Source organism: Hyla sarda, chromosome 5 (assembly GCF_029499605.1).
Source record: "Hyla sarda isolate aHylSar1 chromosome 5, aHylSar1.hap1, whole genome shotgun sequence".
Taxonomy (NCBI): domain Eukaryota; kingdom Metazoa; phylum Chordata; class Amphibia; order Anura; family Hylidae; genus Hyla; species Hyla sarda.
The window spans coordinates 20,072,452-20,144,540 of NC_079193.1; the positions used below are offsets into that span (position 1 = coordinate 20,072,452).

Sequence of the window (72,089 nt, forward strand, 5' to 3'; positions counted from 1 at the left end):
ATACAGATTTTTCTAAAGGGTATGAAAACTTTTACAAACGTTTTTTCCCAATGTATCTAAATTAACAGATAAAGCGACTGCAAAGTGTTTGTAGACCCATGAGTCTTCATAGGGGCTTTATAAAAAAAAACAAAAAATAAAATAAAAAAAGAAATTGTCAAAAAAAGCTAAAAAAGTTGTGTTTTTTATGTTATTGATAACTTTTTCATATTTTTTTATTATTCTTATTCATAGCCATATGAGAGTCTTTTTTTATACGACAAATTTTTTATTTTGCAATGTAATATTTTGAGAAACAAAAAAAATAATTTGTTGGGTGGATCCATCTTTAATCCATACACGCTGATATATGTACATGGATAGGGAGGTGCAGTAAGGTCCCGAACATGGTTTTGTAGAGAATCAGCCCTGGGCAAACAGACATACTCACGATTTCAGAATTTTTTTTCTGTAATTTAAAAAGATTCATATATAAAATACTACTGCCATATAGTATCTGAATAATGCATCCGTAAGCCATCCAAATAATACTACCATGTGCTGTCATTGTTTTGTCCTGTCCTATTGTGTTATCCTATTTTGATTGTCCTTACAAAACTGCTAATAAAAAACCAAAGGGGAAAAAAAACTGCCATACAGTGACTATAAAATTCATCCGCATACTACTGCTATACTGTTCATCCACATAATATCACTATACCATTCATCCATAGAATACCCCTATACCAGTCATCCACATAATATCACTACACAATTCATTTACATAATACTGCTATACCATTCATCCACATAATACTGCCATACCATTCAATCATATAATACTGCTATACCATTCCTTCACATAATACTGTTATACCATTCATCCACATAATACCGCTATACCATTCATCCACATAATACCGCTATACCATTCATCGACCTAATTCTGCTATATCATTCATCCACATAATACCACTATACCAATCATCCACATAATACCACTATACCATTCATCCACATAATACCACTATACCAATCATCCACATAATACCACTATACCATTCATCTACATAATATCCCTATACCAGTCATCCACATAAAATCGCTCTACCATTCATCCACATAATATCGCTATACGATTCATCCATACAATACCGCTATACCAGTCATCCACATAATATCGCTATACGATTCATCCATACAATACCGCTATACCAGTCATCCACATAATACCGCTATACCATTCATCCACACAATACCGCTATACCACTCATCAGCCTAATACCACTATACCATTCATCCACATAATACTGCTATACCATTCATCCACATAATACTGCTATACCATTCATTCATATAATACTGCTATACCATTCATTCATATAATACTGCTATACCATTCATTCATATAATACTGCTATACCATTCATTCATATAATACCGCTATACCATTCATCCACATAATGTCGTTATACCATTCATTCATATAATACCGCTATACCATTCATCCACATAATATCATTATACCATTTATACATATAATACGGCTATACCATTCATCCACATAATACCACTATACCATTAATCAACCTAATTCTGCTATACCATTCATCCACATAATACCACTATACCATTCATCAACCTAATTCTGCTATACCATTCATCCACATAATACCACTATACCATTCATCCACATAATACCACTATACCAGTCATCCACATAATACCACTATACCAGTCATCCACATAATACCACTATACCAGTCATCCACATAATACCACTATACCAGTCATCCACATAATACCACTATACCATTCATCCACATAATACCGCTATACCATTCATCCACATAATACCACTATACCAGATATCCACAAAATGCCGCTATTTAGATCAGTAAGACAAAAGACTGTGTTCCGTATAATTTACAGGGGAGCCCAATATGGTTTTGTAGAAAATTTGCCCTACACAACCGTTAGCCCTCATCATTTTAGAAAAATTTTCTTGTCATAAATTTCATATATTTCATATATGTATAAAATTCTACTGCCATACAATGCTGGAATATCCATACAAGATGCAGATCATTTTAACATGTACTGCCATATATTGCACCCACCAATCTGCGATTAAAAAACCGAAGTGGTAATGAATCAAAAATGTAAAATCAATTTGAATTATGTGGGGTTTTTTAAGTTTATTTTGGTTTATTTTTTTCCCTCACCTTTCCGTCATCTATGCATCCATATAATACCGCTATATAGATAATAGGAAATACAAAAAAAAATGTGCTCTGTATAACACTGGAATTGACATCGGACATGTTCTTTTTTGGGTTTAGTAAACGGCGGCCCAATTTCTTATTCCCCTGGTGCCATAGACATGTATGAGAGCTGTAATGGGATCTTCCTGCGGCACCGTTTAGAACGTCGGGGGGAGCGCCGAAGGCTCGTGACGTCATGCCCTGCTTGTGACGTCACGGTCATGCCCCCTCAATGCAAGTCTATAGGAGGGGGCGTGACGGCCATCACGCCCCCTCCCATAGACTTGCACTGAGGGGGCGTGGGCATGACATGACGAGCGGGGCATGACCGTGAAGTCATATGCACGGAGCGAAGTGCCATCTTATCCCCTATCCTTTGGATAGGGGATAAGATGTCTAGGGGCAGAGAACCCCTTTAAGGGTCGACTTTATTTTATTTCATTTTTTTACTGCTTTTAAAGGGGTATTCCAGGAAAAAACTTTTTTTTTTAATATCAACTGGCTCCAGAAAGTTAAACAGATTTGTAAATTACTTCTATTAAAAAAAATCTTAATCCTTCCAATAATTATCAGCTGCTGAAGTTGAGTTGTTGTTTTCTGTCTGGCAACAGTGCTCTCTGCTGACATCTCTGTCTGTCTCGGGAACTGCACAGTAGAAGAGGTTTGCTATGGGGATTTGCTTCTAAACTGGGCGGTTCCCGAGACAGGTGTCATCAGAGAGCACTTAGACAGAAAAGAACAACTCAACTTCAGCAGCTCATAAGTACTGAAAGGATTAATATTTTTTTAATGTAAGTAATTTACAAATCTGTTTAACTTTCTGGAACCAGTTGATATATAAAAAAAAAGTTTTTTTCCTGGATAACCCCTTTAAGGTTATATTTTTTGCTGAGCCGTCAAAATGCAGCCCCGCATAAATCATTTCTTACAGCAAATTTGCAAGAATAAAAAAAATGTTTTCCATTGTCTGTCGATACATTTTAAAAAAACAGCCAAGCCCCTAACACGAAGCAGTGAGCGCGTTTTAAAGGGGTTATCCAGGAAAAAACTTTTTTATATATATCAATTGGCTCCAGAAAGTTAAACAGCTTTGTAAATGACTTCTTTAAAAAAAAATCTTAATCCTTTCAGTACTTATGAGCTTCTGAAGTTAAGGTTGTTCTTTTCTGTCTAAGTGCTCTCTGATGACACCTGTCTTGGGAAACACCCAGTTTAGAAGAGGTTTGCTATGGGGATTTGCTTCTAAACTGGGCGTTTCCTGAGACACGTGTCATCAGTGAGCACTTAGACAGAAAAGAACCACTCAACTTCAGAAGCTCATAAGTACTGAAAGGATTAAGATTTTTTAATAGAAGTCATTTACAAATCTGTTTAACTTTCTGGAGCCAGTTGATATATATAAAAAAGTTTTTTTCCTGGAATACCCCTTTAAGTAGTTTATTTTATTTTATATACATATATGTATGTGTATATATATATATATATATATATATATATATATATATATATATTTTTTTTTTTTTTTTTTTGCAATTTCTTATTTTCACTCACCGACAAGCTAAATTTAGTTGTAACACGTTTCCCGAGACATGTGCCATCAGAGAGCACTTAGGCAGAAAAGAACAACTCAACTTCAGAAGCTCATAAGTACTGAAAGGATTAAGATTTTTTAATAGAAGTCATTTACAAATCTGTTTAACTTTCTGGAGCCAGTTGATATATATAAAAAAAAGTTTTTTTCCTGGATAACCCCTTTAAGTAGTTTATTTTATTTTATATATATATATATATATATTTTTTTTATATATATATATATATTTTTTTTTTTTTTTGCAATTTCTCTTTTTCACTCACCGACAAGCTAAATTTAGTTGTAACATCTGGATAAATGACTACTTCGGCTTCTCGTCCGCCCACAGATAAATGGAATCAATTTGCAAAAAAAAAAAGAAAATTTAATTTTTTTTTTTTAAATAGTGAAATAATGTGACATTTTTAAGATCTCAGGTTATTTTTCATTTGCTGCTCGGAGCCTTCAGAAAAGTTTGGAAGGAGCAGCCGAGGCTTTGGATTGGGAAAGCAGAACGTGTCTGATGCTCGGGGAGCGGGTTCCACAGAAGCCCCGACGCCCCTCAGATGTGCGACCGCTCCGAGGTTACCTTGACATGTTACCCAATTCCAGCCTCCTGCAATAGAGGCCGCCTTGTCCTACTGAGAGGGGAAAATCTTCTGGATACAATAATGCCATGGGAGACGTTGGCAGAATGTGTTCGCTGCATATTGAGAGACGTTTCTTTTTGACCGCAGCTCGTGAACCACGCCGTATTTACCTTGGCAATGGACCATTATTTGTTCATAAGTTTTTCTGTCTCCGCTCGGTGCCAATTTTGGGGCTAATCTTTGCCAGTTTTTTTTTTTTTTTCCAGGACGTTCTTGCTAGGCTAAGCGAAATTACCCCAGCTGGGCAGAGGGTAACAATCCTATTCATACAACGGGTTTTTATATTTGTTTTAGAAAATATTTCTGGAAGGATAAAATAATTATTGCAATAAATAACATGTTTTTTTTAAAGCATTTCTTATGCCAAAAGTAACAAGTTTGTGTTTTAAGTAGTTTTGCATTTATATGTTTACTTCTCTTTTTTTTTTTTTGGGGGGGGGGGGGGTATTCTAATTAAAAAGAAGAAATAATTACATTTTAACTTTGCAAAAATCAAATGAAAGAAAAATGTAAATCATGCATACGTATGTGTGTGTGTATATGTATATATAGATATATATATATATATATATATATATATAGATGCAAATCATAAAATGTTGCAGTATCTTTTATGATTTGCATCTGCATCACTGGACTAATACGGCTCCTCAAATTTACTATATATATTTATATATATATATATATATATATATATATATATATATATATATATATACATATATATATATATATATATAGTAGTAAGGAGTAGTCGTATTAGTTCAGTGATGCAAATGCAAAATCATAGGATGTTGCAGAATCTTGTATTACTATGTAAACCAGCATTTACATAAACATATATGTATATATATATATATTTATATATATATATATATATATATATATACACAGTGACCCACCGACCTACGATGGCCCCAACATACGATCATTTCAACATACAATGGCCTCTCAGAGGCCATCGCATGTTGAAGGCAGCATCAACATACGATGCTTTTGTATGTCGGGGCCATCGCATAAACGGCTATCCGGCAGCGCAGACTGCTTCAGCTGCCCCCGGATAGCTGTTTACGGTGCCCTGTGTGGTCCGCTGACGATCACTTACCTGTCATCGGGGCTCCGGTGCGTCCTCTTCGGGATCCCCTGCATCGTTGGCGCTCTCCATCGGCGTCATCACGTCGCTGCGCACGCCGTCCCGTCATCCAATAGGAGCGGCGTGCATAGCGACATGATGGCAGCGACTGAGAGCGAGGATGCCGGAGAAGCAGAGGACTTGCCGGAGAGTCGGGGACACCCCGGGGACGCGGCGACAGCGATGGAGGGCGATGTCCAGGGCAGCGGTGATGGTCCGGAGCGGCGGGGACACGTGAGTATAACCTCCAATACCAGTGGTCTTCAACCTGCGGACATCCAGATGTTGCAAAACTACAACTCCCAGCATGCCCGGACAGCCGTTGGCTGTCCGGGCATGCTGGGTGTTGTAGTTTTGCAACATCTGGAGGTCCGCAGGTTGTAGACCACTGTCCTATACTTTACATTGCACGGATCCCTCAACATACGATGGTTTCAACAAACGATGGTCCATTTGGAACGGATTACCATCGGATGTTGAGGGACCACTGTATATATCTATCTATCTATCTATCTATATATATATATATATATATATATATATATATATATATATGCAAAATCATCGGTAGTTGCAGTATCTTCTAATACCTTTTTTATTGGACTAACCGTATTTAGTAGAGAATCTTTCGGGATTCCTCCCTTTATCAAATCATAAGCATTGCTGAGCTCACAAGAGGAAGACACACGTTACATCTCACCAAATGTGCAGGGGTTAAAACAACAGATGTGGAGAATTCACACTAAATTGGGCCATACATACATCCTTATCTGTAGTCTATCTCCTATAACTATACAATGTGAGGAACCTTCTTCTACCTAATGTGGGGAACCAGCTACTACCTAATGTGGGGAACCTGCTACTTTCTAATGTGGGGAACCTGTTACTACCTAATGTGGGGAACCCGCTACTACCTAATGTGGGAAACCCGCTACTACCTAGTGCGGGGAACCTGCTACTTTCTAATGTGGGGAACCTGCTACTACCTAATGTGGGGAACCTGCTACTTTCTAATGTGGGGAACCTGCTACTACCTAATGTGGGGAACCTGCTACTACCTAATGTGGGGAACCTGCTACTACCTAATGTGGGGAACCTTCTTCTACCTAATGTGGGGAACCTGCTACTACCTAATGTGGGGAACCTGCTACTTTCTAATGTGGGGAACCTGTTACTACCTAATGTGGGGAGCCCGCTACTACCTAATGTGGGGAACCTGTTACTACCTAATGTGGGGAACCTGCTACTACCTAATGTGGGGAACCAGCTACTACCTAATGTGGGGAGCCTGGTACTACCTAATGTGGAGAACCTGCTTCTATCTAATGTGGGGAGCCTGGTACTACCTAATGTGGGGAACCTGCTACTTTCTAATGTGGGGAACCTGTTACTACCTAATGTGGGGAACCTGCTACTACCTAATGTGGGGAACCTGCTACTACCTAATGTGGGGAACCTGCTTCTACCTAATGTGGGGAACCTGCTACTACCTAATGTGGGGAACCTGCTACTACCTAATGTGGGGAACCCGCTACTACCTAATGTGGGGAACCCGCTACTACCTAATGTGGGGAACCCGCTACTACCTAGTGCGGGGAACCTGCTACTTTCTAATGTGGGGAACCTGTTACTACCTAATGTGGGGAACCTGCTACTACCTAATGTGGGGAACCAGCTACTACCTAATGTGGGGAGCCTGGTACTACCTAATGTGGAGAACCTGCTTCTATCTAATGTGGGGAGCCTGGTACTACCTAATGTGGGGAACCTGCTACTACCTAATGTGGGGAACCTGCTACTACCTAATGTGGGGAACCTGCTACTACCTAATGTGGGGAACCCGCTACTACCTAATGTGGGGAACCCGCTACTACCTAATGTGGGGAACCTGCTACTACCTAATGTGGGGAACCTGCTACTACCTAATGTGGGGAACCCGCTACTACCTAATGTGGGGAACCCGCTACTACCTAATGTGGGGAACCCGCTACTTTCTAATGTGGGGAACCCGTTACTACCTAATGTGGGGAACCTGCTACTACCTAATATGGGGAGCCTGCTACTTTCTAATGTGGGGAACCTGTTACTACCTAATGTGGGGAACCTGCTACTACCTAATGTGGGGAGCCTGCTACTACCTAATGTGGGGAACCAGATACTACCTAATGTGGGGAGCCTGGTACTACCTAATGTGGGGAACCTGCTACTACCTAATGTGGGGAGCCTGCTACTACCTAATGTGTGGAACCAGCTACTACCTAATGTGGGGAGCCTGGTACTACCTAATGTGGGGAACCCGCTACTACCTAGTGCGGGGAGCCTGCTACTACCTAATGTGGGGAACCTGCTACTACCTAATGTGGGGAACCTGCTACTACCTAATGTGGGGAACCAGCTACTACCTAATGTGGGGAGCCTGGTACTACCTAATGTGGAGAACCTGCTTCTACCTAATGTGGGGAGCCTGGTACTACCTAATGTGGGGAACCTGCTACTTTCTAATGTGGGGAACCTGTTACTACCTAATGTGGGGAACCTGCTACTACCTAATGTGGGGAACCTGCTTCTACCTAATGTGGGGAACCTGCTACTTTCTAATGTGGGGAACCTGCTACTACCTAATGTGGGGAACCCGCTACTACCTAATGTGGGGAACCCGCTACTACCTAATGTGGGGAACCTGCTACTACCTAATGTGGGGAACCCGCTACTACCTAGTGCGGGGAACCTGCTACTTTCTAATGTGGGGAACCTGTTACTACCTAATGTGGGGAACCTGCTACTACCTAATGTGGGGAACCTGCTACTACCTAATGTGGGGAACCTGCTACTACCTAATGTGGGGAACCCGCTACTACCTAATGTGGGGAACCCGCTACTACCTAATGTGGGGAACCTGCTACTACCTAATGTGGGGATCCTGCTACTACCTAATGTGGGGAACCCGCTACTACCTAATGTGGGGAACCCGCTACTACCTAATGTGGGGAACCCGCTACTTTCTAATGTGGGGAACCCGTTACTACCTAATGTGGGGAACCTGCTACTGCCTAATATGGGGAGCCTGCTACTTTCTAATGTGGGGAACCTGTTACTACCTAATGTGGGGAACCTGCTACTACCTAATGTGGGGAGCCTGCTACTACCTAATGTGGGGAACCTGCTACTACCTAATGTGGGGAACCTGCTACTACCTAATGTGGGGAACCTGCTACTACCTAATGTGGGGAACCCGCTACTACCTAATGTTGGGAACCCGCTACTACCTAATGTGGGGAACCCGCTACTTTCTAATGTGGGGAACCCGCTACTACCTAATGTGGGGAGCCTGGTACTACCTAATGTGGGGAACCTGCTACTACCTAATGTGGGGAGCCTGCTACTACCTAATGTGGGGAACCAGCTACTACCTAATGTGGGGAGCCTGGTACTACCTAATGTGGGGAACCCGCTACTACCTAGTGCGGGGAGCCTGCTACTACCTAATGTGGGGAACCTGCTACTACCTAATGTGGGGAACCTGCTACTACCTAATGTGGGGAACCTGCTACTACCTAATGTGGGGAACCTGCTACTACCTAATGTGGGGAACCTGTTACTACCTAATGTGGGGAACCTGCTACTACCTAATGTGGGGAACCTGCTACTACCTAATGTGGGGAACCTGCTACTACCTAATGTGGGGAACCTGCTGCTACCTAATGTGGGGAACCTGCAACTACCTAATGTGGGGAACCTGCTACTACTTAATATGGGGAACCTGCTACTACCTAATGTGGGGAACCTGCTACTACCTAATGTGGGGAGCCTGCTACTACCTAATGTGGGGAGCCTGCTTCTACCTAATATGGGGAACCTGCTTCTACCTAATGTGGGTAACCTGCTTCTACCTAATGTGGGGAACCTGCTGCTACCTAATGTGGGGAACCTGCTGCTACCAAATGTGGGGAACCTGTTATTACCTAATGTGAGGAACCTGTCACTACCTAATGTGGGGAACCTGCAACTACCTAATGTGGGGAACCTGCTACTACTTAATATGGGGAACCTGCTACTACTTAATATGGGGAACCTGCTACTACCTAATGTGGGGAACCTGCTACTACCTAATGTGGAGAACCTGCTGCTACTACTTAATGTGGGGAACCTGCTATTACCTAATGTGGAGAGCCTGCTGCTACCTAATGTGGGGAGCCTACTACTACCTATTGTGGGGAACCTGCTTCTACCTAATGTGGGGAACCTGCTACTACCTAATGTGGGTAACCTGCTTCTACCTAATGTGGGGAACCTGCTACTACCTAATGCGGGGAACCTGCTTCTACCTAATGTGGGGAACCTGCTACTACCTAATGCGGGGAACCTGCTACTACCTAATGTGGGGAGCCTGCTACTACTTAGTGTGGGGAACCTGCTTCTAACTAATGTGGGGAACCTGCTACTGACTAATGTGGGGAACCTGCTACTTCCTAATGTGGGGAACCTGCTACTACCTAATGTGGAGAACCTGCTACTACCTAATGTGGGGAACCTGCTACTACCTAATGCGGGGAACCTGCTACTACCTAATGGCGGGAACTTGCTTCTAGCTAATGCGGGGAACCTGCTACTACCCACCTAAGGTGGGGAAACTGCTACTACCTACTTAATGTGGAGAACCTGCTGCCTATCTAATGTGAGGAACCTGCTGCCTACCTAATGTGGGGCACCCCCAGAAGTAGCATCCCCATCATCTGTCAGCTCATGCTATTACCACATGGGGGTAGGGGGAATGGGGGGGGGGGTTGCTAGTGGATGATGAGGGGCACATGATGGGGGTATTATATGTAAGGGGCGCATGATGGGGGCATTATATGTATGGGACGCATGCGGCCTAGCTTCACCCAGCTGCTACCTCCAGTGGCCCCCAGATAATTTGAGTTTGAGACCCCTGATTTATATGGAATAAACACAGTTTTGTTTGAGCAATTGAGTGCTGCGGAGAGCTTCTGTTTATCTACAGATAGATAGATAGATAGATAGATAGATAGAAAGATAGATATGAGAGATAGATAGATAAATAGATATGGGATAGCTAGATAGATATGAGATAGATAGGTAGATATGAGATAGATATGAGATAGATAGATAGATAGATGATAGATATGAGATAGATAGATATGAGATAGATAGATATGAGATAGATAGATAGATAGATATGAGATAGATAGATCGGTATGAGATAGATAGATGATAGATAGATAGATATGAGATAGATAGATATGAGATAGATAGATAGATATGAGAGATAGATATGAGATAGATAGATAGATATGAGATAGATAGATATGAGATAGATAGATAGATAGATATGAGATAGATAGATATGAGATAGATAGATAGATATGAGATAGATAGATATGAGATAGATAGATAGATATGAGATAGATAGATAGATATGAGATAGATAGATAGATAGATATGAGATAGATAGATAGATGGATATGAGATAGATATGAGATAGATAGATAGATGGATATGAGATAGATAGATAGATGGATATGAGATAGATAGATAGATAGATGGATATGAGATAGATAGATAGATATGATATACATACCGGTAGATATTTGTTGCCTTTATTCCCACTATTGCTCACATGTCTATACTGTAGCCCCCCAGTAGCAGTGTGCAGACCCCTGATCTCCGTCCTATCCCCAGTGATGGGAGCCGCACATGTCCCTCATTTCTCGGTGACATCACTTTATAGACATCACATTAGCTCTGACTTTCTCTCTTTGCCTGTAATAAAGTTCTTGCAGCTTCCGCCCCGCGGGGCCGACATTATCCGCTCTGTAAACAGTCAGGACAGTGGGGATCACAGTAAACTTTCTGATGCTTTGAAGGAAGCCCACATAAAAGGGCTGAGGCCCTGTCCGGCCTTCCTCCCGCCTAATAGGGGCTGAAGTCTTCTCCTTGTTAATGTTCTTATGGAGATAACTAAAAGGAAACTGAAGAGGCCGGAGATCTGGGGTAAACAATCTGGGCCTGAGAGGCCTCTGCCCATTGGTTACGTGTAGTTACTAATAATTCTGCTGTGTTTATGCTGGGCTTGTGCTGATACACAGCAGACAATCAGAACAATCCGAGCTGCAGTCTAAAGAATGGGACAGAGAGGGCGCTGTCAGATTCAAAAACTTTGATGTTGTACATCTTGGCAAAACATTAAAGGGGTACTCCGGCCCTAAACATCTTATGCCCTTTCCATATTAGTGACGTCACACCTCGCCCCCTCAATTTGCGGCTGTGGTCGCCAGTCATTGCAGTGATTTCTAGTGACTGGACCCTCGCAATCGTACATTTTATCTGCTATCCTCTGCATAGGGCATAAGATGTTTAGGGCCGGAGTACCCCTTTAACCTTTCTAATCTACTTCATAAAAATGTATCTCCTTTTTTTTTTTTGATTGGATAATGAAACTCAGCACAGCACAGCAGACTCAGGGAGGAAGTCAATGCATAGTTAGTGAGGGCGGGCTCAGTGCTTGCCTCGGACACGCCCCTTCCTAAGCAGTTTATGTCAGAATGAGTGAGCAGCAAAACAGAGGGATAAACAGACACATAAAAAAAAGACATTAAAATAATCTGCATGACCCAATGAGTAACACATAGAAGCATTATTTATTTCTGTGATGTGATAGGTACACTTTAAATTAAATAGAAGGTGAATTTCCAAACCATAATATAAAATAAATAAATGAATAAATAAATAAAGACCGTCCAACCCTGTCTGTGTAGATGTCGTCTGGAACGTTCGCCGGCTCATCTTGTTACATAATCTCGAACAGCAGCGCAGGAAAAGAAAATTCATGGTGTTCAAAGAAAACATGGCAGAGAAATGAAATAACTCTGATGTTTTCCCGGTGTTGAAAGATCTGCAATAAACCTTCCGTGATTCCCAGAAACCATTTAAACAATCTCTGGTCTTCTCCTCCCTCCCTGGAGATTGTCGGGATTGTAGGAAAGGTGGGGAAGCGTCTGGGCCGGGCAGCACCGCACGAGGTGCCCATGGAGGACCCATGACTTCATCTCATAGACACATTGGCCGACATTTACTAAGAGTGGAGTGTCGGTTTGTGTTGGACTTTTGCTTTTCCGACCGTATTTACTAATCTGTCGCACTTTTCCCGATCTTTTTAGTCGCAGGGAAAAAATCTGTCGCACGGTAATTTCTGTCGCAGGGTTCATCTGTTGCATGGTAAAATGTGTCGTAGGGTTAATACTGTCGCACATTAAAATCTGGTGCATGAATAAATCTGTCGCAATGAAAATTTGGTCGCAGTGCGACAGATTTTTAAAATAAAAACAGGGAAAAGAAAAAAATTATAATAATTTGTGAAAATATATATGTATAGAGAGAGAGCGAAAGAGATATTCATAAATTTAAATGTAATAAAATAGTATATATATATATATATATATATATATATATGTATATATTTAGCAACAGAAGAATACAGCAGCACATGAAACATGAAATGCTATACAGCTATAGTGCAAAAAATGAAATAGTGAGGTACTTAGCTCACAATTTGGCGGCCAAATAGCTTGGACCATCCCACCACGGTAAGGTGACCTCATTGGGACGGACCCTACACTGTGAATATGCCTCTGTGTGATCAGTTTAACAGGCATTGCAAGGTCTGAGACATCAAGCACCTTATACAGCACCTAATAGAGGTGGGTGGGGTGCAGGAGCCAACATGGAGGTAGCCACTCCCCCATATGTATAACACAAACAAGGATAAGTTGGCCAGCACTACTGATACCAAAACTACTATATGGACCTGGCATACAGGTGCACGCTGCAAGGCTAAATATACAGCAACAGGAGAATACAGCATATATATATATATATATATATATATATATATATATATATATATATATACATATATGTATATACACACATATATATAGATGTATTAAAATGAGTATATATATATGTATATGTTTTTTTTTTATTATTCACCATTACTACTGAAACAATAGGGGGAAAAAAGTGTTGAAAAAATTAATAAAACAGAATAGCTTGAAATAGACGAGGCAGGCAAAGGAGCAAACAGCCAAAGAATTTACTGCACTTTCATAAATGTTATATATGCTTTAAAGTGTAGGGTTTTCTTTCCAGAAAATTCACATGATTTTCGGAGCGGTTTTCAGAAAAGACGAGTGATTTTGGATGAAATGTAAGGAACACGCCCCTTTTCCTGAAAACAACGCCCATTTTGTTTTGTTTTTTTTTTCACTCAGAGTGATTCAGATTCTGACGGGTATTTTCTGTCGCACATTCGCAGAATTTAGGCGCAAAACCCGACAAAAAGAGTCCGAATCCTGTTAGTAAATGAAGGTCAATGCATCAAAGTCATCACCGAACCAGAATAATGGCAGAGCGCGGAGCTTTGTATACGGGTGCGGGAAGAGCTAAAGCAGTGGTCTCAAACTGTGGCCCTCCAGATGTTGCAAAACTTCAACTCCCAGCATGCGCGGACAGCCGTTGGCTGTCCGGGCATGCTAGGAGTTAAAGTTTTGCAACAGCTGGAGGACCCCAGTTTGAAGACCGCTGCACTAAGGGATTAGATGAAAGGAAAGCCTTGATTTACCTTTCGAGGACAGTGTGCATCCTGTGGAGAAGGCAGACAGACTTTTACTGTACAGGCATGCTAGGAGTTGAAATTTTGCAACATCTGGAGGGCCACAGTTTGAGACTCCAATGAGCCTGAACATTCTGCGGAGCCTCAGGAGAACCAGGATCGGCTCAGGGCTAAACATGCAGATCCGAGCAGAAGCCGCGCAAATTGAGGACAATTTCGAGAGAAAGTCAAGGAGACGTAAATGAGCCTGTCAGGGCACGACACGTACGGATCACCTCACCTCGAATTCATCAGTAGTGATGAGCGGCATAGGCCATATATTCGAATTCGTGATATTTGGCAAATATATGGACGAATATTCCTTCCTAGATTCGCAAAATTCGCATATTCGCTATGTTACGTTTTTTTCTCATGCGAAAATTCATAATTAAATTCGCATAGTCCGCATGCGCAATTATATCTTTTACCTAAAAGAAGGGAGGGATCAGTGTCCAGTCTGGAAGTGCCGATATTCGCAGGAAAATTTGCATAAAAATTTGCATAAAAAAACAAATATTCGGCATTACGAATATATATCACACTATTCAAAATATTCTCAAAATCGCAAAGTGTCGATATTCGCAGTAAAAATTTGCATTTCGAATATTCGCGCTCAACACTATTCATGAGCATGGACTGTGTATGTTCTCCAAAAGTGGTGGCAGTAAACCTGGGCTTGTCATGGGTTAAATGGTCGGCCATTAACTGAAAGAAGCCCCCCGGGCTGTAGTGTTTTCTAGCTCAAATGATGCCTCATCACCATCACTAGTCGCTCAACGACATTTGTTTCATTCAAGTGAAGATGCATCCATGTGTTTTATTACTGTAACTTGGTCATGTGATCACCAGTCTGACGCTCCAAACCTTTCAGTGTTTAATGTGTCAGGACAGGATGTCAGTTCTGGGTTCTGACGTCCTATAAACTTCCGGATGACATCATCACCTATCAATCCTGCTTGCTCCAAGACACCTCCACTCCAGCTCCATCTGTATACTGCTGCTGCTATCTTGTCGTGCGGTAATAACTCAATTATGAACATAGTGATTCATTTTTGGGGCATACAATGAGTACAACAATCTATATGGGATCAGGCTGTATAGCAGTTATGCACTCCCCCTTCCTCCCAGTTCTTTCTGTATACTGCTGCTGCTACCCCTATGGAATCAGTATATATGGTAGTTATACACCTCCCCTTCAGCTCTATCTGTATGTTGCAGCTATCTCTGTGGGACCAGGATATATAGTAGTTATACCATACCCTTCAGCTCTATCTATATATTGCTGCAGCTATCTCTATGGGATCAGGATATATACTAGTTATACAGCTCCCCTCCAGCTCTATTTGTATACTGCAGCTATCTCTGTGGGATCAGGATGTATAGTAGTTATACACCTCCCCTCCAGCTCTATCTGTATACTGCTGCTGTTATCTCTATGGGATCAGGATACATAGTACTTATACACCTTCTTTCCAGCACTGTCTGTATACTGTGCTATCTTTAAGTGATTAAATATTTAGTAGCTATACCATCCCCTTCAGCTCTATCTGTATACTGCTGCTGCTCTCTCTATGGGATCATGATATATAGTAGTTATACACCTACCCTCCATGATATCCATGTAACATAGGCATCTGTATACTGATGCCGCTATCTTTATGAGATCCGAATATTTAGTAGTTATACTCCTCCCTCTAGCTCTATCTGTATACTGCTACTGCTATTGCTATGGAATCAGGATATATAGTAGATATATGCCTCCCTTCCAGCTCTATCTGTATACTGCTATCTCTATGGATCACGATATATAGTAATTATACACCTCCTCTCTAGCTCTATCTGTATACTGCTGTGATTTGACAGTTCACTGCCATACAGTAGTATAGAAGTGACCTGTAAAAGCAATCTAATGATTGTTTATAATTGTCCATTGAAGGCTAAAAATGTGTACAAAAAAAAAACAAAAGAAAGAAAAAGATAATATTGAAAATGATTAAGGGATTTTCTTTTCAACATTAAAAACCTCCCCAACAATAAAAATGTAAATCCCCCCCCCCCCCCTTTTTATTTTTGAAATAAAACACTCTAAATGTCTCAACTTTTAAATATAACATTATTGATCCAGCACAGTAAATGGATGGCATGAAAAGAAATATATACTTTAATTTAAAAAAGAATAGAAAAATATAAATAGTAAAACACAACAAAACGTATATAAATTGGGTATCACTGAAATCGCTCTGATCGTCAGAAAAAAGATAACCTGTCAGTTTAAATGCAAAATGAACGGTGTAAAAACTAAGGGGGGGGATTCATGACTGACCTGTACCGAGGAAAAGCTGACCAGTTGCCCATAGCAACCAATCAGATCCCTTCTTTCATTAAAGTAAAAGGCCTTTGAAAAATGAAAGAAGCGATCTGATTGGTTGCTATGGGTAACTGGTCAACTTCTCCTCAGCAGAGGTCTTGATGAATCGCCTCCTTAGTCCCTGAATTATTTTTATTTTTTTTTTTCAATGTCAGCCAACAAATATATATATTTTTCTATTTCGCGGTTCATTTTATGGTTAAATGAAAGAACTGCTTTACAAAGCGCAATTTATCCTGAATGTGAAGTTAAAGGGGTACTCCGGTGGAAAACTTTTTTTTTTTTTTATGAACTGGTGCCAGAAAGTTAAACAGATTTGTAAATGACTTCTATTTAAAAATCTTAATCCTTCCAGTACTTATTAGCAGATGAATGCTACAGAGGAAATTCTTTACTTTTTGAATTTATTTTTTGTCTTGTCCCCAATGCTCTCTGCTGACACCTCTGTCCGTGTCAGGAACTGTCCAGAGCAGCATAGGTATTCTATCCCCTTAACGACGCAGGACGTATATTTACGTCCTGCGCCGGCTCCCGCGATACGAAGCGGGATCGCGCAGCGATCCCGCATCATATCGCGTCGGTCCCGGCGCTCGCTCATCAACGGCCGGGACCCGCGGCTAATACCACACATCGCCGATCGCGGCGATGTGCGGTATTAACCCTTTAGAAGCGGCGGTCAAAGCTGACCGCCGCTTCTAAAGTGAAAGTGAAAGTGACCCGGCTGCTCAGTCAGGCTGTTCGGGACCGCCGCGGTGAAATCGTGGCGTCCCGAACAGCTGACAGGACACCGGGAGGGCCCTTACCTGCCTCCTCGGTGTCCGAGCGGCGAATGACTGCTCCGTGCCTGAGATCCAGACAGGAGCAGTCAAGCGCCGATAACACTGATCACAGGCGTGTTAATACACGTCAGTGATCAGCATGAGAGATCAGTGTGTGCAGTGTTATAGGTCCCTATGGGATAACAATGATCAGTGTGTGCAGTGTTATAGGTCCCTATGGGATAACAATGATCAGTATGTGCAGTGTTATAGGTCCCTATGGGACCTATAACACTGCAAAAAAAAAAAAAAAAATAAAGTCTTAATAAAGATCATTTAACCCCTTCCCTAATAAAAGTTTGAATCACCCCCCCTTTTCCCATAAAAAAAATAAAACAGTGTAAAAAAAAAAATAAACATATGTGGTATCGTCGCGTGCGTAAATGTCCGAACTATAAAAATATATCATTAATTTAACCGCACGGTTAATGGCGTATGCGCAAAAAAATTCCAAACTCCACAAAAGCGTATTTTGGTCACTTTTTATACCATTAAAAAATTTATAAAAAGTGATCAAAAAGTCCGATCAAAACAAAAACCAAACCGATAAAAACTTCAGATCACGGCGCAAAAAATGAGTCCTCATACCGCCCTATACATAGAAAAATAAAAAAGTTATAGGGGTCAGAAGATGACATTTTTAAACGTATAAATTTTCCTGCATGTAGTTATGATTTTTTCCAGAAGTGCGACAAAATCAAACCTATATAAGTAGGGTATCATTTTAACCGTATGGACCTACAGAATAATGATAAGGTGTCATTTTTACCAAAATATGCACTGCGTAGAAACGGAAGCCCCCAAAAGTTACAAAATGGCGTTTTTTCTTCGATTTTGTTGCACAACGATTTTTTTTTTCGTTTCGCCGTGCATTTTTGGGTAAAATGACTAATGTCACTGCAAATTAGAATTGTCGACGCAAAAAATAAGCCATAATATGGATTTTTAGGTGGAAAATTGAAAGGGTTATGATTTTTAAAAGGTAAGGAGGAAAAAACGAAAGTGCAAAAACGGAGTCCTTATGGGGCTATGGGGATTTTCTCCTGCTCTGGACAGTTCCTGATACGGGCATCCGGTGTCAGCAGAGAGCACTGTGGACAAGACAAAAAAAAGAAATTCAAAAAGAAAATAATTTTCTATGTAGCATACAGCTGCTAATAAGTACTGGAAGGACAAATATTTTTTCATAGAATTTATTTACAAATCTGTTTAACTTTCTGGCACCAGTTGATTTAAAAAAAAAAAAAAAAAAATGTTTTCAACCGGAGTACCCCTTTAAAGGGGTAGTCCGCCCCTAGACATCTTATCCCCTATCCAAAGGATAGGGGATAAGATGTCAGATCGCCGGGGTCCCGCTGCTTGGGACCCCAGGGATCGCTGCTGCAACACCCCACTATCATTACTGCACAGAGCGACGGGCAATAATGACGGGACGTAATGACGGGCAATACAGGGGCCGGAGCCTCGTGACGTCACGGCTCCGCCCCTCGTGACGTCACGGCCCGCCCCCGTCAATACAAGTCTATGGGAGGGGGCGTGGTCGTCGTCAATAGAGGTGTTGGTGAACTACAACTCCCAGGAGACTACAGAGGTACAATAGAGGTGTTGGTGAACTACAACTCCCAGGAGACTACAGAGATACAATAGAGGTGTTGGTGAACTACAACTCCCAGGAGACTACAGAGATACAATAGAGGTGTTGGTGAACTACAACTCCCAGGAGACTCCTGATACAATAGAGGTGTTGGTGAACTACAACTCCCAGGAGACTACAGAGGTACAATAGAGGTGTTGGTGAACTACAACTCCCAGGAGACTACAGAGATACAATATAGGTGTTGATGAACTACAACCCCCAGGAGACTACAGAGATACAATATAGGTGTTGGTGAACTACAACTCCCAGGAGACTACAGAGATACAATAGAGGTGTTGATGAACTACAACCCCCAGGAGACTACAGAGATACAATAGAGGTGTTGATGAACTACAACCCCCAGGAGACTACAGAGGTACAATAGAGGTGTTGGTGAACTACAACTCCCAGGAGACTACAGAGATACAATAGAGGTGTTGGTGAACTACAACTCCCAGGAGACTACAGAGATACAATATAGGTGTTGGTGAACTACAACTCCCAGGAGACTACAGAGATACAATATAGGTGTTGGTGAACTACAACTCCCAGGAGACTACAGAGATACAATATAGGTGTTGGTGAACTACAACTCCCAGGAGACTACAGAGATACAATAGAGGTGTTGATGAACTACAACCCCCAGGAGACTACAGAGATACAATAGAGGTGTTGGCGAACTACAACTCCCAGGAGACTCCTGATACAATAGAGGTGTTGGTGAACTACAACTCCCAGGAGACTCCTGATACAATAGAGGTGTTGGTGAACTACAACTCCCAGGAGACTACAGAGGTACAATAGAGGTGTTGGTGAACTACAACTCCCAGGAGACTACAGAGATACAATAGAGGTGTTGGTGAACTACAACTCCCAGGAGACTACAGAGATACAATAGAGGTGTTGATGAACTACAACCCCCAGGAGACTACAGAGATACAATATAGGTGTTGGTGAACTACAACTCCCAGGAGACTACAGAGATACAATAGAGGTGTTGATGAACTACAACTCCCAGGAGACTACAGAGATACAATAGAGGTGTTGGTGAACTACAACTCCCAGGAGACTCCTGATACAATAGAGGTGTTGGTGAACTACAACTCCCAGGAGACTACAGAGGTACAATAGAGGTGTTGGTGAACTACAACTCCCAGGAGACTACAGAGATACAATAGAGGTGTTGGTGAACTACAACTCCCAGGAGACTACAGAGATACAATAGAGGTGTTGGTGAACTACAACTCCCAGGAGACTCCTGATACAATAGAGGTGTTGGTGAACTACAACTCCCAGGAGACTACAGAGGTACAATAGAGGTGTTGGTGAACTACAACTCCCAGGAGACTACAGAGATACAATAGAGGTGTTGGTGAACTACAACTCCCAGGAGACTACAGAGATACAATAGAGGTGTTGGTGAACTACAACTCCCAGGAGACTACAGAGATACAATATAGGTGTTGATGAACTACAACCCCCAGGAGACTACAGAGATACAATATAGGTGTTGGTGAACTACAACTCCCAGGAGACTACAGAGATACAATAGAGGTGTTGATGAACTACAACCCCCAGGAGACTACAGAGATACAATAGAGGTGTTGATGAACTACAACCCCCAGGAGACTACAGAGGTACAATAGAGGTGTTGGTGAACTACAACTCCCAGGAGACTACAGAGATACAATAGAGGTGTTGGTGAACTACAACTCCCAGGAGACTACAGAGATACAATATAGGTGTTGGTGAACTACAACTCCCAGGAGACTACAGAGATACAATATAGGTGTTGGTGAACTACAACTCCCAGGAGACTACAGAGATACAATATAGGTGTTGGTGAACTACAACTCCCAGGAGACTACAGAGATACAATAGAGGTGTTGATGAACTACAACCCCCAGGAGACTACAGAGATACAATAGAGGTGTTGGCGAACTACAACTCCCAGGAGACTCCTGATACAATAGAGGTGTTGGTGAACTACAACTCCCAGGAGACTCCTGATACAATAGAGGTGTTGGTGAACTACAACTCCCAGGAGACTACAGAGGTACAATAGAGGTGTTGGTGAACTACAACTCCCAGGAGACTACAGAGATACAATATAGGTGTTGGTGAACTACAACTCCCAGGAGACTACAGAGATACAATAGAGGTGTTGGTGAACTACAACTCCCAGGAGACTCCTGATACAATAGAGGTGTTGGTGAACTACAACTCCCAGGAGACTACAGAGGTACAATAGAGGTGTTGGTGAACTACAACTCCCAGGAGACTACAGAGATACAATAGAGGTGTTGGTGAACTACAACACCCAGGAGACTACAGAGATACAATAGAGGTGTTGGTGAACTACAACTCCCAGGAGACTCCTGATACAGTAGAGGTGTTGGTGAACTACAACTCCTTTATACACTCAAACAGCAGAAAGCTGACACGGCATGCTGGGATGTATAGTCTTACAACAGCTGGAGTCACCTCTGCAACTCCAAGCATGCACATACAGCAGAAAGCTGACAGGGCATGCTGGGATTTGTAGTCTTGCAACAGCTGGAGGCACCACTGGAATTCCCAGCATGCCCGAACAGCATATAAAATAACTGGGCATGCTTGGAGTTGTAGTTGTGAAAAAGATGGAGGGAGCAATATCAGGACAGTTTTATAGACAAACAATTATGGGTTTTTTTTAACCATTTTTCCTTTCACTCTCCACTCTCCAGAGCCCACACTACAGTGAGCGCGGGGGCAGCTGCTTCATCACTGGACAGGAGCCAGCATGGGGAGGGGGAGATGAGCAGAAGGGGAGGGTGTATGCAAGGGGGGGGGGGGGATAGAACAGGGGGAGGGCAGCAGCTTACAGGAAGTAAGCACAAGGCATGATGGGAGATGTAGTTTTATTTTCACTTCTCCTCCGTAATTCGTGTGCTGAGAACGGGAGAACGGCTGGGCCAATTTTGATGGGGGAGACATCGTTGGAAAGGTCTTTCAAAGACCTATTAAATGAGGTAAAAAAAAGTTTTTTTGCCCAGCACTGCAGATGTCCTTTAAGGGGACGGGCTGTGATGTCATGAGGGGCGGAGCCATGACGTCACGCTGCTCCGGCCCCTGTATCGCCCGTCATTACGTAGGGAGCGAACTCGCTCTGTGCAGTAATGATGGCGGGGTGCCGCAGCGGCAATCCCCGGGGTCCCCAGCAGCGGGACCGCGGCGATCTAACATCTTATCCCCTATCCTTTGGATAGGGGGATAAGATGCCAGGGGCGGAGTACCCCTTTAAGGCTGCGTTGACATCACGATTTCTCCATCCGACTTGAGTACACGATTTTATAACTTAAAAATCGTATGAAATCGTATATAAAGTCGGATCCATTGACCTCCATAAAAAAAAATTGGATCCATTACACGCATCCGATTTGATCCGCATCGGATTTCACGCGATTTTTTTGTTCAGGCCTGAAATCGTGGTAAAACCGTGTTGTGACCCCCAATTTAAAAATGTTACTGATAAAACCAAGCATTATCCTAGATCAGTGGTCTTCAACCTGCGCACCTCCAGATGTTTCAAAACTACAACTCCCAGCATGCCCGGACAGCCGTTGGCTGTCCGGGCATGCTGGGAGTTGTAGTTTTGCAACATCTGGAGGTCCGCAGGTTGGAGACCACTGTCCTAGATCATTCAGGCTGGTATTTTGATGTTTTTGTCGCTGTTTCTTTCGATGACTAACAGACAAAATGTCAACGTGTTTTTTTTGTTTTTTTATTATTTGCCATATAAAGCAAATGGATGGGAAACAATTAGGACTAAAAAGTTTCCCCCGCTATTTGATTTTATAGTAAATACAAATACTTTAAACCAAGAAAAGAAAATGTGACAACCCCCCCATCTAGAAGTTCAGGAACCCACGGAGAGGGGCCTCTTAATAAATATCATATTTTCCCATATTGGCCAAAGTTGACTAATTTTTTTAAGTTTTCGGGGGTCTTACGGGGGGAACTCTGCAATGACATAAGGGGAAATTTATCAAAGCCTGTGTAGAGGGAGAGAGGTGCAGTTGCCCCTAGCAACCAATCAGCTCGCTTCTTTCATTTTCACAGGCCTCTTTAAAAATGAAAGAAGCGATCTGATTGGTTGCTATGGGCAACTGCACCACTCTCCCTCTACACAGGTTTTGATAAATCTCCCACATAGAGTCTAAATCCAGCATGGTGCCCGGTTAAGGCTGCATTCGCACCACGTTTTTTTGCAATACAGTTCCCGTATACGTTTCTGTGGTGGCGGATGAGGGGACACTGTCTTGTGGGAGTGCAGGGTGTTTAGGGTGTCGTTGTGCAGGATAGTTAAGGGCGCTGTTAACCCTTGTCAGTCGTGACGCCAGGGTGAGGGTTAAATACTGTGTTTTCTTGATAGGCCTATTGCCACCCTTCCCAAGATGCAGAAATAAAGGATTGTCCACAACCGCTGTTAACTGAAAACTTGCAGAAACTTTTACTGAAGAATTTCTGTGCATGTAACTAGAGATGAGCGAATTTACAGTAAATTCGATTCGTCACGAACTTCTCGGCTCGGCAGTTGATGGCTTATCCTGCATAAATTAGTTCAGCTTTCAGGTGCTCCCATGGGCTGGAAAAGGTGGATACAGTCCTAGGAGACTCTTTCCTAGGACTGTATCCACCTTTTCCAGCCCACCGGAGCACCGGAAAGCTGAACTAATTTACGCAGGATAAGTCATCAACTGCCGAGCCGAGAAGTTCGTGACGAATCGGATTTACTGTAAGTTCGCTCATCTCTACATGTAACAGTACTAACAGTCCAGATAACAGTGATTGACAGTCGGTTGGGCTCAGATAAGCCCAATTCAGCTTCTGAAGGATTGTATAGCAGAGATCCGCTGGATTTAGGGGAGTATTTAGGTCCAGTGATCTTGCGGGGAGTAGCGGGGAATTGCTTAGTCTATCCGCTATGTTAGAGGACGAGGCCGCAAGGCTTTGGCCTAGTAAATCGTCTTGTAAACTGCGGAGGTCCTACCTCTTCCAGAGTCAGCAACCCAGGAGAGGGATCAAGATGGCGCGGGTCCCTTATATGGGCAGGGGCCGGCCGTTTTGGATTGGTCCGTAACAACTGTCACTCACCGTTACAGTGCATTGTGGGTGAACACGTCACAGGAACCTCCAAAGGTCCTAAAGCAAAACCATAGAGTTTCAACCTAATCACGTGACCCGCAGGTCCTGTTACGCTCCAAACAGGTAGATAACTAAATATATATATATATATATATATATATATATACCTATACTTATATTAATATTGAATAGAACTGCTATATAGTTATAGACAAATGTGAGGTGACAAGGGGAGATATACAAAAGAGGGACCCCGACGTCCTAGGGACTCTGGCTATGGGGACCTCTATACAGGTAACGTATATAATACAGTACCGAGACACCACATTTCCAATGTGAAAACCGTACGGAACCGTATTGAAAACCGTATGCATTGACTCTCCATTGAAAACCGTATGCCAAACGATGCATCAAGTTGTGTCCGTTTTGCATCTCATACGGTTTTGTACAGTTTTTTTACCTGTACCCAAAACCGTAGTCTACCACAGTTTTTGGTCCGGGTGAAAATCTTCATTAAACCGTATACGTTTTTTTAAAACATGGGAGTCAATGGGAACCGTACAGACCTGTATGTGCGTAAGGTTCCATCCTGTTTTCACCATACGGTTTTTGACTTTGCACAGTTTTTTTTCTTGGAATTTCAGTCAAACAAGTGAAACTTTATTCAAAATGGAGTGAAAAGTTTAAAATGTATACGTCTTTTTCTTACAAAACGGATGCAACCGGACATCATTTTGCAAACCGTATACGGTTTTTAACGGTATACGGGTGGAAATTTGTGCACACGTTTTGATACAGTTTAGTCAGGTTTTGAGGAATCCGTTTTTCATCAAAAACCTGATACGGGAACTGTATTGCAAAAACGTGGTGTGAATGCAGCCTAATATGGGGGGAGATTTATCAAAACCTGAGCAGAGGAAAAGTTGACATCATCTGCCCATAGCAACCAATCAGATCGCTTCTTTCATTTTTAAAAGACAAAGGGAAAGTAGCAATCTGATTGGTTGCTATGGGCAACTGGCCAACTTTTCCCCTGCTCAGCTTTTAATAAATTTCCCCCAATGTCCCTTATTTTTAGTTAATACTAGCTGAGTACCCGGCGCTGCACGGTTTTCCATCCTTAAATCCTGACCCCATATCCCCTCCTCATATTCCGACCTCATATCCTGTGATGATTTTTTGTCCTAATATCTCGACCTCATATTTCGTCCCCATATCCCATCCCAATATCCCGACCTCATATCCTGTCCTCATATCCCATCCTCGTATCCCGTTCTCATAGCCCATCCCCATAAGGGGTGTGGCTTAAAGGGTGGGCGTGTCTTTGCAAGATGGGTTATGGAATGCGTGGAGGGTGGGGCTTGCCAGCCGGACTGATGAATTCACTAGGAGATGTAGGGAGGAGCCTGTGGAGTAAAGTACCAGAAGTCCTATATAATTTATGGGACTTGAAACAAAAACTCCATCCCTCACATATGGGGGTAGGTTAGGGGTAAATTTAATATGGTGGCCCAGTACAAGAGTTGCACCCCTGTATCCTAGCTGCCCTGTCAGACAGACTCCATTCTGTGACCCCTGCCCCCCCCCCCTGCACCTGTGTCTTGTATAATAAATCCTAAGTGCCTATGTTATATAATGCATTGTACATATAATGTTATATACCTTTAAGAACTGTTGTCGTGTTATTGTAACCAGGGAAGGTACCAGTGACATGTGACCTACAGGGTGACCTATGGGGCCCCTCCTGAGTCTCCCCCATATAAGCCCTGGGTGGAGCGAGCTCACTCTCTTTTCCTGCTTAGCTGAGTGCAGTAAGGTCAAGTCCTAGGTTTGTGTTTGGAGTCCAGAGGAGGCCAAAGTCTACCACGCAGCCACGGATCCACAAGTCAACTACCCCCCAGGTCCAAGTCAAAGCCTGGTAAGCAACAAAAGGGGTAAAGTCTGTCATAGTCAGTCTCAGTCAAGTCAGTCCAAGTCAATCTGTCTCAAGTAAGCGTTGCCCTGCATCAAATTGTCCAAGTCCACCATAAGTTCCAACAAGCCCTGTGGTCTCTGAAGTCACTGGTCACCTCCTTGGGCCTGGCCAAGCTGTATAGACTGTTACACCTGTCTGACTCAGTAAAGCTGCCATTGTTCCGTAACTTGGCGTCGGAGTCATTATTTGCCCCCGTGCCTATCCCAGGATCCAGCGGTATACCTTCAGGTGGTGTAGAGGATAAACCTCGCCCTGGCGTCACGAACACAAGGGGTTAATGCCATCTTCCCCTGGGGTAATTCCATCTGCCCTCATTACACCCCCACCACATTAACTATTTTATATTTTTATTTGACATATAGGTTACATGTGACCAAGCATTATGGAAATAATTCCAGCCGTACGGAAGTTATGCTGGAACATAAATTTCCCATAGATTTGAATTGGACTTTAAACAAAAAGCCCGACCCTCGCAAATTAGGGAAGGTTAGGGTTAAATTAACTATCCCATATTTTTAGTGGACATATAAGTAACATGTGACTGAGTATTATTGAAATATCTCCAGCCATTTGGAAGTTATGCATAAACATATATTTCCCTTAGACTTGTATGGGACTTAAAATAAAAACCCCGACCCTCACAAATGGGGGTGGGTAAGGGTTAAATTACCTATTCTATTTTTTTTAGTTGACATATAAATAACGTTAACCAAGTTTCGTGTTAATAACTTTAGCCATTTGGATGTGATACTGTGACATACACACACACACACACACACACACATACATACAAACACACACACACACATACATACACACATACACAAACACTAGTGTTGAGCATAGGCCATATTCGAATTTGCGATATTTCGCGAATATATGGACAAATATTCGTCACATATTCGCTAAATTCGCATATTCGTAATATTTGCATTATATTTTCGCATATGCGAAAATGCGCATATGTGAAAATTAGCATATGCTAACATTAACGAAAATTTGCATGTGCGGAAATTTGCATATGTGAAAATTTGCATAAGCGAAAATCCGCATATGCGAAAATTAGTATATGCAAATTTCCCCATATGCGAAAATTCACACGCCAGTCTCACACAGTGGTATTAGAGCCTTCTTTAGACCAAACAAACTGGAAGCAGAGAGGGATGATCACTGTGATGTGTACTGTGAAAAAAAAAAAAATAAAACAATATTCGTAATTACGAATATTTAGTGTTATATTCGTGAATAAAATTCGCATTGCGAATATTCGCGAGCAACACTAATAAACACACACACATACATACACACATACATTCATACACACATACATGCATACATACATCTACACATACATACATAGACGCATACACACACACACATTGGGGGATATTTATCACAACCTGTCCAGAGGAAAAGTTGCCTTTTCAAAAATGAAAGAAGCGATCTGATTGGTTTCTATGGGCAACTCAGCAACTTTTCCTCTGGAGAGGTTTTAATAAATCTCCCCCCCATGGTGTCTTAAACTAATACATGAGGCTCTTGAACAATGATGTGCTGACACTTGAGGCTTTAGAAGAATGACACGTAAAGCTCTAGAACAATGGAACATTTATAATTCTGGAAATAAGACATGCTGACACTTGGTTTCTAGAACATTACCATACTGACAATTGTGGTTTAGAACAACGATACACTGCCACTTGACGTTCTAGAACAACGATACCACTGCCACTTGATGTTCTAGAACAACTATACACTGTCACTTGATGTTCTAGAACAACGGTGCACTGCCACTTGATGTTTTAGAACAACGATACACTGCCACTTGATGTTCTAGAACAACGATGCACTGCCACTTGATGTTCTAGAACAATGATACACTGCCACTTGATGTTCTAGAACAACGATGCACTGCCACTTGATGTTTTGGAACAATAATAAATTTGTGGTTCTGGAAGTTAGACATACTAACACTCGTTATCTAAAACAGTAACACACATTTGGGCAGAAGAAAATACACTACATTTGGTACATCTAGAACAATGAGTCCATGATGGTCACACACTGACATCCAGAACCATGGAACATTGACATTTCATATTTTTCCTTACATATTTCTGTTGGCCCCAGGCATTATCATCATACAAGAACGTGGCGCCCCTCGGAGCCCATACGGCCTATATTCTGCACTTCTCATTGTCCCCATCGTGAAGTTACTTTCTTGTGCGTCATCATTTATGTAAAGTTATTGATAGAAATGATAAATTGCCCTATATAAAACCCTATAGTGATCCCCAGCTGTGGAGGGAAAGTGTTCTCCACCGTTCACACTGACACAAGGTGACAACAAGTGATCGATGATGATTTCTGTTTCGCACCATCGCAGCGAAGGGTTCACGAGTCTCCTTCCCTGACAGAGTGTTGTGTCTGCTTTGTCTATTTATCTGCCCTGTACTGGGGCTATTTATTCCTAATTAAGACCACCTGGGCTGGTGAGGGGGTCTACATGTAATGTATCTTTCCCGAATCCCTGGGGACGACCTTCTCCATGTGACAGCCATAGGTAAGACACTAACATAGAAAACCTCACACTGGACACGGAGCGCTTGACACCTCTACTCTTCCCCCATGATTCTAATTTCAGTAAATCGCTCCCTGCTGCTTCTTGTATATTTTCAGTCATCATGGCTGAATGCTGGAGAAGAGGGGCTGTCATGTCCCGTCATGGGCCGGGGTGTCTAATGGTTATCATCTTAGGAGCCTTCATCACATATCAATAACCCCTTGTTACCACCTTGGTGGAGTCATCAGTCAGGCCCACATGGAAATAGTGTTGTGCTTATTTGTCTGGTTTTAAAGGGGGCTTCCATATTTTAGACCCACATCTCTGAGTGGAAAATGACTAGAAAGAGAGTATCTCATGTGGAGGACCCGGCAAGTACATTCATTACACTAACAACCCATTGATTTCAATGAGCAAAGTGTAATGCTTAAAGGGGTACTCCGGTGAAAACCTTTTTTCTTTTAAATCAACTGGTGCCAGAAAGTTAAACATATTTGTAAATTACTTCTATTAAAAAATCTTAATCCTTCCAGTACTTATTAGCTGCTGAATGCTACAGAGGAAATTCCTTTCTTTTTGGAACACTGATGACATCACGAGCACAGTGCTCTCTGCTGACATCTCTGTCCATTTTAGTAACCATGCATAGCAGATGTATGCTAAGGGCAGCATGGTGGCTCAGTGGTTAGCAGTGCTGGGGCCTTGGGTGCAAATCCCACTAAGGACAACAATAAATAAATAAATAAAGACTTATTATTATAATAACGTCAGCAGAGAGCATTGTGCTCGTGATGTCATCAGAGAGCATTCCAAAAAGAAAAGAATTTCCTCTGTAGTATTCAGCAGCTATAAGATTTTTGAATAGAAGTAATGTAAAAATCTGTTTAACTTTCCGGAGCCAGTTGATTTAAAAGAAAAAAGGTGTGCTCCACTGCCCCAGCATTCGCAACATTTTGTTCTGAATGCTTGGAGCGGGCGGCAGGGGTCGTGACGTCACGGCCACGTCCCTTGCGACGTCACACCCCGCCCCTCAATGCAAGCCTATGGGAGGGGGCGTGGCATACGCCACGCCCCCTCCCATAGACCTGCATTGAAGGGGGCGTGGTGTGGCGTCGCAAGGGCTGTGGCCATGACACAGAAATCGCAGATCTGCACAGAGATTGCAGGGGTCCCAGCTGCGGGATCCCCGTGATCGGACATCTTATCCCCTATCCTTTGGCTAGGGGGTAAGATGTCTAGGGGTGGAGTACCCCTTTAATTTCTCCTTCGGTGGCGCTGCTAGGAAATTAAACACTTGTCCCCGGCAGTCACAAGGGGGTCTCAGACACTGAAACAATGGCACTTGGGCTAACACAGCTATGATGTACTGATGCTTAAAGGAGAACTCCGGAATAGGAAAATTATCGTCCACACTGCCGACAGTAAAAAAATAAACAGGTACATACTTTCCTTCGTTACACCGGTGCCTCTGGTAACCTGCTCCAGCCTCCGCCGCGATCCTCTTCCTGGTTGGTGGTGGTCGGCGAGTCATACTGCGCTCAGCCAGTCACCGTCCGCAGCGAAGTCCCGACTCGGCCGGCGATAGGCTGAGCGGCAGTGTGAGAACGCTTCAAGACACACAATTCTTCACTACACCGGCACCTGCTGCTGGGGCCGAAAACGTCACAATGACGCTCAGCCTATCACCGGCCAAATCGGGACTTCGCTGCGGCCGGTGACTGTTACCGGAGGCACCGGGGGAGCGAAGGAAGGTATGTACCTGTCTATTTTTTTTTTTACTGCCGACAGTAGGGACGATAATTTTCCTATTCCTGAGTTCTCCTTTAAGGGTTCAGAGCAATTACACTGTAACAATGAGGAATCTAGAACCCCAACAGATAAACAATTAGGGTTCCAGAGCAGAGGCAGGCTTACACTTGTGGCTCAAGAACAATGATATGTTGACGCTCGTTGCTCTAGAACAGAAACAGTCTAACTATTGGGGCTCTGGGACAGTTATACAATAATACTTGGGGCTTAAGAACAGAGGGGCCGCATAATAGGGACACACTGTTACTTGAGGGCTCTAAAACAGTGATATAGTGACACATGACGCCCCAGGACAGTGACATTACTACTAACAAGTAGGACAGTGCCACAGTATTACTTTAAGCTTAAAGGGGTACTCCGCTGCTCAGCGTTTGAAACAAACTGTTGGACCTGGCGCTGGGAGCTGGTGATGTAATAGCCCCACCCCCTCATGACATCACGCCCCGCCCCCTCAATGCAAGTCTATGGGAGGGGGCGTGATATTGTGAGGGGGCGGGGCTTTGACGTCACAAGCTCCCGGCGCCGGCTCCAGCGTTTGGAACAGTTTGTTCCAAACGCTGAGCTGCGGAGTACCCCTTTAATGACAGTGTCATTGCTGCTCCAAAACAGTAGAGACAGTGATACTTGGGGGTCTAGAACAGTGACATACTAACAAAGGAGCTTTAGAAGAGTGATATACTAACAAAATAGACTTTAGAAAAGTGACTTGCTGACACTCGAGTCTTCAGAACAGAGACCTAAAGAGGGTTCTAGAGCAGTGCATACTAGCACTTGGAGCCCTAGAACAGTAACCCTTAGGGCTCAAGAACAGGTATATATTAACAAGTAGGGCTCTAGTACAGTGCCACCGTATTAGCTGGGGCTCTAGAACAGGGGCATATGCTAAGATTTGGTGCTCCAGAACAGTGGACTCAGTGATAATGAGGGCTCTAGTACCCTGATATATAAACAAAATGAGACATACGGACACTGGAGGCTCCAGAACAGAAACCTAGAGACACTTGGGGTTCTAGTACACTGATATAGTAATACCTGGAGCCCCAGAACTGTATCACTTAAAGCTTTAGAACAGGGGTGTATTTACAATTGATGTACCATAACATTAACAAAGTGAAAGACTCCAGAACAGTGACATACTGGCAAAATGAGCTTTAGAACAGTCACATATTAACACTTGGGACTCCAGAATACTTGGGGCCCTAGAACATTGGCCTAATAAGAATTGGTGATTCAGAACATTGACACAGCGACACTAGACCAGAGACATACTACCAAAGGGGTTTCAGGATAGTGACATTAGTGACACTAACACTTGGGGCTTTTGAACAGTGACATAGAGATGCTTGGTTCTAGAGCTGTGACATACTAACAAAAGGGGCTTTAGAACAGTGACATACTACACATGAGGCTTTAGAACACTGGCATAGAGATGTGTGGGGTTCTAGAGTGGTGACATATTAAAAACTGGGGCTCCAGATCAGTGACACAGTGATAGTTGGGACTAGTGTTGCTCGCGAATATTCGCAACGCGAATTTTATTTGCGAATATCGCATATTTGCGAATTCGCGAATATTCGCGAATATAGCACTATATATTCGTAATTACGAATATTCGTTTTTATTTTATTTTTATTTTTTTTTCACAGTACACATCACAGTGATCATCCCTCTCTGCTTCCAGCTTGTGTGGTGTAAAGAAGGCTCTAATACTACTGTGTGAGATTGGTGCGCGCATTTTCGCATATGCGAAACTTTGCATATGCAAATGTTTTCGCATATACGAATTTTCGCTTATGCTAATTTTGTGTATGCAAATTTTTTCGCATGTGGTAATTTTCGCATTCGCGAATTTTCGCTTATGCGAAAATAAAACGAGACTGTTACGAATATGCGAATATTCGCGAATATATGACGAATATTCGTCCATATATTCGCGAATATTCGCGAATTCGAATATGGCCTATGCCGCTCAACACTAGTTGGGACTCAAGAACCGTGACACAATGATTGAGGTTGATCACTGGGGAGACAAGCAGTGGGGCTCCCTTCAGAGACCTTATTGATGAGGGCTGCATCTTGAAAGTCGGATTGCCCAAAGTGGACAACCCCTTAAAGGGGTACTCTGGTGGAAAACTTTTTTTTTTTAAATCAATTGGTGCCAGAAAGTTAAACAGATTTGTAAATTACTTCTATTAAAAAATCTTAATCCTTCCAGTACTTATTAGCTGAATACTACAGAAGAAAATTATTTTATTTTTGGAACACAGAGCTCTCTGCTGACATCACGACCACAGTGCTCTCTGATGACATCTCTGTCCATTTTAGGAACTCTCCAGAGCAGCATATGTTTTCTATGGGGATTTTCTCCTACTCTGGACAGTTCTTAAAATGGACAGAGATGTCAGCAGAGAGCACTGTGGTCATGATGTCAGCAGAGAGCTTTGTGTTCCAAAAAAAAAAAGAATTTCCTCTGTAATATTCAGCAGCTAATAAGTACTGGAAGGACTAAGATTGTTTAATAGAAGTAATTTACAAATCTGTTTAACTTTCTGGCACCAGTTGATTGAAAAAAAAAAAAGGTTTTCCACCGGTGTACCCCTTTATTCTATCCATGGCTATTCTTACATTCTAGATCTGTTCTCTTGCATCCGATGTCTGTTTAATTTTTCCACTTCCCACTTGGGTTGTCACCATATTTTACTAGACTCTTGTATAGTAAATCTTCCTTTATTCGTGATTCCCCCCCTTTCCATAGTTTCCAGGGTTTCCAGTATGAAAGCCAATATTTTGAGTAATATGAAATAGTGATGAGACCCGGAGAATTAGTCCTTAAGTTTTCTAATTATAAAAAAATAAATAAAAAATAATTAAAAAAAACATAAGAAACTGGTGAAAATTTTTAGAATTTTATCAGTTATCCAAATATTTGAAATCAGTTTTAAAAAAAAACAAAAAAGCAAAGACTTTTGTGTAATAAAATAAGAAGTTCATGTTAAAATCTCACACTTCCCGCCCACACCCCCATGCTAGAGGAAATAGACAGATTTGCCTAATCACTAAGAAATTTTCCAACATTTCGGAAAATCTCCCTGTGCGTCATTTACAAGGTTTTCGATTGCCAGGAGCCGGGCAAGCGTGGTGTTCGTCTCCGCCAGATCATTGCATCCAGATATCACACCGTATCGCGCCAATTTACATTCTTGAGCTCCTTGAAACTTTTTGTGGAACTCGGATAAAATTGAGCAATAAATTTATTTTTGTAAATTTATACTTGATAACACTGTAATACTTTATTGCGTTTTCGTTTACCTCTTTAGTATATCAATTATGTTGTTTTATTAATTCTTATTATTAATAATAATAATAATAATAAAAATTATCATCTATATTAACCCTTTTAGGTGGTACATAAAAAAATGTGGGGTTCATCTGGCCTGGCTGTCATTTTGTAAGTGTTCGGCCGTCTTGACAGATGATAGAAGACAGCGCAGGGTTTGTGGCCATAAAGCAGATGTTAATAATTACATTGTATGTGATGCATTATTTTTGTTTGGATAGCTGCTCATTTTGGGAAAATCAATACTTCTTTTTTCTTTCTTTTTTTTTCTTCTTTCTTTTTTTTTATTTATTTTTTTTTTTTTTGGTGTTACATCTGCAAGAAAACCAAAGTTAGCTAAGAGAGAAAGTGCAAAATTTCAATAGAAGTAAATAAAACTAAAAACTGTTGGTAAAAGAAATTTAAAAGAAATTGTACAAATTAAAAGAAAAAAAAGATGTACACAACAATGTAGATTTTGCTATTAAATTTGCTATTACATTAAATAAAATTTTATAACATTAGCTTTTAAATTATTTATTTATGTTTTATTTCTACTCAGATTCAAACCACTACAGTTTAAGTTGAAAAAGCTTTTTTAAAAAAAAAAAAAAAAAAAAAAAGATATTTATTGTAAAAAATTGGTTGATTAAAAATTAAGTAAATGTTTACCCATTTAAATTAGTTTAATAATAATCCAAATATGTGAGTCAGTGTAATATATATATATATATATATATATATATATATATATACATTTATTTTATTTATTTATTTTTTTGGAGCCTCTTAAAACTCGTCTGGGCTCTTCTCTATCTCACAATTTTTTCTTAGATTCTCGATTAGGTGAACCAATCTGCAGGATTTTCTGCATTTTTCTTAAACTAAGGGTCAAGGAGGTTATTCAGAAACAGGAAAACAGAGCAATTAATTTTCCAAAAGCAGCACCACACCTGCCCTGAGGTTGTTTGTGGTATTGCAGCTCAGTTCCATTGAAGTAAATGGAGCCAAGTTGCAATACCACACATAACCTGAGGTCAGGGGTGATGCTGTTTTTTGGAAGAAATATCCTTTATATTGATTTTCCTTCATAGCCCCTTTAATCTTCTGCTGATCTGTTGTTGGGAATGGTGAGGTGGCGGGGCTTATCCAAGGTATGGGGATCAATAACCATTGTCTCCTACAGCAGACAGGGCAGTGGGGGGAGGCTCCTGCTTCAGCCAGTTGTCCTTCAGCCACACACAGAACAGTGAGGAGAAGAAGAAGGCAGAGGAGGAGGACACAACAATTTTTTTTATTTCTTGTATTTAATAATAATTTGAGAGAAAACCAGCTGCCACGCCCCCTCCCATAGACTTGCATTGAGGGGGCATGGTGTGATGTCACAGGTGGTAAACGCTGGGACAGGGGAGTACCCCTTTAAACCTGTTTCAAACTGGAAAAAATTGCTTTTTTGGGGCATATGTCTGGATTTTTTCTTTCTTTTCTTTCTTACCTCTGTTGCTTTAAAATGTGGAAAATTTGGTGTAAAATTTATTTTATTCTCTTTATGAGTAAGTGGACTATTTCTGGTGATGTCAGAGTTGTGCTGCGGCCTTTGGGCCAATCTTCTCCTTCTTATTCTATTTCACTGTAACTGCAGTTGCATTCCCCTCCTCTCCCCTTCCCGTTAATCTTCTATTTACAAAAAAGGCAAATAGATAGTGGTTGCTGGGAAAAAAAGGAAAATTCTAATTTCCGCTAATAAAATGTATTGCAAATTACCATTTATTCTCATTTAGTCATGTGCTATGCAAATACTGTTCATTTGTTACAATAGTAAAATTCCTTTTTGAGGGACAATTTTAAAAGCTACAATTTCTCATATAATGTTTTGGTTGTTTGAAAAATCACCCCTAAATATGAGATCAACAAATACATGTAAATGTTAATCTGAATAGTGTCCCCTATATATGACTTGATAGGATAAGATGTGAAGTACCTAAATAGAAAATTTGATAATATTTGCACGTAATAATTTGGCACAATTTTCAAAAATTTTCAAACTAATAAGTCAAATTTCAATTGGGTTATGCAAATTTTTTTAAATAGACCCATAGGTTCCCACTCAGAATCAGAAGATAAATTATCTGAATGTCTATGGCTAGCACTAGAGGAATGTTTATAGTGGAATTAGCCCTCGGTTCCGGTGGGAGGTATATTAAGACTTCTTTTTACCGTAATTTACGACATCTAAATTTTAATTGTGTAAAGTAATAGGCAGGAGGTTTCTTCAATTTGATGAAAACACATTTCACAAATAGAAGCAAATTAAAATTATGTAAATTGTTCTATGCAAATTGCGTCATTTTAATGACTTCATCAGCTCTTGAAGGGCACTGATTAAGAAATTGCCCAATTACTCCCCCATCTGAGGTCAAAAAACTTTTCTTGAAAATTATAAAACTTTATTAACTCGTACCCTCCTGTATGGTAATGGTGATTCTCTTACATAAACTTTTGTATGTACATATGTAAAAAAAAAATAATAATTATATTTTGAAACTTTTGGATTTTTTTTCAATTAGATTTTTGTATTTCTCAAAAATTTCTCTAAAATATTTGAAATTAGTTTAGAGATCATGAATCGCATCATGGAAAATTTTTTATGGTTTTATTCACATGTAACTTGTTGGAACCTATTCGTAATGGGACATGTGTACTCTCAAAAATTTTATATTTTGACTAATGTGTGATAGTTTTGTTGCTAGGGATACATTCCTAATAACCACAGTCTTTTCTGATAGAGCAGTGCGTCTATAGCAACAAGTGTGTCTGCAATTATCTAGGTTGTTGGTTGAAGGAAGAACTAGAACCAGGGCTAAGTCCTGCAGGGACCCTGGGAACTGAGTTCCTGTACTTTTTTACACCAAGAACACCATTCCCATTGGCAGGATTCCTTCAGGACCAACCCTTTAGTGGAATAGTTCCCACACTTTTTTCCCAGGACTTTACCCCTGGCTAGAACTTAATTGAGGGTAGGGAAAGAGTAATAGGGTATTAAAGGTTTAAAACAAGCTGAATGCAGGGACGCCCACCAACCCTGAGAACAGAGCAGAATCGGCCACACACGTATATTGTGCTCCATTCATTCAGAGGACACTCTCTTCTGAATCTCCTTGTTCTTGGGAAACCAGTCAGTAAGTCACCCTCTATTCTAGTTGTGTCTATAAGTTCCACCAAGACTCATCTCCGAGGTTTTAACTGGCAGAAAGGCATTTGGCCCCCAAATAATTCATAGTTCAAAACGCTACTTGAAACCAAAGCAAAATTCATATGAACTCAGCATAAGTTTTCTGTAAGACATCTCAAATTCAAGGATTTGTTCTGACTGCCAGATTCGGAACCACGGGTTGATACTTTTCCCCTAGTATGTGGCAATAGGACTCTCTTGCAGAGGAATACAGCTTTCTCCAAAATTGGGACGTGAGTAATAGGCACTGGACAAAACCACTGGAGACGAACTAAGTTTAATCACTCATAATGCAACGCGTTTCACAGTAAGACTGCTTCATCAGGCATCAGCCTGATGAAGCAGTCTTGCTGTGAAACGTGTTGCATTGTGGGTGATTAAACTGAGTTCGTCTTCAGTGGTTGTATCCAGCGCCTATTACTCCCATCGCAATTTTGGAGGAAGCTGTATTTCGTGGTTGAATATAGATGTGAAGCGGCTGCAGGCATCTACACTACACATTTTATTCCATAGTTACACTTGGTGGCGTGTAACTTCATGTGGTAAGCGCCACCTTATATACAGTGACCCCCCCGACCTACGATGGCCCCGACATATGATCAAATCGACATACGATGCTTTTTTATGTCGGGGCCATCGCATTAAGTGCTATCCGGCAGCGCCAAATGCTTAAGCTGCTGCCGGATAGCAGCTTAATGTTCTCCGTGTGGTGCGGTAAGTATTACTTCCGGGTCCAGCGCTGGTCTTCCGGTGTCTTCTCGGCCCTCTCCGATGACGTCAATACGCTGCTGCGCACGTCATCCAATAGGAATGGCGTACGCAGCGGCGTAATGACGTCGCTACGCAGGCCCAGTAAGGCCTTGCGGAAGAAAGCAGAGGACCGGAGAAGACAGCAGAGGACCGGAGAAGACAGCGGAGGACCGGAGAAGACAGCGGAGAGCCCAGCGGTGGCCCGGGGACACCATCTCGAGCGGCGGGGACAGGTAAGTACAGCTTCCTATACTTTACATTGCACGAATCCCTCAACATACGATGTATTCGATAAACGATGGCTCGTTTGGAACGAATTACCATCGTATGTTGAGGGACCACTGTACCTGCCTTTGTTCGAACTTTATCACACTACGGAACGCTGTCTGTGTCTTATTTTAGTCTCTCTTGTATAGGGGCTTTTTGTCTTCCTCTGGATCAACACAGTAGGTTGAACTTGATGGACTCTGAACTTTTTTTTCAATCTTATCAAGTGTGTAACAATGTGATTTCAAAAGGTTCTCTCTTTTAATGGTACGTTGCTCATCTCCTGTAAAATGAAAATAAAAAATAAACTTTTTTCTGACTCTGAAAGACAACAAGCTCCTTTAGGACAACCAATTCTTGAAGCAAATTGTCTAGTAACTGCTTTTCTACAGGCCCAGATATTGAAGCAAAACTACAAAAAAAATACAGTTTTTATTATTTTTGAGTGCAAATCCTGAAAATGCCTATACCTGTGTCCCCTTGACTACCGATCTTTCCCCCCATTCTGGCATCTCATTGTTATCATTGAGCGTTAGAACCAATCAGAATCTTGTTTTCATTTCCTTTTAATACAGGTGACCTTGAGATATGTAAACCCAGAGTAAGTGTTAGACTGACACAGAAGTGCATACAATACATTTGGAAAAACCTTGTTCTTGATTCCAATGTTTATTTTGACTGAGCTCTAAAGATCCTGTGTGCAGATGGGAGAAACTTCCAGAAGATCCAAAATCCATCATTGCAGCCTCCACAATCTGGGATCAGAAAGAAACATCAGCAGAGGACTGTTACGCCGAGCGCTCCGGGTCCCCGCTCCTCCCCGGAGCGCTCGCAACATTTTCGCTACGGCAGCGCCCCGGTCAGATCCACTGACCGGGTGCGCTGCGATACCGCCTCCAGCCGGGATGCGATTCGCGATGCGGGTGGCGCCCGCTCGCGATGCGCACCCCGGCTTCCGTACCTGACTCGCTCTCCCTCGTTCCTGTCCCGGCGCGCGCGGCCCTGCTCCCTAGGGCGCGCGCACGCCGGGTCTCTGCGATTTAAAGGGCCACTGCGCCACTGATTGGCGCAGTGGTTCCAATTAGTGTTTTCACCTGTGCACTCCCTATGTATACCTCACTTCCCCTGCACTCCCTCGCCGGATCTTGTTACCCTTGTGCCTAGTGAAAGCGTTCCCTTGTGTGTTCCTAGCCTGTGTTCCAGACCTCCTGCCGTTGCCCCTGACTACAATCCTTGCTGCCTGCCCCGACCTTCTGCTACGTCCGACCTTGCTTCTGTCTACTCCCTTGTACCGCGCCTATCTTCAGCAGTCAGAGAGGTTGAGCCGTTGCTAGTGGATATGACCTGGTCACTACCGCCGCAGCAAGACCATCCCGCTTTGCGGCGGGCTCTGGTGAACACCAGTAGTGACTTAGAACCGGTCCACTAGCACGGTCCACGCCAATCCCTCTCTGGCACAGAGGATCCACCTCCTGCCAGCCGGCATCGTGACAGTAGATCCGGCCATGGATCCCGCTGAAGTACCTCTGCCAGTTGTCGCTGACCTCACCACGGTGGTCGCCCAGCAGTCACAACAGATAGAGCAACAAGGCCACCAGCTGTCTCAACTGACCGTGATGCTACAACAGCTACTACCACAGCTTCAGCAATCATCTCCTCCGCCAGCTCCTGCACCTCCTCCGCAGCGAGTGGCCGCTTCAGGCCTACGACTATCCTTGCCGGATAAATTTGATGGGGACTCTAAGTTTTGCCGTGGCTTTCTTTCACAATGTTCCCTGCACTTGGAGATGATGTCGGACCAGTTTCCTACTGAAAGGTCTAAGGTGGCTTTCGTAGTCAGCCTTCTGTCTGGAAAAGCTCTGTCATGGGCCACACCGCTCTGGGACCGCAATGACCCCGTCACTGCCTCTGTACACTCCTTCTTCTCGGAAATTCGTAGTGTCTTTGAGGAACCTGCCCGAGCCTCTTCTGCTGAGACTGCCCTGCTGAACCTGGTCCAGGGTAATTCTTCCGTTGGCGAGTACGCCATACAATTCCGTACTCTTGCTTCTGAACTATCCTGGAATAATGAGGCCCTCTGCGCGACCTTTAAAAAAGGCCTATCCAGCAACATTAAAGATGTTCTGGCCGCACGAGAAATTCCTGCTAATCTACATGAACTCATTCATCTTGCCACTCGCATTGACATGCGTTTTTCCGAAAGGCGTCAGGAGCTCCTCCAGGATATGGACTTTGTTCGCACGAGGCGTTTTTTCTCCCCGGCTCCTCTCTCCTCTGGTCCTCTGCAATCCGTTCCTGTGCCTCCCGCCGTGGAGGCTATGCAAGTTGACCGGTCTCGCCTGACACCTCAAGAGAGGACACGACGCCGCATGGAGAATCTCTGCCTGTACTGTGCCGGTACCGAACACTTCCTGAAGGATTGTCCTATCCGTCCTCCCCGCCTGGAAAGACGCACGCAGACTCCGCAAAAAAGTGAGACAGTCCTTGATGTCAACTCTGCTTCTCCACGCCTTACTGTGCCTGTGCGGATATCTGCCTCTACCTTCTCTTCTCTACTATGGCCTTCTTGGATTCCGGATCTGCAGGAAACTTTATTTTGGCCTCTCTCATCAACAGGTTCAACATCCCGGTAACCAGTCTCGCCAGACCCCTCTACATCAATTGTGTTAACAATGAAAGATTGGACTGTACCATACGTTACCGCACGGAGCCCCTTCTAATGTGCATCGGACCTCATCAAGAAAAAATTGAGTTCTTGGTCCTCCCCAATTGCACTTCCGAAATTCTCCTTGGACTACCGTGGCTCCAACGCCATTCCCCAACCCTGGATTGGTCCACAGGGGAGATCAAGAGCTGGGGTACCTCTTGTTTCAAGGACTGCCTTAAACCGGTTCCCAGTACTCCCTGCCGTGACCCTGTGGTTCCCCCTGTAACCGGTCTCCCTAAGGCCTATATGGACTTTGCTGATGTGTTTTGCAAAAAACAAGCTGAGACTCTACCTCCTCACAGGCCTTATGACTGTCCTATTGACCTCCTCCCGGGCACTACTCCACCCCGGGGCAGAATTTATCCTCTGTCCGCCCCAGAGACTCTTGCTATGTCTGAGTACATCCAGGAAAATTTAAAAAAGGGGTTTATCCGCAAATCCTCCTCTCCTGCCGGAGCTGGATTTTTCTTTGTGTCCAAAAAAGATGGCTCCCTACGTCCTTGCATTGACTACCGTGGTCTTAATAAAATCACGGTAAAGAACCGCTACCCTCTACCTCTTATCTCTGAACTCTTTGATCGCCTACAAGGTGCCCACATCTTTACCAAACTGGACTTAAGAGGTGCTTATAATCTCATCCGCATCAGGGAGGGGGATGAATGGAAGACGGCATTTAACACTAGAGATGGACACTTTGAGTATCTGGTCATGCCCTTTGGCCTGTGCAACGCCCCTGCCGTCTTCCAAGACTTTGTTAATGAAATTTTTCGTGATCTCTTATATTCCTGTGTTGTTGTGTATCTGGACGATATTCTGATTTTTTCTGCCAACCTAGAAGAACACCGCCAGCATGTCCGCATGGTTCTTCAGAGACTTCGTGACAATCAACTTTATGCCAAAATGGAGAAATGTCTGTTTGAATGTCAATCTCTTCCTTTCCTAGGATACTTGGTCTCTGGCCAGGGACTACAAATGGATCCAGACAAACTCTCTGCCGTCTTAGATTGGCCACGCCCCTCCGGACTCCGTGCTATCCAACGTTTTTTGGGGTTCGCCAATTATTACAGACAATTTATTCCACATTTTTCCACCATTGTGGCTCCTATCATGGCTTTAACCAAAAAGAATGCCAATCCTAAGTCATGGCCTCCTCAAGCGGAAGACGCCTTTAAACGGCTCAAGTCTGCCTTTTCTTCTGCTCCCGTGCTCTCCAGACCTGACCCATCTAAACCCTTCCTATTGGAGGTTGATGCCTCCTCAGTAGGAGCTGGAGCGGTTCTTCTACAAAAAAATTCTTCCGGGCATGCTGTTACCTGTGGTTTTTTTTCTAGGACCTTCTCTCCGGCGGAGAGGAACTACTCCATCGGGGATCGAGAGCTACTGGCCATTAAATTAGCACTTGAGGAATGGAGGCATCTGCTGGAGGGATCCAGGGATCCAGTTATTATTTACACCGATCACAAGAACCTCTCCTATCTCCAGTCTGCCCAACGGCTCAATCCTCGCCAGGCCAGGTGGTCTCTGTTCTTTGCCCGGTTTAATTTTGAAATTCACTTTCGCCCTGCCGATAAGAACATTAGGGCCGATGCTCTCTCTCGTTCCTCGGATGCCTCGGAAGTAGAGCTCTCTCCGCAACACATCATTCCTCCTGACTGCCTGATCTCCACTTCTCCAGCCTCCATCAGGCAAACTCCTCCAGGGAAGACCTTCGTCTCTCCACGCCAACGCCTCGGAATCCTCAAATGGGGTCACTCCTCCCATCTTGCAGGCCATGCGGGCATCAAGAAATCTGTGCAACTCATCTCTCGTTTCTATTGGTGGCCGACTCTGGAGACGGATGTTGCTGATTTTGTGCGGGCCTGCACTGTCTGCGCCCGGGATAAGACTCCTCGCCAGAAGCCCGCTGGTCTTCTTCATCCTCTGCCTGTCCCCGAACAGCCTTGGTCTCTGATTGGTATGGACTTTATTACAGACTTACCCCCATCCCGTGGCAACACTGTTGTTTGGGTGGTCGTTGATCGATTTTCCAAGATGGCACATTTCATTCCTCTTCCTGGTCTTCCTTCAGCGCCTCAGTTGGCAAAACAATTTTTTGTACACATTTTTCGTGTTCACGGGTTGCCCACGCAGATCGTCTCGGATAGAGGCGTCCAATTCGTGTCAAAATTCTGGAGGGCTCTCTGTAAACAACTCAAGATCAAATTAAACTTTTCTTCTGTTTATCATCCTCAATCCAATGGGCAAGTAGAAAGAATTAACCAGGTCCTGGGTGATTATTTACGGCATTTTGTTTCCTCCCGCCAGGATGACTGGGCAGATCTTCTACCATGGGCCGAATTCTCGTACAACTTCAGAGTCTCTGAATCTTCTTCCAAATCCCCATTTTTCGTGGTGTACGGCCGTCACCCTCTTCCCCCCCTCCCTACTCCCTTGCCCTCTGGTTTGCCCGCTGTGGATGAAATAACTCGTGATCTTTCCACCATATGGAAAGAGACCCAAAATTCTCTCTTACAGGCTTCATCACGCATGAAGAAGTTTGCTGATAAGAAAAGAAGAGCTCCCCCCATTTTTTCTCCCGGAGACAAGGTATGGCTCTCCGCTAAATATGTCCGCTTCCGTGTTCCCAGCTACAAATTGGGACCACGCTATCTTGGTCCTTTCAAAGTTTTGTGCCAGATTAATCCTGTCTCTTACAAACTTCTTCTTCCTCCTTCTCTTCGTATTCCTAATGCGTTTCACGTTTCTCTTCTTAAACCACTCATCATCAACCGCTTCTCTCCCAAACTCATTTCTCCTACTCCTGTCTCCGGTTCTTCTGATATCTTCACCGTAAAGGAGATACTGGCCTCCAAAAAGGTCAGAGGTAAAACTTTTTTTTTTGTGGACTGGGAGGGCTGTGGTCCTGAAGAGAGATCCTGGGAACCTGAGGACAATATCCTAGATAAAAGTCTGGTCCTCAGGTTCTCAGGCTCTAAGAAGAGGGGGAGACCCAAGGGGGGGTACTGTTACGCCGAGCGCTCCGGGTCCCCGCTCCTCCCCGGAGCGCTCGCAACATCTTCGCTACGGCAGCGCCCCGGTCAGATCCACTGACCGGGTGCGCTGCGATACCGCCTCCAGCCGGGATGCGATTCGCGATGCGGGTGGCGCCCACTCGCGATGCGCACCCCGGCTTCCGTACCTGACTCGCTCTCCCTCGTTCCTGTCCCGGCGCGCGCGGCCCCGCTCCCTAGGGCGCGCGCGCACCGGGTCTCTGCGATTTAAAGGGCCACTGCGCCACTGATTGGCGCAGTGGTTCCAATTAGTGTTTTCACCTGTGCACTCCCTATGTATACCTCACTTCCCCTGCACTCCCTCGCCGGATCTTGTTGCCCTTGTGCCTAGTGAAAGCGTTCCCTTGTGTGTTCCTAGCCTGTGTTCCAGACCTCCTGCCGTTGCCCCTGACTACGATCCTTGCTGCCTGCCCCGACCTTCTGCTACGTCCGACCTTGCTTCTGTCTACTCCCTTGTACCGCGCCTATCTTCAGCAGTCAGAGAGGTTGAGCCGTTGCTAGTGGATACGACCTGGTCACTACCGCCGCAGCAAGACCATCCGCTTTGCGGCGGGCTCTGGTGAACACCAGTAGTGACTTAGAACCGGTCCACTAGCACGGTCCACGCCAATCCCTCTCTGGCACAGAGGATCCACCTCCTGCCAGCCGGCATCGTGACAAGGACACATGAAAGCCGCTAAAGGACTCTCTAACTGTGTGGAACAAGATTCTCTGATCTGATGGAACCAAGATTAAACTTTTTTGCCTCAATTCTAGGCGTAATTTCTGGAGGAAACCAGGCACTGCCCATCACCTGCCCAATACCATCCCTACAGTGATCATGGTGGGGGGGCAGCATTATGTCTGGAGGAAACCAGGTACTGCCCATCACCTGCCCAATACCATCCCTACAGTGATCATGGTGGGGGGGGGCAGCATTATGTCTGGAGGAAACCAGGCACTGCCCATCACCTGCCTAATACCATCCCTACAGTGATCATGGTGGGGGCAGCATCATGTCTGGAGGAAACCAGGCACTGCCCATCACCTGCCCAATACCATCCCTACAGTGATCATGGTGGGGGCAGCATCACGTCTGGAGGAAACTAGGCACTTCTGCTCACCTGCCCAATACCATCCCTACAGTGATCATGGTGGGGGCAGCATCATGTCCGGAGAAAACCAGGCACTGCCCATGACCTGCCCAATACCATCCCTACAGTGATCATGGTGGGGGCAGCATCATGTCTGGAGGAAACCAGGCACTGCCCATGACCTGCCCAATACCATCCCTACAGTGATCATGGTGGGGGCAGCATCATGTCTGGAGGAAACCAGGCACTGCCCATCACCTGCCCAATACCATCCCTACAGTGAACATGGTGGGGGCAGCATTATATCTGGAGGAAACCAGGCACTGCCCATCACCTACCCAATACCATCACTACAGTGATCATGGTGGGGACAGCATCATGTCTGGAGGACACCAGGCACTGCCCATCACCTGCCCAATACCATCCCTACAGTGGTCATGGTGGGGGCAGCATCATGTCTGGAGGAAACCAGGCACTGCCCATCACCTGCCTAATACTATCCCTACAGTGATCATGGGGGAGGGGGACAGCATCATGTCTGGAGGAAACCAGGCACTGCCCATCACCTGCCCAATACCATCCCTACAGTGATCATGGTGAGGGCAACATCATGTCTGGAGGAAACCAGGCACTGCCCATCACCTGCCTAATACAATCCCTACAGTGATCATGGTGGGGGCAGCATCATGTCTGGAGGAAACCAGGCACTGCCCATGACCTGCCTAATACCATCCCTAAAGTGATCATGGGGGGGGGGGCCAGCATCATGTCTGGAGGAATCATATATATAGAAACAGACATACAACTGGGAATTGTACTTAAAAAGTTATTTATCTCCACATTATCCATGTACAAAATTGCAAAGAGATATATAGAACATAATCACCCGGAGCTCAATAAACTGCTCAGAGGAAATTCCACTTGGTGTCTTCAGCACCTTCCATCCCAGACTTGCTGCTCGCTGGACGGTGTGTTCCTGGCCATGTGGACGCTAATTCTGAGGGGGTGTGGAAACGCTCGCTGGCATGCGAGCTGCTGGACGTTTCAGGAGTCTCCTCCCTTTCTCAACAATCAAGTTGTCATCCGTGTTAGCTTATTGGTTAAACTTTGGTGGCAGTATGGGTTGTACTGAAAAATTCTAAGACTAAAACCTGGCACTGTCCTAGGACGCCACATTTGCCACTACGAGTTTGTGAAATTTGTGACCTTTTAAACTGTAAGGGCTTTTATGATTAAGTGTAGGCATCTAGGATGGCAACACCTCAGCCATGAAGTGTGGACAATACGAACTCACAGTGCGGGGCAGCTAAGTACTGAAAAGCGAGGAGCGTTAAAGGGGTACTCCACTGGCCTGCGTTCGGTAGTAAATGTTCCGAACGCTGTTTTTCCGCGCTTTGGGGGTCAGCCACGCCCCCTCAATGTAAGTCTATGGCAGGGGGCGTGACTGTCGTCATGATGTCACGAGGGACGTGGCCGACCCCCGCGGTGCAAAAACAGCATTTGGAACATTTACTTCCGAACGCTGGCCAATGGGAGTACCCCTTTAAAGTACTCTATCCTCTGTTGCCTCTCTCCACTGCCTCCTGAAGTGACATCAGCACCAGAACTTTATCTTCATAAAATTGGTTTCCATGGTCGAGCAGCTTGACACAAGCCCAATATACCCATGCCCAATGCTATGCGCCCAGTGGGTTGGTGTGAAGGACATCAGCACCGGACTCTGGAGCACAAGTATGGTGGGTGAGGTACCACGTTTCACTGGCATTCTGACGAATCTAGCTTTGGTCTTTGTCCGAAGTACCTATGGGACAACGTTGAGCCTACTGTACAGGCTCTTTCACATGGGCCAATTATTGGGCAAATGGGCATTTCTAAGAACCATGAATGGTCCATGTAAAAGGGCGCGCAATCTGAGCAAGTGCGGTCATTCGCCAGTCTACACATCTAAAGGACATTCATATGATCTGGTTGCACAATTAATTTAGCCTTGAATGAGTCAGCAAATATGCGCCAATCTGTGAGTTCAGTGCCAGTTATCTGGACAGCGTCAGCCCACGTAAAAGGGCCCTAAAACATGGTGAAGGAGGGGTAATCGATAGGAGCTGTTTTTCAGGGTTCGACCCTTATTTCCAGTGAAGGTTAAAGTTAAAGGGGTACTCCGGTGGAAAACTTTTTATTTATTTATTTTAAATCCACTGGTGCCAGAAAGTTAAACGGATATGTAAATTACTTCTATTAAAAAATCTTAATCCTTCCAGTACTTATCAGCTGCTGAATACTACAGAGGAAATTCTTTTCATTTTGGAACATAGTGCTCTCTGCTGACATCTCTGTCCATTTTAGGAACTGTCCAGAGCAGCATATGTTTTCTATGGGCATTTTCTCCTACTGTGGACAGTTCTTAAAACGGATAGAGGTGTCAGCAGAGAGCACTGTGGTCATGATGTCAGCAGAGAGCTCTGTGTTCCAAAAAGAAAAGAATTTCCTCTGTAGTATTCGGCAGCTAATAAGTACTGGAAGGATTAAAAAATTTTAATAGAAGTAATTTACAAATCTGTTTAACTTTCTGGCACCATCGGAGTTCCCCTACTGCATCATACTGTGATAGCCATGGGGATGCTGTTATGTTACAGGCTAGCTAGGACTGGTAGTCCTTCAACTGGTATGTCATGGGGCAGAGTGGTGCAGCTAACATGATGTTCCCCTGTGAACCCCACTGGCCTTTTTTCAATTGAGTGGTTACCATAGTGCAAAGTGCATTAATGAGACCTCTGGACACTAGGATTGAGTGAGACATCTTTAATAACCTTGAGCTTTGGGACAGCCTGCAATGTTACAGCTTTTTAACCAGACAAATGGATATTTGAACCATGATATACAGCTTCCTCCAAACCTGCGACAGGAGTCAGAGGTGCTGGACACAACCACTAGAGAAGAACTCAGTTTAATCACCCATGATGCAACGCGTTTCACAGTAAGAATGCTTCATCAGGCATCACCGTTAAAGGCTGGAAAAAAAAAAAGAAGAGCCTAACGGCCATTTACAGGGATATTCCGCTGCTCAGCGTTTGGAACAAATTGTTCCGAACACTGGAGCTGGCGGTGGGAGCTCGTGATGTCATAGCCCCGCCTCCTCATGATGTCACACCCCGCCCCCTGAATGCAAGTCAATGGGAGGGGGCGTGACAGCCGTCACTCCCCCTCCCATAGGCTTGCATTCAGGGGGCGTGGCTACGACATCATGAGGAGGCAGGGCTATGACATCACAAGCTCCCGGCTCCAGCGTTCGGGACAGTTTGTTCCAAACACTGAGCAGTGGAGTACCCCTTTAAGGGCGGGACACAACAGCAGGGTGAAACTAACGTACGACAGAAGCACTTTAAACAACTTACATTTTTTGCACCCCGCCTATCTATAGTGCCCAAATGGTAATGCCATTTCTTTGTGGGACTCACAGGCAAAATCTTCTCTCATTAGAGTCGTCCTCTTTTAATTTTCCATCTAGTTCGGACGATTCCTTCCAGACGTATATCGTTTCTGCAGAATTGGTAGGGAAACATTTTAGGCGCATCAATTACCCAGCACCGCATAAAGTAGTACAGCTATAAGAAGATATGTCATTCAGAAACAAGGAAAAGCTCTTCATACCTAGATTTTTCATGCTCCCGAATGGCATATCTGTTAATATTAGCTGAGTTCATAAAAGCAGATACGCCATTGAGGAGCATGAAAAAGCTAGAAATTGTGAGAAAATGTCACCAAGCTTTCCTGTGTCCCTGAATTGCACATCTGTCTTATAGCAGATCTATTATGAGCAGATATTCCATTCAGGAGCATGGAAAAGCCAGGTGAAAAATTGCCTCCGTTCTTTATCATGCTCCTAAATGCCATTGCTGCTTATAGCCTTAACCCTTTCATTTTTGGGGTTTTGTTTTTTCCTCTTCGCCTTCTGATTGACATAACTTATTTTTCCACCTACAGACTCATATAAGGGCTTGTCTGTTGCATCACTAATTATATTTTGCACTGACATCACTTCTTTTACCGTGAAATCTACAGTGAAAGACACAAAAAAAATATTAGTGGGACAAAATTGAAAAAAAAAATGCAATTTTGAGGAGCTTTCTACACAGTGCACTTTTTCGCAACCCGTGACACATTGGGAGAGATTTATCAAAACCTGTATCGAAAAAGAGAGGTGCAGCGGCCTATAGCAACCAAACAGGTCCCTTCTTTCATTTTTCAGAGGCCTTTTTAACGATTGCCGAATGACTGCTCTGTGCCTGAGATCCAGGCAGGAGCAGTCGAGCGGCGAAAACACTGATCAGTACCATGCTATTGTATGGCAGTGATCAGTGTAGGAAATCAGTGTGTGTGCAGTGTTATAGTCCCCTATGGGGCTATGACATTGAAAAAATAAAAGTTAAAGGGTAGCTCCCACCATCCTATTTTTTTTTCTGTCCCTGCCTATTGCCAATCTATCCCTAACCACCTCCCTGCTTTTAATTTTTATTTTTACTATATTAAAAATAACTTTTTTTCTGCCTGGTAGTGTGCTCACTACCAGGCAGACTTCCCCAGCAGGCACCACGTCACTGATGCCTGCTGGGGGGGACTTCTGCCCTTAGTTCATCTACACAGGGTGCCTCCAGCTGTTTCACCACTACAACTCCCAGCTTGCCCTGACATCTATTGGCTGTCAGGGCATGCTGGGAGTTGTAGTATTGAAACAGCTGGAGGCACCCTGTGTAGATAAACTATTAGCTAGTTACATGCGGCGCTACGGTGCTAGCCCGTTCCCTCCATCACAACCCCCCCCCCCCGCATACCCCGTTCCCTCCATCACAAACCCCCCCTCCCGCATACCCCGTTCCCTCATTACACTTACTGCAGAGTCCGGCAGCGGGCGTGCAGGGACAGCGGCGGCGGCGATGTGCGGGAGGAGTGGCCTCCCAGCCAGTGGCCAGGGAGCCAATGTGCTCGCTCCCACCTGTCTGATTGACAGGCAGGGAGCGAGTGCAGCCTAAGTGAAAAAGGACTGTTTTCCAGGCCAAAATCAGTCCTTTTTCAGGCCGGTTTTCAAATGTAAATTAAACCATTTTAATTAAAAAATAATAATAATAATAATAAAAGTATATTAGAGATATGTTGTAGTACATAAGTACTACAACATATCAAAAAATAAAGTTGGTGACAGTGCCCATTTAAAATAAAGTTTTAATAAATGGGATTTAACCCCACAAAAACTATGAAAACAAAATAAATAAATAAACATATGGGGTATCGCCACGTGCATAAATGTCTGAACTATAAAAATATATTGTTAATTAAACCGCACGATCAATGGTGTACACGTAAAAAAATGTTAGCCTTTGGCCCTGATCCAACCACTAAGACCCACTGCTATCTCCAGAATGTTACCTGACCCCTCCCTCTGAGTGCTCTAGCCCCGACCTTCTGAAATGGACTGGTCTCGGCAGTGACAGCATTCTCCAAGTGGGATTCCAGCATTGGTGATTGCGGCCATTTTGTTTTTGAAGAATGTATGCACTGATGGCCACTTTTCAATAGACTTAAAGGGGTTATCCAGGAAAAAACTTTATATATATATATATATATATATATATATATATATATATCAACTGCCTCCAGAAAGTTAAACAGATTTGTAAATTACTTCTATTAAAAAATCTTAATCCTTTCAGTACTTATGAGCTACTGAAGTTAAGGTTGTTCTTTTCTGTCTAAGTAATCTCTGATGACACGTGTCTCGGGAACCGCCCAGTTTAGAAGAGGTTTGCTATGGGAATTTGCTTCTAAACTGGGCGGTTCCCGAGACACGTGTCATCAGAGATTACTTAGACAGAAAAGAACAACTTTTACTTCAGAAGCTCATAAGTACTGAAAGGATTAAGATTTTTTAATAGAAGTAATTTACAAATCTGTTTAACTTTCTGGAGCCAGTTGATATGTATAAAAAAAAAAGTTTTTTCCTGGAATACCCCTTTAATCTGTTAGGGTCTATTCACACGGCTGAATTTCCACCAGCGGAATTCCGCCTGAAATGAAAGCCCAATACACTTCTATGGGATTCCGCACTCCCGTTGACACTTCGGAATTTCCGCTAACTTTTTCGCAACCCGTGACACATTGGGAGAGATTTATCAAAACCTGTATCGAAAAAGAGAGGTGCAGCGGCCTATAGCAACCAAACAGGTCCCTTCTTTCATTTTTCAGAGGCCTTTTTAACGATTGCCGAATGACTGCTCTGTGCCTGAGATCCAGGCAGGAGCAGTCGAGCGGCGAAAACACTGATCAGTACCATGCTATTGTATGGCAGTGATCAGTGTAGGAAATCAGTGTGTGTGCAGTGTTATAGTCCCCTATGGGGCTATGACATTGAAAAAATAAAAGTTAAAGGGTAGCTCCCACCATCCTATTTTTTTTTCTGTCCCTGCCTATTGCCAATCTATCCCTAACCACCTCCCTGCTTTTAATTTTTATTTTTACTATATTAAAAATAACTTTTTTTCTGCCTGGTAGTGTGCTCACTACCAGGCAGACTTCCCCAGCAGGCACCACGTCACTGATGCCTGCTGGGGGGGACTTCTGCCCTTAGTTCATCTACACAGGGTGCCTCCAGCTGTTTCACCACTACAACTCCCAGCTTGCCCTGACATCTATTGGCTGTCAGGGCATGCTGGGACTTAAAGGGGTTATCCAGGAAAAAACTTTATATATATATATATATATATATATATATATATATATCAACTGCCTCCAGAAAGTTAAACAGATTTGTAAATTACTTCTATTAAAAAATCTTAATCCTTTCAGTACTTATGAGCTACTGAAGTTAAGGTTGTTCTTTTCTGTCTAAGTAATCTCTGATGACACGTGTCTCGGGAACCGCCCAGTTTAGAAGAGGTTTGCTATGGGAATTTGCTTCTAAACTGGGCGGTTCCCGAGACACGTGTCATCAGAGATTACTTAGACAGAAAAGAACAACTTTTACTTCAGAAGCTCATAAGTACTGAAAGGATTAAGATTTTTTAATAGAAGTAATTTACAAATCTGTTTAACTTTCTGGAGCCAGTTGATATGTATAAAAAAAAAAGTTTTTTCCTGGAATACCCCTTTAATCTGTTAGGGTCTATTCACACGGCTGAATTTCCACCAGCGGAATTCCGCCTGAAATGAAAGCCCAATACACTTCTATGGGATTCCGCACTCCCGTTGACACTTCGGAATTTCCGCTAGCGGAAATTCCGAAGTGTCAACGGGAGTGCGGAATCCCATAGAAGTGTATTGGGCTTTCATTTCAGGCGGAAATTCCGCCGTATGAATAGATCCTTACTGTCATTGAAAAAACTTTTCAACAGTTTTTGAAGTTTCGATCGTTCCGGGCCTCGGCCTTGAGACCCCTCGATCTCTAGATCAACGCTTAATTAGTCCTAGACTATAATGGAGCCTTTCTGCAACGAGCACTGGAGTGAAGTGTGATACCGCATGCTCCATCCGCCTACATCCAGGGATCAATGAGGGTGAGATCAACACTTCAATGAGATCAAAACTTTCGACAGGTCTTCATCATGTGTCGAATTTTTATTTATTTATTTTTTTTAACATCACTAATGTTTTAATATAACACATTATTTAGATTTTAGAACATATTTTATTTTTATTTTCCTTTTACAATGTATGAGCCCAGCCACAGTGTCATCAGTTATCGAGGTGCGAAGAATTGTTAAAAATTTTAAATCAATTTGAATTGAAATTTTAAAATTAATTCAATATACCCGCTCAAAACCTCTGCCTGCACTGTATTACTTTCCCAAAAATAAAATCTCTTAAATGCTATTTCCGTATCCCCTACAAGTACAAAATAAAAACTTACCTCCATCCAGTCCGAGGCCTCAACAACTTAGAAACACATCATCTATAGTAATATTTACCCTGGAAAAGCTTCAAAGAATCCAGTAAAAAAAATATATATAAATATCCTTCTTTTTCCCATACATCTGTTTGCTGTTACATCCAGCACTTTTTTCAATAAATAGACGGTAACGTTCTGTATAAAACTATTGACTCCGCTCCGGAGACATTGATGTAGTTATATATCCTCATAGCTCACGGCCTTTTCCTGTCCGCCCCCTTCCCCACCCCCCACCCCCACAGAAAACACTTTATCATTTTCCAAACTTGGAATTTCAGGTTTATAATATACACAATAAATAACTAAATATACGGATCTCATTAAATCAACTGAACCAGTGATTTCCCTATTTATTAATTTTTTTTATTTTTTTGGGGGGGTATGACATTACCTCATCAATGGGTCCGGCTCACAACCCTCCTCTAATACCGGAATACTGGAGGGGCAAGCTGGGCATAACTAGCTTGCCCCCTGACTGAAGAGCCGGTAGGGGTTAATAGGGAAAGAGAGTGGGTCACCCTCCCCTAGAGTCTGCCTGGTTACAGCCGGTGGTAGGTCCCAAAGGTGGGGGGAAGGAGTGCGCCTATCAGATAGCCCTCTCTTCCCGGGTTTTTATGGCTCCTCCCTGGGGGTTTATAAGCCCTGCGCTCCCTTCCCGCCTCCAATCTGCCCAGGACCCAGAGTTTTGCCCTCCTTCCCTCCCTTTTTGTTATGTGTTTGTAAGTCACAGCTTGGCGGAAGGAAGATAGAAGAAGCGGGGTCAACCCGGGGTAGACCTCCGCACAGGACAGTGCGGCAGTACCTCGCCGGTTGGCAAGAAGCCAAAGAGTGCCTTGTTCGTGTTTTATAATTTTTGGTTATTGATATATTTATAATAAATAAGCTGTGGCCGATTCCCACCCATTTAAAAAGTTAAAGGTGTCAGTGTGTGTTATTTGTATATAGTTATTTAAATAAAGGGGAGGGTGGTTATAGAGGGTTGAAGAGTTAATAAGTCTCAACAGTCTAACAACTTGTTGGTTTTTTTAATTTCGATGAAATTGTAACAAACTTATGTTGACCGCAGAATGTTACAGATTGTAAGAGAAGGGACAGGAGCCTCTTAGTACAGAATGTGGGGGGCAATGTGTATAGGACGAAATCTCCTTATTCTAATTAGTGCAGGTCCTTATGGTGAAGCGCCGCAGAGCTGAGAATCATTGCAATTATACACGAATGTCATGTGATTCTTTGTATAAATATTTGAGTTCCTTGTGTTGTGCGACTAATAACAAGTGCACGCGTTGACATTGTAATTTATAACTTATAGAGAAATGGAGGGGTATCCGGCTTCTCAGCAGACGGTTAAAATTCCAAGCTTTAATTCAATCCATTAAAACGTAAATATAGGGTTAAAACAACTGCGCCGATGCGTTTTGGACCTACGATGGGTCCTTAGTCATGGCCATGACTAAGGACCCGGTTGTTTTAACCCCATATTTACGTTTTAATGGATTGAATTAAAGCTTGGAATTTTAACAGTCTGCTGAGAAGCCGGATACCCCTCTATTTCTCTATAAGATGTGCTACGGGCAGGCGGCCCGCATCTCCGAGCTCCAGCGATATTGATAACTTGGCGTCTCCTTGGAAGGACTGTATTGGGTCATGTGGTGAGTGAGCTGAGTGGCTCCATTCATATTCCTTATTGTAATTCATAGTCCAGTCTAGGTCCCTGGTGTTTTAGACAAGATCGGTGTTTGGTGCAGAAAGGTGCAGGAAGTACCTGCTGGAACTTACAGTGCTGCAGATTCATTTGAGATTCTGATATATCTTGAAGAATTGTTTCTGGTAAATAAAGCATAATTATTGTATAATATAAAGTTTAGCAAATCTTTAATATACTTTTTGTTTTCTCACTGTTTTTCAAGACCTGCTTGGTGTCAATGAGAATATTGTTACTTGAAATACTTAAAGGGGAAAACTTTTTTATATTTTTTTTATTTATTTTTTTATAATCAACTGGTGCCAGAAAGATAAACAGATTTGTAAATGACTTCTATTAAAAAATCTTAATCCTTCCAATACTTATTAGCTGTTGAATACTACAGAGGAAATTCTTTTCTTTTTGGAACACAGAGCTCTCTGCTGAATCACAAGCACAGTGCTCTCTGCTGACATCTCTGTCCATTTTAGGGACTGACCAGAGCAGAATATGTTTACCATGGGGATTTTCTCCTACTCTGGACAGTTCTTAAAATGAACAGAGATGTCAGCAGAGAGCTCTGTGTTCCCAAAAGAAAATAATTTCCAATGTAGTATTCACCAGCTAATAAGTACTGGAAGGATTAAGATTTTTTTTAATAGAAGTAATTTACAAATCTGTTTAACTTTCTGGCACCAGTTGATTTAAAAAAAAAAGTTTTCCACCGGAGTACCCCTTTAAAAATCAGCAGAGGCAAATGTTCCACAAATGCTGTGGATAATGTAAGTGTACAAAAAAAGTCACAACATACCCGTCCTTTGAAAAGAGTGGTGACCAGTGATTTTTGGGCTCTCACTGCTGCTATAGAGCCCTGAGATTCCCCCCCCCCTTGGTGCAAAACTTTTTAAACATCTCTTCATTTCAGGGGGCAGGACCAGAGCTCAGATGTTTGCCAGTAGTATACATACAAGACTTCCTTTCCCTCACTTTTCTGGCCAAACCCAGCACAAACTTCTCACTGATATTCCATGAGATAGTGTGGTGTCAGACGGGGTAATGTGTGTATTAACCTTTTCGTGTCGCCAGGGCGAGGTTGACCTATACACCACCCGAGGTAGACCAGCTTCACCTGTGCCAGGCACGGGGCAAATAATCACTCTGATGCAAGGTTATGGTTAACTGGTATGCTTTACTGCTTATCGGCTTGCTGTGACTTGTAGTAGCAATTGTATTGACAGATGCAGCCACGGTTGTATTTAGTAACTGATAGGCTGACTTGACTGACTACCTAGACTGGACTTCAGCAGAATCCCAATAGGTTTAGTTCCTACTGTCAGACTTTGACTTTCATCCACGGTGCAGGGGTTAACTTGCAGAAGAAGCGTGGTTGCTGGACTAGGCCCCAGGAACACCAGACAGACTCATCAGATTTCTTTTCACTGTAAAGAGCTAGAGAGCTAGAGCTCAAGAGCACGAGCTGAACCCTGACCTCACTATATAAGGGGACAATTTAGAGAGATCCCATTGGGTAGATAAGTCACCTGTTAACCACTGCATACTCCCCTAACAACAAAGGTCCTTTACAACAATACATTTCTTAAGTCAACAGTGCATAGATACAATATACAGTATTAACTTTTATATAACAAGACATTAGTAAGTACAATATAGAGAGTTCTAAGGAGAGGGGACCCATGACGGACATTGAGCAGCATGGGCAGGAGAGCAGAAGAGCACGTTATTTCTGTACTGTTTCACCATAATAGTGCTGGTAATGGTGTCACTGGACTGAATGGGCTGGCACTATGCTTGGGGATGATTTACCATACATTACTATGCATGACATATATGGGGAGGGAGATTACTGATGCACTGGCTTTGCAAGGTGCTATGTGAGCAGAAAGGAAAGAAACAACAGTAGCAAGGAAGGTGTTACTAAGTTCTGAACTGATGATGATGATGATGGCAACCTAAAGGGGATTTAGATTTAGGAGGCAGCACTGTGTACATGCAGTAATAGGACCACAAGGGACAGCTGCCAGAACTTTACAGGTGTTCAGAAATGAGAGAAAAGCCTTTATTTCCGTTTCAGGGAATGTTAAAACCTCTGGAGAAGGCAGAAAGGCTCACAGATTGTAGGTTGACATACTAAGCTCATGCTTTTCCTCTCTCCTGCACATCACACTTGCTTTGCCCTGCCCTCACTTTGGTCCTGCTGTAATCTGTTACTTAAGATGGACCGAGCCTAACAACAGGACAGCAAACACTTTGGAGGTTTTTGGATAAGGAGTTATTTTGGGGAAACAAGCTGATTTACAAACATGTCAGGAATAACATCGACTTTCAAACAGAGAGGAGCTATTTGAAACATCAGCGACAGTCTATTAAGATCCATAGATCTATGGATTTGCACATCAAAATCTGTTAACACTTTGGATTTATTGTGAAGTTTAATTTTCCTCCTTGAAGTCAATAGAGATAATGCTAAATGATCTGCAACAATAAACTGGCTGGAGGCTTGTGTGATGTCATGGCCAGGCCCTGCTCATGATGCCACAGACACGCCCCCTCAATGCAAGTCTATGGGAGGGGGCGTGACTGCCATCACGCTCTCTCCCATAGACCTGCATTGAGGGGGCATGGCCGTGACGTCATGAGCGGGGCGTGGCCATGACATCGCACAAGCCTCCGGCAATGAACTCGATGCTCTAAACATACTCCGGGTTCAGTACGGAAATCGCAGGGTCCCCTTTGGATAGGGGATAAGGTGTCTAGAGGTGGAGTACCCCTTTAAATCAATGCAGACACTCACTCGTGGCATCAAATGCTGTGTGATACTGTATCATCAGGGATGTACATAGGCAATAAGGAATCGTATGGAACAATTTACACTGGTGCCTCTTTCATGTGTTGGGTCAAATCCTCACATGCCGCTCAATCGGGGTCAATAGTGCCCTCTCCTTGGTTACTTGTCTACAAATCATCTGAAGAACATATGGCTGGTTGAAGCCTTACCTTGTCTGGTTTCTCCTCCTTGTTTACCCCTGATGCAGTACCTGTAAAGAGGAACAGCTCTGTCCAAAATGCTTAGAAGCGCGAAAGAATTAAGACTGCACTTACCATCTGAAGCCATTTTATTCGGTCATCTAAAGGTGCAGGCAGGTGCGGTGGCGAAGGCAGGGGCAAAATGAAACAGGCTGTTTCACGCTAAGCTGCACTTCTTCAAGCCGGTATACCTTCAAGCCGCTATAGTTTAGCGTGAAACAGCCTGTTCCGGTTTGCCCTTGCCTTCACCTTTAATGACCAAATAAAACGGCGTTGGATGGTGAGTGCAGTCTTATTTCTTTCTCGCTTCTAAGTTGCTAAAGCCTTGTTGTGGACCTTGCACATCCGGGACTAACATTATTTCAGGACACCCCAGTCCTTTCCTCTACCCGTAATCTATGTACCCTAGTCTTGCCAGTGCCGGGCCACCACTTCTTTTAGTCTGTCCAAAATGCCTCTACCCATGGGGAACCTTGAGCTGGACCCCTTCCATGTGTGCTCCATAACAGGGCCAGCATGCCATGGTGTGAATACCTTTGTGTATCATCAGAGCTATGGGGCACTAAATTTTGCTTTTGCTTTTGCTTTGCATAGGTGCTGCCAACCCCCACTGCACCAATGGCGTATGGTTTATAGTGTTACGCTCTTGCCTTACGTAGCCCCCCAACAGTACCACAGAGCTGTCCATAAAGGGGTACTCCATTGGCCAGCGTTCGGAAAATTTAGTTCCAAACGCTGTGTGCATGCTGTGGGGGTCAGCCACACCCCCTCGTGATGTCAGGACATGCCCCCTCAATGCAAGTCTATGGGAGGGGGTGTGGTGACTGCCACGCCCCCTCCCATAGACTAGCATTGAGGGGGCGTGCCCTGACGTCACGAGGGGGCGTAGCCAACCCCCGCAGCGCGCGCACAGCGTTCGGAACTAAATGTTCCGAACGCTGACCAATGGGCTACCCCTTTATGGACAGCTCTGTGGTACTGTTGGGGGGCTACGTAAGGCAAGAGCGTAACACTATAAACCATATGCCATTGGTGCAGTTCACTCACTCTCTAATGATAGGAGATGACCCTGCTAGTTGTGTCACAGTCTACACAGAAAAGCCGATAAGTGAGCTGCAGAAAGTGTCAGCCTATTGAGTGCTCTCTAGTGATACTGGAGTTTTTAAGATTTTTTAACCTGCATAATAACAAAAAAATTTAAAATTCTCATAATAAAATCCAATTTTAAGAATATGGGATTTTAAGAGAAGGCATCCCCCCTAAAGCCTTGGCCAGCTAGGGAATTCTTGATGAGGCAGTCTGGCCCTGACATTGAGTTTTGGGCTACCATGCATAAATGTATTTACCCTTCAAAAATGTGTAATTTGGGACCACGAATAAACAAATTCAAAATATTTTTTTTTTTATATTTTATTAAATAACTGCATAAAATAAACCAAAAATGTACTTCTTATGATGTAAAGAATGAAAAAAAAAAAAAAACCTCAGTTCTGGCCCCCGCAGGGCTCACAATCTAAATGGACCGCTCCTCTGATTCCGTAGGAAGTAGACTGGACACTGGAGAACCTGAAGGACATCCACACAATGGGGAGAACGTACAGACTCCCTGCAGATGGCGCTTTGGCTATGATTGGCGTAGAACTAACCCCTGAGCCATTGTCCCACCTTACATCGCACAACTTCATGATTCTGTGGAAAATGTGCTTTTTTGGCCCACATCTCAATATTTATTAGCTACTATGTAAATATTTTAAGAAATAGAAAAAAAATAGCTAATTTGCTAATTACTTGTATTATTTTTATTAGAGGAAAACTGTCAGCCTGTTCACCCACACTAAACCAAATGCACTGGGTTATAGTGAACAGGAGTCCAACAAGGGGTCACTTACTTAAATACGTCCAGTAGGTTCTGAGATATGTCCCCCAGAAGATCCTCTGCTGAATTCAGTGAACCGCGCACAGGGGGCGGGGCTTCACAGGCTCAATTTACATAATCTGTGACTCCACATCCTAGTGAAGTGGAGTCACAAAGCTCCGCCCCCTGTGAAGACCCACCCCCTGCACACGATTCACTGAATTCAACAGAGGATCTTCAGGGGGACATATCTCAGGGCCTATTGGACTTAGACTCCGCCTACTAAGTACCTTAAAGGGAAGGTATCACCTGGATTTGTTTTCTTTCCTGATTTGCATCAGATACTGATTTTTTTTCTAATCAGATTTTATTTTCTGATTGTAATTTTTTTTTTTTATTAAATTTTTTTTGTACACATTATGGAGGCAGGCATGTTACCTGAGTTGTATTTTACAGCATTTCGGATTTGCTTTACAGCAAGCTCCATGAGCATAGGCAACAATAGACAGGAGCTCTCCTATTCGCATGAACGGGTAAATTTACTGGGTGTGCTAAAAAGCAATAATTCCACAGGGGAGAGGGAGGCTGAGCTGTGAGTTTAATTTATTGTCTTCTCTATTTACTGATGTCACGTATCACTGTAATGCTGTACAGATCACTGCCCGGCAGCCTCCTCCTTATCATCACAGACAGTAGAGGAAGTCTTCAACTTAGCTTTAGGCCAAGTGGAAATTAAATGAAAATTGTAATATTCTGAGTTATTTTAGAATATAAATAGTAAAATAAAAAAAATTGGAAAAAAAAAATCACCAACAACTCTTAAAATTTTTTTTAACATAAAAAAAAAGATTTACACTCCTGACAACATAGAGCGGCATCCTTTTCCAATGCGTTACCTGTAAAACAAAATGAACTGAAACATTAACATTTCACCTCAAAACGTTGATACACATTATCTATAGGTGAGATCATCCATCCCCCTATTAATTAACTCCTTAAGGACACAGGGCATACCTGTACGCCCTACACCCGCTCCCCTTCTATAATGCGGGCACAAGAACTAAGCGTGCGTCATAAGGGGGTGGCCCCAGCCGGTATCAGGCAGCCGACAGGTGGCCGATCGCAGTGATGTCCAGCATTAACCCCTTAGACCCCATGATCAAAGATGATAGAGGTGTCTAAAATATAGCGGATCAGCGGAGCTGATCGGGACCACAGCAGTAATACCGCAGTGTCCCAATCAGCAGAGAGGACGGTGGGAGGGCCCTTATCTGCCTCCTCTCCATCCTATCGATGATCTGATGCGCCAGCCATGCGTAAATGTCTGACCTATAAAAGTATCATGTTAAATAAACCGCACGGTCAATGGCGTACACGTAAAAAAAATACCAAAGTCCAAAATTGGGCATCATTTTAATCGTATGGACCCACAGAATAAAGATTAGGTGAAATGTGCACTGCATAGAAACGGAAGCAGCCACAAATTACAAAACAGTGTTTTTTTTTTGTTTTTTTCCAATTTTCCTTATAAATTATTATTTATTGTTTCACCGTAGATTTTGTGGTAAAATGATTGATGCCATTACAAAGTAAAATTGGTAGGACAAAAAAAAAAGCTCTTATATGCGTCTGTAGGTGGAAAATTGAAAGCGTTATTATTGTTAGAAGGGGAGGAGGAAAAAATGCAAAAATGCTAAATAGAAAAAACCCCTTAAGGGGTTAAAAATAAACTATTATGATAAAAAAATTATTGTATGATTATTATTATTATATTATTATTTAATATGATGTAGACAAGACACACCACCATACTTTGTGTTATACATATGTTACACCAGGTCAATAAAAACTAAAGAGTTAAAAAAAAACGTTTACTACAATACAAGTCAAACATTCACAATTTTGGTAAAATATTTTGGTAAAACAGATGATTATACTTTTATAAGCAGGGGCATGAACAGGGGTGTGGCCTTAAAAGAGAACTAAACCAGCTCCACCTACAGACACAGAATAAATAAATAAATACTGGAAGGATTAAGATTTAAGATTTTTAATAGAAGTAATTTACAAATTTGGTTAAAGGGGTACTCCAGTGCAAACCTTTTTTTGTTTTAAATCAACTGGTGGCAGAAAGTTAAACATATTTGTAAATAACTTCTATTAAAAAATCTTAATCCTTCCTGTACTTATTAGCTGCTGAATACTACAAAGGAAATTCTTTTCTTTTTGGAATGCTCTCTGATGACATCATGAGCACAGTTCTCTCTGCTGATGTTATTATAATAATAATAACATTGCTTTATTTATTGTTGTCCTTAGCGGGATTTGAACCCAAGTCCCCAGCACTGCAAGGGAGCAGTGCTAACCACAGAGCCACCATGCTGCCCTTAGCATACATCTGCTATGCATGGTTGCTAAAATGGACAGAGATGTCAGCAAAGAGCACTGTGCTCGTGATGTCATCAGTGTTCCAAAAAGAAAGGAATTTCCTCTGTAGCATTCAGCAGCTAATAAGTACTGGAAGGATTAAGATTTTTTAATAGAAGTAATTTACAAATATGTTTAACTTTCTGCCACCAGTTGATATAAAAGAAAAAAAGGTTTTCACCGGAGTACCCCTTTAAATGTTTCTAGATTTTTTATTTTCCATTGTTCTATTTAAAGGGCCAGTGCAGATTTTACAAGAGATCGATCCTGCGTCCTCCTCCTTGTAGTCCATGAGGTCTCCTGTCACCTTTATCCCATTGATGTTTCCTCGCAATCGTACCTGAGCGCATTTTTCCAGCCGCGAGCTACTGAACTTGCATGAACCTGACCTAGTTTGCTCATAGTCAATTGGCACGGGCTCGGGGCAGAGTCATGTATCATAGTAATAATAACGTATACTTTCAGGCAATTACAGCCTCAGTTAGCAGACACCAGGAAAAGTATGTATTACACACAATGGTATGATGGTCAGCCAGCGCTGGTCGAGAAATGAGCATGTCTTGTTGGACACGTATCGCGTTACCGGAACTACAATTGTAGGTGGAAGTATAAAACCTGGATGGAAATTTATACGTAACGAACCATGAAATATGCAAGAGTAATAAACAGATGGTTACAAGTCTGAACCCAAGAGGAAGCCAATGAGGCTGAGGCTCCGGATAGTGTTGCACTAGAGGAGCCAGATCTGATGTTCCTGCGCAGAGAGTCAATGACAATCAGAGGGTAGTCACCAACATCGGAATGTGTAAGTGCCCCCTTAAAGGGGTACTCCGGTGGAAAACATTTTTATTTTTTTTTTTAAATCAACTGGTGCCAGAAAGTTAAATAGATTTGTAAATTACTTCTATTAGAAAATCTTAAAGGGGGTACTCCATTCCATGCTTTCGGAGCTCCGCTCCCCAGCGTCCGGAAGTTATTGTTCCGAACGATGTGTGTGCGGGCTTCTGTGTTCAGGGCCGCCCCTCGTGACGTCACGCCCGCCCCCCTCAACGAAAGTCTATGGGAAGGGGGCGCGACGGAACAATAACTTCCGGACGCTGGGGAGCGGAGCCCCGAAAGCAAGGGAACGGAGTACCCCTTTAATCCTTCCAGTACTTATCAGCTGCTGTGTAGTTGTGTAGTCCTTTCCTGTCTGACCACACTGCTCTCTGCTGACACCTCTGTCCGTGTCAGGAACTTTCCGGAGCAGAAGCAAATCCCCATAGCAAATGACAGTTCCTGACACGGACAGAAGTGTCAGCAGAGAGCACTGTGGTCCGACTGGAAAGAACTACACAACTTCCTCTGTAGTAAACAGCAGCTGATAAGTACTGAAAGGATTCATTTACAAATCTATTTAACTGACTGGCACAAGTTGATTTAACCCCTTAAAGGGGTACTCCTCTGAAAAACATTTTTTTTTTTTTTAAATCAACTGGTACCAGAAAGTTAAACAGATTTGTAAATTACTTCTATTTAAAAATCTTAATCCTTCCAGTACTTATCAGCTGCTGTATGCTCCACAGGAAGTTATTTTCTTCTTGAATTTCCTTTCTGTCTGACCACAGTGCTCTCTGCTGACACCTCTGTCCGTGTCAGGAACTGTCCAGAGCAGGAGAGGTTTTCTATGAATTTGCTTGTACTCTGGACAGTTCCTGACATGGACAGAGGTGTCAGCAGAGAGCACTGTGGTCAGACAGAAAGGAAATTCAAAAAGATAAGAACTTCCTGTGGCGCATACAGCAGCTGATTAGTACTAGAATTACAAATCAGTTTAACTTTCTGGCACCAGTTGATTTTAAAAAAATGTTTTCCAGTGGAGTACCCCTTTTTATGGACGAAGGGTTTTTGCGTTTTTGCATTTTCGTTTTTTCCTAATCACCTTCTAAAAATCAGAACGTTTTCAATTTTGCACCTACAGACCCATATGAGGGCTTATTTTTTGCGCCACCAATTGTATTTTGTAATGACATCAATCATTTCACCACAAAATCTACGGCGAAACCAGAAATAATATATTTGTGGGGCCAAAAAAATTTTTTAAATGCAATTTTGTAACTTTTGGGGGCTTCCGATTCTATGCAGTGCACTTTTCGTAAAAATGACACCTGATCTCTATTCTGTAGGTCCATACGGTTACAAGGATTTCTCATTTATGTAGGTTTTTGTTTTATTTTACTACTTAAAAAAAATTATAACTGCACCAAAATTAGTATGTATCAAATTGTCATCTTCTGACAATTATATGATGGCTAATTTTTTGCACTGTAATGTGAAGTCTATATCGGTACCATTTTTTGTTTTGACCGGACTTTTTGAACGCTTTTAATATATTTTTTAAGGGTATACAAAGTGTCCAAAAATACACAATTTTGGACTTTGGAATTTTTTTACGTGTATATATTTTTACGTGTATGCCATTGACCGTACGGTTTAATTAACCTTATATTTTTAGAGTTCGGACATAGATACAACATATGTTTATTTTAATTATGGTTACATATTTTTATATGGAATTTGGGAAAAGGGGGGTGATTTAAACTTTTAATAAGTAAGGGGTCAATGAGTGTTTTTTTTTTTTTCTTTTTATTCATCTTTTATTTTTTTACACTTTTAGTCCACTTAGGAGACTTTTAGGAGGAATCATTAGATTCCTCATACAGATCAATGTGGTTTCATAGATCCACATTGATCTGTGTGCTCTGCGCTCGATTGATAGAGCCTGGTCCTGCCAGGCTTTATCACTCACAGTGCAGCAGGCAGCACGGAAGGAGAGGTAAGCCCCCAAGCTACTCCAGCAGTGGATTGTCCCCCAGCGATTGCGCTGCGGGGGTGCGATCCACCACACTGGACCACCGGGGATGGTTTAAATGTTCCTTTAGACGCTGCAAACTTTGACAGCGGTGACCTAAAGGGTCAATAGCCGGCCACAGCAAACGCCGCATGTTGGCTATTAACACCGGTCCCCAGTTACAGGAATCAGCTGGGGGCTGGCTGGTATGACGCGGGCTCGAGTCGGGAGCCCGAGTCATACACCGCTTGCCGTCTCAGGAAGAGCCGGCTTGTCCTTGGTTGGCAACCGGTTAAAAATGAAAAATTTCCACCGGTGTACCCGTTGAGAAAAAAAAATGACCAGGAGAGCCCCTCCAGGAGGGTGACACCATTTTCTACCGCACCATGTGACACAGACCCTAGTGATGCCACTGATTTACAGTAGTAACTTATACCTACTAACAGCATCTTAGAGGCTTTCCAAGCGGTAAATCTGCTGTAAAGCAATCTTTAGGGTAGGGTCACACGTTCCGTATTTTGCTGCTGTGCATTTTCCTACCCATCGAAGTCAATAAGTAGAAAAATCAGCTGCAGAAGATACGCAGCAGCAAAATAGGGTATGTGTGGGACAACCTTTAAAGGGACAGTGATCAAATGCTCATTCATTTGCACCAAAGCATGTAACATTCTTCACTGAGCTGAAGTAGCTGCATTTTATTGCAATTGCGCAGACGTTGTTCTCATGTAAGTCTTCTGTCCAAATGACTCATTCCTGCACTTTGTGCTACGGGGACAATTCAGCTAGGGAAAAGGATTGTTGGGCTTCCAGGGAAACATTAGATTAGTTTCACCACCTTGCCATGTGGCATATCATCGGAACTACTACTCCCAATATAAGGCTCATTATCTATGTGGGTACCACATGTTGTTAATATTGCAAATTGTCCCAAGCAGGAAGTGACTAGCTGCAAATCAGCCTATAAGGTTCCCCAGAGCACACCGGCATCCAAAAATGTAAATAGAAGTTTGGTACAACTAAGATTCTTCATAGAGCTGGTGTCCCACCAAACTAAGTTGTAGGGTGAGAAGGGTCTTGTTAAGAGAAGGTCCAGAACCATCACTGAGGCCTCCACAATCGGGGCTTTATGGCAGAAAGAAGCTTCTCCTCAGTAATAACACAAGAAAGACGCCAAAGATTACAGAGAAGGATCTAAAGTATAAAATGGTGAGGAACAAGATTCTCTGATCTGATGGAACCAAGATTGACATTTCTGGCCTTAATTCTAAGCATCATGTCTGGAGGAAACTAGGCACTGCCACCACCTGCCCAATACCATCCCTACAGTGATCATGGTGGGGGCAGCATCATGTCTGGGGGAAACCAGGCACTGCCCATCCCCTGCCCAATACCATCCCTACAGTGATCATGGTGGGGGCAGCATCATGTCTGGGGGAAACCAGGCACTGCCCATCACCTGCCCAATACCATCCCTACAGTGATCATGGTGGGGGCAGCATCATGTCTGGAGGAAACCAGGCACTGCCCATCACCTGCCCAATACCATCCCTACAGTGATCATGGTGGGGGCAGCATCATGTCTGGAGGAGATCAGGCACTCCCCATCACCTGCCCAATACCATCCCTACAGTGATCATGGTGGGGGCAGCATCATGTCTGGGGGAAACCAGGCACTGCCCATCACCTGCCCAATACCATCCCTACAGTGATCATGGTGGGGGCAGCATCATGTCTGGAGGAGACCAGGCACTCCCCATCACCTGCCCAATACCATCACTACAGTGATCATGGTGGGGGCAGCATCATGTCTGGGGGGAACCAGGCACTGCCCATCACCTGCCCAATACCATCCCTACAGTGATCATGGTGGGGGCAGCATCATGTCTGAGGGAAACCAGGCACTGCCCATCACCTGCCCAATACCATCCCTACAGTGATCATGGTGGGGGCAGCATCATGTCTGGAGGAAACCAGGCACTGCCCATCACCTGCCCAATACCATCCCTACAGTGATCATGGTGGGCGAGCATCATGTCTGGAGGAAACCAGGCACTGCCCATCACCTGCCCAATACCATCCCTTCAGTTGTCAATGATGGGGGCAGCATCATGTCTGGAGGAAACCAGGCACTGCCCATCACCTGCCCAATACCATCCCTACAGTGATCATGGTGGGGGCAGCATCATGTCTATAGGAAACCAGGCACTGCCCATCACCTGCCCAATACCATCCCTACAGTGATCATGGGGGGGGCAGCATCATGTCTGGGGGAAACCAGTTACTGCCCATCACCTGCCCAATACCATCCCTACAGTGATCATGGTGGGGTCAGCATCATGTCTGGAGGAAACCAGGCACTGCCCATCACCTGCCCAATACCATCCCTACAGTGATAATGGTGGGGGCAGCATCATGTCTGGGGAAACCAGGCACTGCCCATCACCTGCCCAATACCAATACCATCCCTACAGGGATCATGGTGGGGGCAGCATCATGTCTGGGGGAAACCAGGCACTGCCCATAACCTGCCCAATACCATCCCTACAGTGATCATGGTGGGGGCAGCATCGTGTCTGGAGGAAACCAGACACGGCCCATCATCTGCCCAATACCATCCCTACAGGGATCATGGTGGGGGCAGCATCATGTCTGGAGGAAACCAGGCACTGTGCATAACCTGTCCAATACCCTCTCTACAGTGATCATGGTGGGGGCAGCATCATGTCTGGAGGAAACCAGGCACTGCCCATCACCTGCCCAATACCATCCCTACAGTGATCATGGTGGGGGCAGCATCATGTCTGGAGGAAACCAGGCACTGCCCATCACCTGCCCAATACCATCTCTACAGTGATCATGGTGGGGGCAGCATCATGTCTCGAGGAAACAAAGCACTGCCCATCACCTGCCCAATACCATCCCTACAGTGATAATGGTGGGGGCAGCATCATGCCTGGGGAAACCAGGCACTGCCCAATACCATCCCTACAGTGATCATAGTGGGGGCAGCATCATGTCTGGAGAAGACCAGGCACTGCCCATCACCTGCCCAATACCATCCCTATAGTGGTCATGGTGGAGGCAGCATCATGTCTGGAGGAAACCAGGCACTGCCCATCTCCTGCCCAATACCATCCCTACAGTGATCATGGTGGGGGCAGCATCATGTCTGGAGGAAACCAGGCACTGCCCATCTCCTGCCCAATACCATCCCTACAGTGATCATGGCGGGGGCAGCATCATGTCTGGAGGAAACCAGGCACTGCCCATCACCTGCCCAATACCATCCCTACAGTGTAGCATGGTGGGAGACTAGTCAGGGTTGAGGGAAAGCTTAATGGAGCAAAGACTGGATGAAGCTTCACCTTCCAACAAGACAATGAACCTAAGCACACAGCAAAGACAACACAGGAGCCACTTAGGGACAGAAAAAGACCGAACCCAAAAGAACATCTCTGGAGTGACCTGAAATTGACTCCACCGATGGTCCCATCAAACCTGAAAGGACCAGAGAGGATCTGCAGAGAAGAATGGCAGAAAATTCCCAGGTCCAGGTGTGTAAACCTTGTGTCCTCATCCCCAAGAAGCCTGGAGGCCGGAATCACTGACAAAAGGGCTTCAACTGAGTAAGGGGTATGAATACTTATGTCACTGCAAGATTTTAGTTTTCCCTTTTCAATAACATGATTTCTAACCTTCTGTTCTCACTTGGTCATTACGGGGGACTTAGGGCAGAATGATGGGAAACACAAGGAGCAACATAACAAAATGTGAAGAAAGTAAAAAGGGTCTGAATACTTTTAGATAGTACATTGAATATCTGGTAATACATCTTTGTCCTGACCATCTGAGACCAGCCTAATAGAAGACAAGGGCACATGACAATACAGAGCCATGAATGGATGGAAGGCGGGCTCATTGGGCAGACATGTTAATAGCGGCTCATACCAAGTAATTTGGAGTGAAATAGAAGCTCATCACATGTGGGACAAAAAATCAAAGCTATAATTTATCCTAATGTATTTCTTCCCATCGCTCCGTCCGGCGGCCACCTGGCACAAAGACTATTTCACCGGCGCTGCCTATCAGGGATATGACCTGAATTCTCCAGCGAGCGTCCGCCTGAGATCAAAGCGGGATTAATGTAATTGCACCGAGCTTGTATTGCGCCTATTGCGGATAGCGGGACTCACTCGAAAAATGATACAGACAATATTATACCGTAACCTATGGCAAACAGCGGGAGCACCGAAATCACCTCCCACTCCTGGCTTTATGCTCCATGTATTCAATGGAACCACAAAATAGTGACAGAAAGTGTAAAAACAGAAAAATCTAAATTCTGGCTGTTACATAAATGAAATATGTCATGTGTAATAAAGTTTTGTTATTTCAATGTTAACATCTACTAACTCCGCCCTCTAATGATAATGAGATAACTCTTCCCTTTAAAGATAATGAGATGACTCCGCCCTTTAATGATAATGAGATGACTCCGCCCTCTAATGATAATGAAATCTCTCCACCCTCTAATGATAATTGGATGATTCTGCCCTCTAATGATAATGATATGACTCTGCTGACCCTGCCCTCCAGTGATAATGAGATGACTCCGCCCTCTAATGATAATGAGATAACTCTGATGGCCCTGCCCTCTAATGATAATAAGATGACTCTACTGACCCCTCCCCTAATGATAATTACTCTGCTGGCCCCACCCACTAATGATAATAAGATGACTCTACTGACGCTGCCCTCTAATGTTAATTTTTCTGCTGACCCTTGCCTTCTAATCATAATGAGATGACTCTGCTGACTCCGCCCTCTAATGATAATGAGATGACTCTGCTTTGTCCACCTTCTAATAGTTATGAGATGACTCTGTTAACTTTACCGTCTAATGTTAATGAGATGACTATACTGACCCCGCCCCTAATGATAATAAAATGACTCTGCTGACTCCACCCTCTGATGATAATGAGATGACTCCACTGACACTGCCCTTTGATGAAGAGATGGCTCTGCTGACCCCACCCTCTAATGATAATGAGAGCACTCTGCTGAACCCGCCCTCTAATGATAATGAGAGCACTCTGCTGACTCCGCCCTCTAATGATAATGAGAGCACTCTGCTGACCCCGCCCTTTAATGATAAAGAGATCACTCTGCTTTCTCTAACTTCTAATAGTTATGAAATGACTCTGCTGACTTTACCCTCTAATGTTAATGAGATGACTATACTGACCCTACCCCTAATCATAATAAGAGGACTCTGCTGACTCCGCCCTCTGATGATAGTAAGAGGACTCTACTGACACCACCCTTTGATGATAATGAGATGACTCTGCAGACCCCGCCCTGTAATCATAAAGAGATGACTGTTATGACCCTGCCGTCTAACGCTAATGAGATGACCGTGCTGACCCTGCCGTCTAATGCTAATGAGATGACTGTGCTGACCCTGCCGTCTAATGCTAATGAGATGACCGTGCTGACCCTGCCGTCTAATGATAATGAGATTACTCTGTTGACCCCTCCCTCTAATAATAATGAGATGACTCTGCAGACCCCGCCGTCTAATGATAAGAAGATGACTCTGCTAATCCTTCTCTTTTAATGATTATGAGATGCCTCTGCTGACCAAACCCCAATCTACACAGCAAAGTAAAAGTAAGCTAAAGAATATAAGCCTATTATGTGCGTGTGGCCAGTGTAAAATATTATTTCAGATTTTTCTTATATGGATAATCACATAAAAGAATAACTAAAACACCCAAAATAGTTTTGAAACCAGATTTATAATAAAACAAGTTAAATGTCATTTTTGTGATGTTATTTTCCTTTAAAATTATTTACAAATTTGTACTAGTAGAGAAACTTCTCCTTACGGGGTGCTCTGGTGGAAAATGATTTTTTTAATCAACTGGTACCAGAAAGTAGAACAGATTTGTAAATCACTTCTATGTAAAAATTCTTCCAGTACTTATCAGCTGCTGTATACTACAGAAGAAGTTGTGTAGTTCTTTCCTGTCTGACCACAGTGCTCTCTGCTGACACCTCTGCCCACCTCAGGAACTGTCCAGAGCAGGTGAGGCTTATTATGGGAATTTGCTCCTACTCTGGACAGTTCCTGACATGGACAGAGGTGTCAGAAGAGAGCACTGTGGTCAGACAGGAAAGAACTACACAACTTCCTCTGTATTATACAGCAGCTGATAAGTACTGGCAGGATTAAGATTTTTATATAGAAGTAATTCACAAATCTGTATAACTTTCTGGCAGTAGTTGCTTTAAAAAAAGAAAAAATTCCATCGGAGTCCCCCTTTAACCAGGATCTGTTGTGTCTGTTGTTCCTGCTTTCCCTGTGGTTACTATATGGAATGTATTGCGGGATTGGAAGTCATTAACCAGTCAGTGAATATTTGACTCAAATGTTTGTTCATATAAAACATGTAATAAACCGAAGCGCCGGATAGAAGTGAACTGTGAACTCCTTCTGGTTACAAATGATTTCTCTTCTCCGCAAACAAATGTGCAAATTATGTAGAACCAAAAATGTTGGCTTCTATCCTTTTATTTATTTATTCATTTATTTATTATTGCATCTAGACAATTCAAATCGTTTTTTGGTCAATTAGGATCTATTGTTATATTTAAAAAGTTCTTCAGTTTTCAAATATATTTTATTTATCAATTTCTCTTAAATTCCAAGATCTCTGTTCATTGTCATTGAATAGAAATGTCCCTGGGAAATGTCAGGGGTTTAAAATTTGTCCTGATCATATTCAGCTGATAAAGGTGTCAGACCTGTTACAATGTATCAAAGATTAACCCCTTTTTTTATTAGAAAGTTACACAATATTTCATTATAAATTGATCAATATGAGAAAGTTAGATAGATATGAGATAGATAGATATGAGATAGATAGATAGATAAGAGATAGATAGATATGAGATAGATAGATAGATAGATAAGAGATAGATATGAGATAGATAGATAAGAGATATATAGATAGATAGATATGAGATAGATATGAGATAGATAGATATGAGATAGATAGATATGAGATAGATAGATATGAAATAGATAGATATGAAATAGATAGATATGAGATAGATAGATAGATAGATAGATATGAGATAGGTATGAGATATATAGATATGAGATAGATAGATATGAGATAGATAGATATGAGATAGATGTGAGATAGATATGAGATAGATAGATAGATAGATAGATAGATAGATATGAGATAGATAGATAAATGGATAGATAGATAGATATGAGATAGATAGATAAGAGATAGATAGATATGAGATAGATAGATAGATAGATAGATAGATAGATAAGAGATAGA

The 72,089-nt window shown here is 43.2% G+C and overlaps 1 long non-coding RNA gene across 1 annotated transcript; it reads left to right on the forward strand.

Moving 5' to 3' along the window:
* The first annotated feature begins 26,020 nt into the window (after nt 1–26,020).
* LOC130272498 (uncharacterized) lies at nt 26,021–38,904 on the forward strand. Its single transcript, XR_008843576.1, has 3 exons — nt 26,021–26,133; nt 33,964–34,054; nt 38,703–38,904. It is a non-coding gene; the product is annotated as an uncharacterized LOC130272498 (long non-coding RNA).
* Nucleotides 38,905–72,089: the final 33,185 nt, after the last annotated feature.